Source organism: Erpetoichthys calabaricus, chromosome 16, assembly GCF_900747795.2.
Source record: "Erpetoichthys calabaricus chromosome 16, fErpCal1.3, whole genome shotgun sequence".
NCBI classification, from domain to species: domain Eukaryota; kingdom Metazoa; phylum Chordata; class Cladistia; order Polypteriformes; family Polypteridae; genus Erpetoichthys; species Erpetoichthys calabaricus.
The window spans coordinates 90,454,272-90,515,219 of NC_041409.2; the positions used below are offsets into that span (position 1 = coordinate 90,454,272).

The 60,948-nt window shown below is 45.2% G+C and overlaps 1 protein-coding gene across 1 annotated transcript; it reads left to right on the top strand.

Moving 5' to 3' along the window:
• Positions 1-3,750: 3,750 nt before the first annotated feature.
• On the top strand, positions 3,751-51,113 carry LOC127526004 (uncharacterized). The gene is made up of 2 exons (XM_051919774.1): positions 3,751-3,892; positions 48,883-51,113. Exon 2 carries the CDS (start codon positions 49,030-49,032, stop codon positions 50,776-50,778), a length of 1,749 nt encoding a protein of 582 aa, XP_051775734.1. The 5' UTR covers positions 3,751-3,892; positions 48,883-49,029; the 3' UTR covers positions 50,779-51,113.
• Positions 51,114-60,948: the final 9,835 nt, after the last annotated feature.

Genomic DNA, 60,948 nt, shown 5'->3' on the forward strand with positions numbered 1-60,948 from the left:
TTCTCACCCTATCTTTAAAGGAGAGCCCAGACACCCTGCGGAGGAAACTCATTTCAGCCGCTTGTATTCGCGATCTCGTTCTTTCGGTCACTACTCATAGCTCATGACCATAGGTGAGGGTAGGAGCGTAGATCGACAGATCACCACGACAGACCGATGCAGAGCCCACATTACTGCGGATGCCGCACCGATCCCGCCTGTCGATCTCACGCTCCATTCTTCCCTCACTCGTATGAAAATCAAGATGAAAATATTGTTAAAAAGAAAACAAAATACATTATTCCAATATAACTGCTTGGTACATTTTAATATACCAAACTTAGTTTTCTAATTTCTACATTTTTCCCAAAACACAGAATTTGACAAATAACAGTTCACTTAATGAGCCCAGGAGTCCAAGTGAAAATAGAAGCGGGTTGGAACAAAAACCTGCAGTCACAGTGAGCCCCCAGGACCGACCCTGAGAACCTCTGGTTTACAGAGTCCTGGAGACCTCGACCATCAAGCTGCCTGCCCCCATTTGGCCATTCCACGGCTGAAACTGGAAAATGTTCCACTTATATGACCGACATTATAAAATGGCGGAAATTATACGGTAAACTCAAGCCCCAACATATAACCGGGAGAGCTTAAACGTGAGAATATACGAAAACCAAGACATAATATGCATTGCGTTTGTCATTCCAACTGATGGTGCATCACAAAATACTAACACTGCTTTAATGAATCCCATACCAAATGCCATATAACAGAAACATATTCATTGCCTGTGACGGCCATTTCAGAACATTGTACTTCTCCCTCTGCATGAATGCCTTTGTAGATTTCCAACTGTGTTTTGGGTCATTGTCTTGTTGGAATATCCAACCCCTGTGTAACTTCAACTTTGTGACTGATGATTGAACATTATCCTGAAGAGTTTGTTGATATTGGGTTGAATTCATCTGACCCTCGACTTTAACAAGGGCCCCAGTCCCTGAACGAGCCACACAGCCCCACAGCATGATGGGACCTCCACCAAATTTGACAGTAGGTAGCAGGTGTTTTTCTTGGAATGTGGTGTTCTTCTTCCGCCATGCAAAGCGCTTTTTGTTCTGACCAAATAACTCAATTTTTGTCTCATCAGTCCAAAGCACTTTGTTCCAAAATGAATCTGGCTTGTCTAAATGAGCATTGGCATACAACAAGTGACTCTGTGACGTGAGTGCAGAAAGGGCTTCTTTCTCATCACCCTGCCATACAGATGTTCTTTGTGCAAATTGCGCTGAATTGTAGAACGATGTACAGATACACCATCTGCAGCAAGATGTTCTTGCAGGTCTTTGGAGGTGATCTGTGGGTTGTCTGTCACCATTCTCACAATCCTGCTCATATGCCGCCCCTGTATTTTTCTTGGCCTGCCAGACCTGCTGGGTTTAACAGCAACTGTGCCTGTGGCCTTCCATTTCCTGATTCCATTCCTTACAGTTGAAACTGACAGTTTAAACCTCTGAGATAGCTTTGTGTAGCCTTCCCCTAAACCAGGAGACTCAACAATCTTTGTTTTCAGATCTTTGGAGAGTTGCTTTGAGGATCCCATGCTGTCACTCTTCAGAGGAGAGTCAAAGGGAAGCACAACTTGTAATTGACCACCTTAAATACCTTTATATCTCATGATGGACACACCTGTCTATGAAGTCCAAGGCTTAATGAGCTCATCAACCAATTTGGTGTTCCAAGTAATCAGCATTGAGCAGTGACAGGCATTCAAATCAGCACAATGACAAGGGGACCCACATTTGTGCACAGCCAGTTTTTCACATTTGATTTAATTTCATACAACTAAATACTGCGTCACTAAAAATCTTTGTTCAGAAAACACCGCAGTACTCAGATGGTCCTAGGAAATGAAAGACATACCACTGTTATCTTTATTGTTGAAAGGAGAGTCCATTATTATGCAGGCTGAGAGGGGCTCCCAAACTTTTTCATAAGACTGTATGTATATATATGTTATATTCAGAGCTGGATTAACCATTATGCAAAATAAACACGTGCATCAAGGGAAGGGGGACACCACAGAAATTTCCCTTTGCCAGATTTACGATGGACCATATGGTCCTAAACTGTAAACGGTGCAGTTGAACCAGGTTCCACAAAAAAGGGGGCTCCCACATTAAATGGAAAAATTACATTCATACATACATATAAAATAATAAAAAGAATAATGAAATAGTAATAATGGAGGTCGGGAGCACCAAAATCTTTAAAGTGCTTAGGGCCCCTAAAGATCTTAATCCGGCCCTGATTAGATTATGCACATGTATTATAGTGCAGGTGCCTCCCTCACTGCAGGAGACCACCCTGTTGTCGCTGTATCTGCATGCCCCCCCCCAAGGTGCTCCTGCCTACCACAACCATACATTGGATTAAGCAAGACATCCATCCATCCATCCATTTTCCAACCCGCTGAATCCGAACACAGGGTCACGGGGGTCTGCTGGAGCCAATCCCAGCCAACACAGGGCACAAGGCAGGAACCAATCCTGGGCAGGGTGCCAACCCACCGCAGGACACACACAAACACACCAAGCACACACTAGGGCCAATTTAGAATCGCCAATCCACCCAACTTGCATGTCTTTGGACTGTGGGAGGAAACCGGAGCGCCCGGAGGAAACCCACGCAGACACGGGGAGAACATGCAAACTCCACGCAGGGAGGACCCGGGAAGCGAACCCGGGTCTCCTAACTGCGAGGCAGCAGCGCTACCCACTGCGCCACCGTGCCGCCCTAAGCAAGACATGGATAAATGAATATTATTCATTACTTACTTATCCTTAGTAGGGTCTCGGGGGCAGCTGGAGTCAATCCCAACGAGTACAGAATGCAGTATAATTGTTCTGTAATTCTACCCTATATATTATATTGGCTCCCTGGTCAGAGTTATAATAGCGCTGCATGGTGCAGGCTCAAGCCCCCCAACCCTAAGACTGAAATAAAGTGGCTAGGAAAATGGACATTTGGATATGTTTTATTAATCATGTACTTTTTTTTCAAATTCATATTGTACAGTATGGCCTGATACTGTTGAGATTTTCCTCACCTATACAAGCAACTCTACTTTGCAATAAGTAGATGAATACATTATGCTATAAATAGTCAATGTGTCACAACCTACGTGGAGTGTGCACATTCTCTTCGTATTTGCCTGCATTTCTATCTGAAAGTCTCAGGTTTTCCTCCCTCATTCCAAAGGCGTGCTTGTTTAAAAAAAAAAGAACAAGTGATTTTACACTGGCACTGTATGAGGAGTGAGCAAGTGTGTGAGTGTGTGCAGCGAGCGATGGGCAAGATACTGCCAAAGAGGGTCCTGCTCAAGGGTCCTACAGGGGTTTAGGAAAGGAATGGATAGGTAAACAGGTAAGCTTTTGTATAGTGCCTTTCCTATCTGTCTAACTAACTGATGGATAGATAAGACACTATAAAATAGAGAGATAGATGGGAAAGGCACTATATAATAGATAGATAGAAAGATAAGGCGCTATATAAACATCAGATAGATAAAATAAGGCAATATACAGTATAATAGATATATAGTGTCTTACCTATGTGCAATCCTTTAAGAATGGCTGCCTTACATACACTGACCCCCCCAGCCCACCCCGTCAAACGGCCCTCCTGCGCGGTGATGCACTTTTCCGATCGTAGCGTGACAAGCTCCACCCCCGCCTGCCAATCCTCCTGGTTACCATGGAAACCTTCCCGCTATCTCCTCTCCGCTCAAAGCCGCTGTGCGAGTAGTCGGGTTGCTGCCAGAAGGCTGAGCGCCGCTGAGCTGGGAGCACGAGCAGCAGGCACAGCACGCACAAACCGGAGTACCTACCTGGCACACACCCCTCCAGCTTTCCAGGTAAGTTGGCAAGTCACTTTTTTTTTTTCCTCACATGTCGCCAGTGTACCAGCCGCTGGAGTTTTCCTTTTCGTGTTGTTTTTCTTTTTTTTTTTTTTCTGCCACTCCAGCTCTGTGTTTGTCTAAAGATGCCGCTCCGACGTCGGCGCTTTGCTTCGTATGGCTGAGCGCTCACCGCGTCCTGCGCGTCTTTCGCCGGCTCATTGGCGACTTTCTTTTAATGCGCCCTTTTTCATCGGCTCAAGTTATTTATAGCCTGCCAGGGTTTTGTTTTATTTCCTCCCACATCATTGCGAACAGATGCAGCGATTTGTCAGCTTCGACCAATGAAACAAACTTAGATTGACAGGTGTTACACTCTCCGGAGAGAAGCCGAGTGATTCTGTACTTGATGTGGTTGAATAAATAATTCAGACGATTAGCTTTGGACTGCAGAAAAGAGAAAGAAAGAAATTGTAAAGTGCCGTTCAAAAGTGAACGCCACCTCGGGAAACTTTAATGCGTCATCCGTCCATTTTATGAACCGTCTTATTCAATACAGTGGGCACCGTCTGGAGGCGGGATGAGGATGATCGCCCACATTCACTCAGGCAGGGTCATCCATTCACCTGAACTACGTGTCTCAGGGATGTGGAAGGGGACCGGAGAGAATGCATTTGTTTGGTCTGTCTAGTATGGAGTCTACCCAAGCAGCATTCGGTGTAAGGCAGGAGCCACCCCTAAACAGGACGGAGGGGCCCGCTCATCTACACCCCCACAAATAGGGAGTCGACAGAATGCAACCCCTCATGAACACTAAATTGGATTTAGGTTTGAGTATGTAATGCAATATCGTGTTGTTTTATAGCGTGCCTTTCCAGGGTCAATACGTTTTCAAGGCACTTTACAGGTAAAGTAAACATGAAGGGTTAAGTCAGTCAAAGTTAATGCACTGGTCTTCTGTCATAGGCACCTTTTTGTGATGTGAATAACATCCTAGGGTACTTTACAAGTGGGCAGGCCATGTGGCATAGTGGTTAAGCTGAGGGTGTGGGTTCAAATCCCACTACTGCCACTGGGTGACCACAAGCAGGTCACTTCACCTGCCTGGGCACCAATTAGAAAAACTAAAGAAATGGAACTGCTTGTGTCTCACATATTAAAGTTGCCTTGGGAAAGGGCATCAGCCAAATAAAAATAATAAGTTATAAAATATAATTGTTCCATAATTAGAGCTCTGGCAGGGTAAGGGACTTGCTTAAAGTCTCCAAATAGTAAACTAGAATTTATATAGTGCCCTACCTCTTGGACCAAAAATCAAGAAGTTTTGTATTATTTGCACATTTCTATGTATGGAGTGACAGCAACATAAATAACTTGCAGATTTCCTAATAATAATAATTCTTTGCATTTATAACGTATACAATAGAGAAAAAAACCAAAATGCTTCAATGGTTCAGCATTGTTATTTCATATTTCTAAATTTGGAGTCTAGGCAGCCTTAAATTTATAGAGCAACTTTCAAATGTGGACAACAAACAAGTTTCTTTATAGTTACAGTAAATTGTTTTCATAGCAAGTTTCTTAAGGCCTTACAGCAACAAACTTGATTTATATAGCGCCTTTCCATTAAGAACAACAATCCAAGTTGTTTTACAGGTACAGTATCATTGTTTACCTATGGGGCTCTGGCAGATTCAGGGATTTTGGCACCGTCTTCCAGTAACAGACTGGTTTTTATATAGCGCCTTCCATTAAGAACACCACAGGCTGCTATACAGGTACAGCGGAGTTCGTTTCCATATTTCTGTATTTAGGCAGTGACAGCGACGGAGGTCTATGGATGTGGTGAGATATGACATACAGGTGGTGGGTGACAGAGCAAGATGGAGAGGACAGGAAGATATGGAAACAGACGACCACTAATGGGAACAGCTGAAAGACAAAGAAGTGACTTTCTTAAGGGCCTTATGGCAACCGACTTGAAGTTGCAATATAATTGTTTTCATATTTGTGTACTAGCTGTCCCCCGTGGCTGTGCCCACATAGTAATGAAACACGACAAACTTTAAAAATCAATAGACGTTGGCACTGTATCTGATCGTGTTCCCTGCGTGTGGAGAAAAAGCACATGGCTGGCCGTGATATCTCTGCCAATCAGCAGCTACCCTCTAAAACACACATAGCTCTGATCTCTCTCTCAAAAACGTCAAACGTTACACCTTAACAATCTGTAGGTGATGATGTCTGCTGAACAAACAGGTATCACTAGCTAAGCGGAGGCCAGGTGCGCTCCAACACGCGACTGGACCACGAAATTTTTAAAACCGTTTCTTAGCGAGCACCTATGGACCAAAGGTAACCCACGTTTCAAATTTCAAGTCCTTATGGTTCGGGAGATGTCGTGATGACTGAGTCAGGGGTATTTGGCTTTTAAATTTCTAGATTTAGGGAGGTTCAGTGCCTTTGTTGAGGCCTTGTGGCAACAAACGTGACTTTATATAGTGCCTTTCAGTTAAGATCACAGGTACGGTATAAATGGTTCAGTTAGCTCACCTTTGGAACTCTGGCAGTTTGAGGGATTTCATTAAAGTCTCCTTTGATGTTACATATCATCTCTCCAATGACAGTTGTTTTACTGGTATACCATATAACTGTTGCCATTTTTCTGTACTTACTCGGCTTTAATGACCTCCTTAAGACTTTATGACAACAAACTTGATTTTGTAATTTTTATATATATAGTGCCTTTACATCAAGTCCATCACACAAGTTGCTTTCCAGATACTGGATAATTGTCTCCATCTTTTTTCTGTATTTAGGCAGGATTAGGGACTTTCTTAAGACCTTACAGCAACAGTCTTGACTTGATATAGCGTCTTTTATTAAGATCAATAGCGCAGGTTACTTTACAGTCAGTCATCTTCTGACCCATTTAGTCCTGAACAGGGTCACAGTGGGTACTGGAGCCTATTCTAGCCAGCCCAGGGCACAAGGGCCGCTGCATCACAGGGCAAACACCCAGCCACACACACGGGCCAACTCCCCTAAACTGCATGTCTTTGGACTGTGGCAGGAAACGCACACGGACACGGGGAGAACATGCAGACTCCACGCAGGGAGGACACAGGAAGTAAACGCTGGTCTCCTTCCTGAGAGGCAGCAGCGGGACCACCGTGCCGCCCGCCCGCCTGCCAGCTCATTTTACACTGACAGTATAATTATTTGCCTGTGTTTTTTCTTTGGAACTCAGGCAGGTTAAAGGATTTGATGAACTTCTTCAAATATCTGACTTGGTTTTATATAGCGCCTTTCCATTAGGAACAGTGACGCACGTTACTTTACAGGGACAGTCTAATTGTGTCCATATGTTTGGCTTTGGGGCTCAGGCAGGTTATGGGATTTGGTCAAAGTCTTCAAATATCAGACATGATTTTATATAGCGCCTTTCGCCTGTCAGCCACACACAAGGTGCTTTACAGGTACTGGATAACAGTTTCCATATTTCTGTATTTAGACAGGTTTAGGGACTTTATTAAAGCCTCACTACAACAAACGTATATATGGCGCCTTTTCATTAGGAACGACGACACAAGTTGCTTTACAGTGACAGTTTAATTGTGTTTGCACGTTTACTTTTGGGTCTCTAGAAGCGTAAAGAATTTGGTCAAAGGCTTCAAATATCAGACTTGATGTCACTGTGCGTAGAGCCTTCCCATGACAGCCACACACCGAGACAGCAGTGACAAGTGAGGGGACCAACAGCGTCACCCAGAGAGTCACAGGCAGGGGTGTGTGTGCGTACATACATGTGTTTGGGTTTGTGTGTGTGTGTGTGTGCGTACGTGTGTGTGTGCGTACATACATGTGTTTGGGTTTGTGTGGGTGTGTGTGTGTTCTGACATGTAACGCTTTACCCACTTGGGGGCGACCCTACAGCTGCAGTCAGAGAGTTTTTCCTGATTAGCCACCCCCATCCCTGGAGTGTGGTACCCCTAAATGCTGGCACACCGGGTAACCCCCTGGACTCTACCACTACTACAACATTCTACTAAAAGAAGTCCTTCTGCTAAAAGAAGTGGAAGGCAAAGCTGAAGGATCAACAGGAGCGCAAATGTTTAAATAGCAAGAGTCGGCCATTGAGGGGTCAGTGTGATGTGAAGTGCATCCTCCAGCGGGGCAGAGCTGCCCACCCGATCACAGAACAGGAGACGGGAGGACGTTATCAACACGCCACACAACTGGCAGTTCATTGCCTGCTTTTTTGTTAGGTGGGACCCAATCAAAGACCTCTGGAGAGACCTTGAAAAACAGCGGCCCACCGGCGGTCTCCATCCAACCTGACAGAACCTGAGAAGATCTGCAGAGAAGAATGGCAAAAAATCTGCAAATCCAGGTGTGTGAAGCGTGTCGGGTCAGACCCAAGAAGACTGCAGAGGGGCTTCAGCTAAAGTACCAAGTAAAGGGGCTGATACAGTGCATCCGGAAAGTATTCACAGCGCATCACTATTTCCACATTTTGTTATGTTACAGCCTTATTCCAAAATGGATTAAATTCATTTTTTTCCTCAGAATTCTACACACAACACCCCATAATGACAACGTGAAAAAAGCTTACTTGAAGTTTTTGCAAATTTATTAAAAATAAAAAAATTGAGAAATCCCATGTACATAAGTATTCACAGCCTTTGCCATGAAGCTCAGAATTGAGCTCAGGTCCATCCTGCTTCCCCTGATCATCCTTGAGATGTTTCTGCAGCTTCATTGGAGTCCACCTGTGGTAAATTCAGTTGGTTGGACATGATGTGGAAAGGCACACACCTGTCTATAGAAGGTCCCACAGTTGACAGTTCATGTCAGAGCACAAACCAAGCATGAAGCCAAAGGAATTGTATGTAGACCTCCAAGACAGGATTGTCTCCAGGCACAAATCTGGGGAAGGTTACAGAAAAATTTCTGCTGCTTTGAAGGTCCCAATGAGCACAGTGGCCTCCATCATCCGTAAGTGGAAGAAGTTCGAAACCACCAGGACTCTTCCTAGAGCTGGCCGGCCATCTAAACTGAGCGATCGGGAGAGAAGGGCCTTAGTCAGGGAGGTGACCAGGAACCCGATGGTCACTCTGTCAGAGCTCCAGAGGTCCTCTGTGGAGAGAGGAGAACCATCCAGAAGGACAACCATCTCTGTAGCAATCCACCAATCAGGCCTGTATGGTAGAGTGGCCAGACGGAAGCCACTCCTTAGTAAAAGGCACATGGCAGCCCGCCTGGAGTTTGCCAAAAGGCACCTGAAGGACTCTCAGACCATGAGAAAGAAAATTCTCTGGTCTGATGAGACAAAGATTGAACTCTTTGGTGTGAATGCCAGGCATCACGTTTGGAGGAAACCAGGCACCGCTCATCACCAGGCCAATACCATCCCTACAGTGAAGTATGGTGGTGGCAGCATCATGCTGTGGGGACTGGGAGACTATTCAGGATAAAGGGAAAGATGACTGCAGCAATGTACAGAGACATCCTGGATGAAAACCTGCTCCAGAGCGCTCTTGACCTCAGACTGGGGCGACGGTTCATCTTTCAGCAGGACAACGACCCTAAGCACACAGCCAAGATATCAAAGGAGTGGCTTCAGGACAACTCTGTGAATGTCCTTGAGTGGCCCAGCCAGAGCCCAGACTTGAATCCGATTGAACATCTCTGGAGAGATCTTAAAATGGCTGTGCACCGACGCTTCCCATCCAACCTGATGGAGCTTGAGAGGTGCTGCAATGAGGAATGGGCGAAACTGGCCAAGGATAGGTGTGCCAAGCTTGTGGCATCATATTCAACAAGACTTGAGGCTGGAATTGCTGCCAAAGGTGCATCGACAAAGTATTGAGCAAAGGCTGTGAATACTTATGTACATGGGATTTCTCAGTTTGTTTATTTTTAATAAATTTGCAAAAACCTCAAGTAAACTTTTTTCACGTTGTTATTATGGGGTGTTGTGTGTAGAATTCTGAGGAAAAAAATGAATTTAATCCATTTTGGAATAAGGCTGTAACATAACAAAATGTGGAAACAGTGATGCGCTGTGAATACTTTCTGGATGCACTGTAGATAGATATGAAAATCACTATATAAGGGATAGATAGATAGATGTGAAAGGCACTATATAATAGATAGATTTTACAGAATCTCAAGAAACACAGAACTATTATAATAAAGAAGACCCCAAGCACACTGCACTCGATTTGTCAGCAGGGTGGACTTTGCGTGTTCTCTCCGAGTTTTTGGAGATGCTGCGTCTTTTGCGAATTCCACTTCCTCCAAACAAGACCCTACAAGACTAAACTGGCACTGCCGCCTGTCACATTAAATTGACTCTGGTGTCCCAGCCAGGGCTTGTCCTCGTCGTGTGCCATTTTCTCCCAAGATGCACCCTGACTTCCCATACTGAGCCAGCAGTGGAGGTTCAAGTAGCACACTTGAGCTGTTGTGTGGTGCCTTTCAATGGAAGTGCCATTCGAAGGTAAATCACAGGTCTGATCCAACAGCTTGTATATTTTACGGCCATTTTTGAAGTGACTGTCTTTCATAAACACATGCTGAGCCAGTGGTGGATGTTAAGCCAGCATTCTTGAGTCTTTATATCGCAGAGAGTGTCACGCTACAGTGGTTTACATGCGGGTACAAACTTTGTCCACTGGCAAGTGAAGTGCATCCCCCTCAGGGTCGCACAGGTGGCTAGTACTGGGATGGAGCCAGTAGTCCTGCGCCGTGGCCACTAGGGGGCCACACTGCCTGGATGCCTGCCTTCCTGCCAGACCGCACTCTTCTCAGGTAAAGGAGTGTTGTTTTATTTTTTGAGAAAATGGAGAAGTAAAATGCAGATGACGTGTCTCCTCTCCCCACACGGCAGGCTTCACGCTGTTCTCGGCCTTTGTAAAGCACTCATGTTCCAATATGAGAGGACAAATTTGTCAGAATTAATGTTTCTCACGGTTTGCAACAGCCCGTTAATGTGAGCGTGTGATTCAGATTGAAAGGATGCCAGGCTGAGCTCACAGCCCACCACCGATCTCAAGCAGTTAGCGTACGCTTGGCAGCAAAGCTGTGAAACAGTGCCAGTGGTCTTTAAAGCTGTGAACGCCACCCCCTGAACGTGTTAATGAGAGGCAGTTTAACTAGACAGAGCTGACTGGCCATGTCGGCGCCCCAACTCAAAATCAAAGAAGCAAAAACTATAATTGCCAATTAAATCATCTGAATGGTGGGCTTGATCTCTATTGGGAGCTGAGCTTAATCTCCGCCTGGGCTTTTGTGCTCCAGGGTTTAAGGAGATGGGCTCGAGGAGTGAGGCACACCTTGCCACAGTTATGTGACTGCCCTCCTAGGCTGGTAGGTCTGATTGATATGGGTTTGTGCCCTCGAGCAGACTGGTATTCAGCCCTGTCCTGTGCCCAGTTTTCCAAAAGGATTTGACCCCAACCCGCTCAGGATCAACCATATAAGAGAAGAGCAGCTATTATGGCTCCTCTGTACCCCATTTTTGCCAGGGCTGGCACATTTCTGTTGTATTCCTGCTTAGAACTAACTTCTTAGACTGGCATCCAAAGGTGTAATAACACTTCCCTATTCAAGGGATGGCACTGCTTTCTAGTTTAAGACAAAATGACTTGTAATATAAGACTCTGCCATTGCTTCCCCACTTTACATGCTCCGTGACAAACTGCCATCTAAATGCCAGCAGCCATACCACCAAACAGGGAAAGCACCTGAAGCAAAGCACGTTCAGGCCCGGCCACTACTGAATTGGAGGAGATGCCATCTGGGAAAATCTTGGGTGGCTGCTGGCCAGTAGGGGGCGCTTACCCTGTGGTCTCTGTGTGGACCCCAATGCAGTGACGGGGACACTGAGCTGTAAAAACTCACACCATCCTTCAGATAAGATAGGTCCCGACTCTGTGTGATCATTTAAGATCCCTGGGCATCATTCCAAAAGAGTAGTGTGTACCCCAATATCCTGACTAAATTGCCCACCATAACCTTGTCCATGCTGGCCCTCTAATCATCCCCTGTCCCTTATTGTCTAACTATCCATCTCATCCCCTTTATCACCTAATAGTTAACATGTGGTGAGTGCACTGGCGCAAGAATGGCTGCCAGGTGGACGCCGCACCTTGGCAGTGGTTGAAGTGGCACCCCATTGTCTCGGTGTCTAGAAAAGCGCTACATAAATGTGACTATCCAAAGGTTAACATCCTGTGTTCCCCCTTCACTTGCCAGAGCTGGCAATTATGCACTGCTTGGAGAAAAAAAAAAATTCAGATAAAAGATGGGCATCACAGTGCCCAAGCATGACCGGTGCCAGACTGGCACCCAGAAGCACATTCCTGCTTAACATTCTGATTTTCCAGGGCTGACACCTACTCCTTGCATCCTGGCACAGGACAAACTGATTTGACATGAAACTACGCCCCCCCTGCCCCCAATAAAAGGTGGTGCATACTAGACTGGCATCCAGAGGTACATTCCAGCACTTTTCAGGAGGGGCACTTACTCCTGGAATCGCCGATCAGGACAAACTGAATTTCCATAAAAGACGGGCATTACAGTCTCCGTCTGTGCCCTTTGATAAAGCTCTTGTGGCCCTTATCCATTGTATTGTTGTTCAGGCCAAGTAGATGGGTAACACTGTCCCCGTGTGTGCCATGTGACAGACTGGCACTGCTCCTTTATGCCCTTTTTTTTGGGCAGAGCAAACAGACATCCTGTGCCTCCCTGCTCAGTACAAACCACTTTCATGTAACAAGAAAATATCGCTGCCCCAAACATACCCAGAAATACATAATTTGCTTACACTGCCATCTCATGCCCACTGTGTGCCAGAACTGACCGCACTCTGCTCAGAGCTGCCCTCCGGCAATGTCTCGTCAAGCACACTGCATGTATTACGACTTAACAGGAGAGCAGGAGTTTTCCGAAGTAATCAGTGACGTTTGTTAACACCGCATGTTAAAGCACCAACACGGGGTGAAGCTCGTCTGGATTGAGGATTTTGTAATAATCAGGATAGAATTGAGGGTGTAGAGGTGATTGGACCACTAGGGTCACGTGACCCGAATATCATACAATTCTCTGTATTTTGTAAGAGTGCAGATGCAAAGACTAAAATTGTTAAGTTGAACTTAGATAAAGTCTAAGGAGGATACACTGGGATAAGCTTTTAAGTCTGGAGACAGTCGAGGAGCAGTGGAACAGGTTTAGAAATGTTTGACATGTAATGCAGGAGAGGCGCAGACCTAAGTTTGGAATTAATAGGAAATGTAAAAAAAACTCCACAGTGGATTAATAAAGATTTAAAAAAAGAAGTTGCAAAGGAAAAAACTGCTTTATAAGGTATATAAGACTAATGACTGCAAAGTGAATCGTAGAGCGTATGAGAACATGAGGGCAACCATTAAGAAGGATATCAGGAAGGCTAAAAGACAGTTGGAGAGGAATAGAGCAGATAAGGTGAAGGACGACCCTAAGAGATTCTTTCAGTGTTTTAGTAGTAAAAGAACAGTCAAGGAGGATATCAAGTGCATCAGGAATAGTAAAGGGGAATTAAAAGATACAGACAGTGAAATAGCGGATGCCCTAAACTTACATTTTTCTAAAGTTTGAACAAGTGGATAACCTCCAAGTAGTAACAGGGACTACTAAGGAGGTACTGAGGGATTTGGAAATTGTAGAGAGAGCGAGAGAAGAGCTGCTCAGATTAAATAAGCTGAAATCAAACAAATCACCAGGACCAGAGTGCTTAAGGAGGATAGCGAGTACAGATATAAACCCCTTGACACATATTATTAGGAAGTCACTGCGCACTGGAGAGATTCCAAAGGACTGGAAAATGGCAAATATCATCCCATTATATACAAAGGGTGACAGGGCAGATCCAAGCAACTAGAGGCCAGTAAGCTTAACATGCATCACAGGAAAATGAATGGAAGGAATTATTAAGGATAAGATCAAGCAACACCTGGCAAGGACAGGAGTCATTAGGAACAGTCAGCGTGGGGTCAGAAGAGGAGGTCGTGTTTTACTGACAGGCTGGAGGAGGCAACAAAAGGATACAATTAGAGTGGAGCAGATGAGATTATTAATATGGACTGTCAGAAAACATTTGATAAGGTGCCATATGAGACGTTGGGCATCAAACTAAAAGGAGTGGGTGTTCAGGGTGATGTTTTTAGATGGGTGCAGAATTGGCGCAGACACAGGAAGCAGAGGGTGATGATGTGAGGAACCAAATCAGAATTGGGTGATGTTAAGAGTGGTGACCAGCAGGGGTCAGTGCTGGGGCTGCTGCTATTTTTAATGTATAGAAATGATTTAGATAGGAATATAAACAACAAGCTGGTGAAGTTTGCAGATGATACCAAGATAGGAGGATTAGCAGATAATTTGGAATCCACTTTATCATCACAGAAGGACTTGGATAGCAGACAGGCTTGGGCAGATTTGTGGCAGATGAAATTTAATTTCAGTAAATGTAAAGTATTACACATTGGAAGTAAAAATGTGAGGTTTGAATACACACTGGGTGGTCGGAAAATCGAGAGTACACCTTATGAGAAGGATTTAGGAGTCATAGTGGACTCTAAGATATCGACTTTCCGACAGTGTTCAGAATTCATTAAGAAGGCTAACAGAATGTCAGGTTATATAGCGCCTTGATGTGTGCAGTACAAGTCACAGGAGGTTCTGCTCAAGCTTTATAACACACTGGTGATGCCTCATCTGGAGTCCTGTGTGCAGTTTTGGTCTTCAGGCTACAAAAAGGACACAGCAGCACAAGAGAAGGTCCAGAGAAGAGCAACGTGGCTGATTCAGGGCTACAGGGGATGAGTTCTGAGGAAAAATTAAAAGAGCTGAGCCTTTACAGTTTAAGGTAAAGAAGATTAAGAGGAGACCTGACTGAAGTGTTTAAAATTAAGAAGGGAATTAGTCCAGTGGATCGAGACGGTGACTTTAAAATGAGTTCATCAAGAACACGGGGACACACTTGGAAACTTGTTAAGGGGAAATTTCACACAAACATTACGAAGTTTTTCTTTACACAAAGAACGATAGACACTTAGAATAAGAGACCAAGTAGTGTGGTAGACAGTAAGACTTTAGCAGTGTTTCTCAGCCTCAGTCCTGGGGACCCGCTGTGGCTGCTGGTTTTTGTTCCAACCAGGTTCCTATTCAGTGACAACACCTGATAGCACTGATCTCATTTAATTAGCTGGTATTTTTTTCTCTTATTCTACATTCAGAAAAGCATATCAGCGTGATTTTTACATTTATAAAACATTTAGAAATATTTCTGCTTTTGCTATAGATTTAAATGCTTAATTCTCTTTTTGTTGATTTCATCAAATTTCCCCTTTTCTCTGTGCAATTTTTCCCCTTTGTCATATCTTATTAATGAGAATTAAAAATGAGCAGAGCAGATACGCTAGCAAACAACACTGAATAAGCAAAGGCTGCAACTACTTTAGCATCAGATCCACTAATCCATATTACTAACCGAAGGTTGTAAACCGGATGGGCGCAGGGCGCAAGGCTCACTGGATGTACGGAAACCCCAAAGGTCCATGCTGTGACAACGCGTGCACCTACAACGCGTTTGTGAAAGGAGTCACGGCTCAAACCAAAGGTTCATGCTGTGACAACGCGCGTGCCTACAACGCGCTTGCGGAAGGAGTCGCAGCTCAAACCAACTGTGACAATGCGCGCACCTACAACGTGCTTGCGGAAGGAGTCGCGGCTCAAACCAACTGTGACAATGCGCGCACCTACAACGTGCTTGCGGAAGGAGTCACGGCTCAAACCAAAGGTCCATGCTGTCATAACGCGCGCGCCTACAACGCGCTTGCGAAAGGAGTCACGGCACACACCAACTGTGACAACGTGCGCGCCTACAACGCGCTTGCGGAAGGAGTCACGGCTCAAACCAACTGTGACAACGCGCGCGCCTACAACGCGCTTGCGAAAGGAGTCGCGGCTCAAACCAACTGTGACAACACGCGCGCCCACAACGCACTTGCGGAAGGAGTCGCGGCTCAAACCAACTGTGACAACACGCGCGCCCACAACGCACTTGCGGAAGGAGTCGCGGCTCAAACCAACTGTGACAATGCGCGCGCCTACAACGTGCTTGCGAAAGGAGTCACGGCTCAAACCAAAGGTCCATGCTGTCAGAACGCGCGTGCCTACAACGCGCTTGCGAAAGGAGTCACGGCACACACCAACTGTGACAACGTGCGCGCCTACAACGCGCTTGCGGAAGGAGTCACGGCTCAAACCAACTGTGACAACGCGCTTGCGAAAGGAGTCACGGCTCAAACCAACTGTGACAACGCGCGCGCCTACAACGCGCTTGCGGAAGGAGTCACGGCTCAAACCAACTGTGACAACGCGCGCGCCAACAACGCAATTGCGAAAGGAGTCACGGCACACACCAACTGTGACAACGTGCGCGCCTACAACGCGCTTGCGGAAGGAGTCACGGCTCAAACCAACTGTGACAACGCGCGCGCCAACAACGCAATTGCGAAAGGAGTCACGGCACACACCAACTGTGACAACGTGCGCGCCTACAACGCGTTTGCGAAAGGAGTCACGGCTCAAACCAAAGGTCCATGCTGTCACAACGCGCGTGCCTACATGCGCTTGCGAAAGGAGTCACAGCTCAAACCAACTGTGACAACGCGCTTGCGAAAGGAGTCACGGCTCAAACCAACTGTGACAACGCGCGCGCCTACAACGCAATTGCGAAAGGAGTCATGGCACACACCAACTGTGACAACGTGCGCGCCTACAACGAGCTTGCGGAAGGAGTCACGGCTCAAACCAACTGTGACAACGCGCGCGCCTACAACGCGCTTGTGAAAGGAGTCACGGCTCAAACCAAAGGTCCATGCTGTCACAACGTGCGCGCCCACAATGCGCTTGCGAAAGGAGTCACGGCTCAAACCAACTGTGACAACGCGCGTGCCTACAACGCGCTTGCGAAAGGAGTCGTGGCTCAAACCAAAGAAAACACAGAAACGAGACTACGACCTGTGAACTACACCTGAGGTAAAGCGTGCACACCAGGTTGTACGGCCGCCCGGACGCGACCGCCCACACTACCGCATATACCCTCCATGATATGTCTTCATGCAGCGGCTTTCCACCAAGGCGCATATTGCGCTGTGGCGCTCGCCCCACAGTCAGACGCAGCGGCTTCCCAGAGTCAGTAGGTGGCCCCCAAACAACACAACCTGTTCAAGCAGTCGGTGTCAGCGAAGGCAACAGACTCGCGTCTCCACAAAACGAAACCGCTTTAGTACAGATATGTTTATTGGATTAAATGACATTTCCCCAGACGCACCCGCCCTCCATGATATGTCATCCATCCACATATCGGACGGAACAGAAACTGATTGCCATTCTAGGATTTCCGATTCGCTAGCGAATCGCGGGCTTACTTGTCAGTAAATAATGCATTAATTAAACAATTAGAACACCTAGAAAAGTAGAATGAAAATCAAGATGAAAATATTGTTAAAAAGAAAAAAATACATTATTCCCATATAACTTCTTGGTACATTTTTATATATTTTTCTTTTTAACCAAACTTAGTTTTCAAATTTCTATATTGTTCCCAAAGCACAGAACTTGGGAAATAACAGTTCACTTAATTAGCCCAGGAGTCCAATTAAAAACAGAAGCTGGTTGGAATAAAAACCTGCAGCCACAGGGGGTCCCCAGGACCGAGGTTGAGAAACGCGGATTTAGGGAATTTCAAAAGTCGACTTGATGTTTTTTGGAAGAAATAAGTGGATAGGACTGGCGAGTTTTGTTGGGCTGAGTGGCCTGTTCTCGTCCAGAGTGTTCTAATGTTCTAACAGATTACGATGAAGAGAGCGGCTCACTATATAAGGACTTGTAATAAATGCAATCAATAACTAACGGCGGTCATATCACATGTGGGTGAATTTCACTACCCATCTGTGTGAGCCTCTCAGCCTCCCCTGCCTATCTGAACTCAGACTGCACTGCAGCAAGGTGTCGGAGTGGACTCCGTGAGGTGTTGTGAGATGAAGGTACCTGGCACAGAGATTTTTGTTTATATAAATAATAACAGCACACTCAGGTGCCAGGTGGGTGTGGGTGCACACGGTAGCATGGACAAGTGGTCCTGGGACAATTACGAAGGAACTGCCGTAGCCCGCATTCACTTACAGGCATGCACAGTTCAGCCGATTTCATTGTTGGCGCTTTGGGATTTGTAATTAAGGCACCAGCGCCCACCGATATTGAAAAGGACCCCCCAAGTAGGACAGTAGAGAGGAATCCAGAGAGAAAATGAGAAAGTCCAGAGATTAAAAGAAAGGGAAGGAAAGAAATTAAAGCAAAGAGGGTCAGGATGATGGCCGAGCTGGTGTGATAGCGTGGAGGCAGGTGGTAGGGAAGAGGAACGAGCGGATGGCACTCACAGGGCAGAGTCGCTCCAGTTTAACACCCAAGGAGCAGGAGTGGGCACCGGCTGGAGGGCGAGGATGGCGATGCAGGGCTTGCAGGGTTCCATGCTGAAGGTCAAGGGATGGTGACGGGTAAATGAGGCGGTTCTGAGGGGAGACTGTGCCTGCCAGTGGTCTTCACCTTCTTGCTTCAGGAGATGGCAGATTTAGTTGCCATCAGGAGAGGATTTTAAAGACACGCATCCTGTCTGCGTTTTAAACCTGTTTTTGGATTATTTAATAACTGATTTTAACTTCCACAAAAGCTTTTTAAAGTCCAGGGATATTTAATCATCTACACTGCACTTTATTGTCTTTAAACCCTTAACTCAGAATAAAAGTCGCTTTGATGCACCTGCGCTTGCTCTTACTGTTATGTGTTCTCGTCGCCAGTCCATCTCCGTTTATGACTATCGCAGTATGTCAGCTCCGGGCCGCACACCCTAATTGTTCAAGGAAGTCGATTGTTTCTGCTGTCCTCCATCATGTCACCTGGGCAGATGAGAGTTAAATTAAAAATAATAATAATTAATGTTCAATCAGGTGGATTATAAAGAAATTCAAGCAGCTGAACCAACAAACCAGGAGTAATTAAGTTCACGGCAGAGAGCAGCCATCTTGTCAGTAGGTGAAGACCCCCGACTCAAACTGCTGAGATGAGCCCAAGGGTTCATTCTGCTCTAAATAAAGCGGCGCTAGGGGTGGAGGTTGATTTGTTTCAAGCCTTTCTCTTTTTGTAAAACTCGAGTTGTGTATGGAGTGTTGTTTGATTTTTTTTAAAAAAATCAATAAAATTTAATAAATTAATAAAGAGGCAGACTGAAGTGCCAGCTGTGCACCCGGAAGCACTCCGGGTGTCCCTGGTCTTCTTTCCCCCGGCACTCCCGGGTGTGGCGGAAGTGCTGAGGGCCAGGGGGAAAGAAGACCAGGGACACCCGGAGTGCTTCCGGGTGCACAGCTGGCACTTCAGTCTGCTCTGCCCTGGCGGTGACCATGGGCCCTTATAGGGTTGAGCTTCCAAGCTCCTTTCCCGTGGTCCCCATAGCCACCAGGGCGGTCGCCCCCCCTCGTGGTCCGGAGGAGGCGTAATCCCTCCTCCGATCCTTCCGGGCGTCCTAGCTGGGTACCACCCCCAGCCGCTCACCACACAAGAAAAACGGCATTTCGGATGTGCCAGTGGAAAAGTTAAGGACACATTGGACTGTGGAACTCGCTCACACATCGTTATCATTATTTTCATAATACTTTAGTTCCCCCCCCCCCCCCTTCATTTTTTTATTATTCTTGCGTGTGTCGTGGTGGCGTTTTAAAGGATTCACCAGCGTGAGGTAATAAGGACTAAGTAAAGAATGTTTCATTCAGGTTCAGGAGGTACATGCAGCTCCTAAGCATTTCTTGGCGGCTTCCAATCTAATGCTGCATTCTGTTTGAAGTGGGAAGTTGGAATTTCCAACTGAGATGCCCCCCTTAAGTCGGATTTGCAACTCAGAAACCCAGGACTGTCCAGTCAAGTCCAAGTTTGTTTGATTTCAGATAAAGACGTCAAGCCAGAATGGCGATGTACATCGTGAACTTTAGTGAAAGCTGTCATGTTATGCTGTTTACTGGCTCTTCTGTCTATTTGTATCTCATTAAATCACAGCAGTGTCCAACTTGTATCTGTGGACGTGTTGTTGAGATGTTTGGAATTATCCAACCTGCTACAGTGGTGTGAAAAACTATTTGCCCCCTTCCTGATTTCTTATTCTTTTGCATGTTTGTCACACAAAATGTTTCTGATCATCAAACACATTTAACCATTAGTCAAATATAACACAAGTAAACACAAAATGCAGTTTGTAAATGGTGGTTTTTATTATTTAGGGAGAAAAAAAAATCCAAACCTACATGGCCCTGTGTGAAAAAGTAATTGCCCCCTGAACCTAATAACTGGTTGGGCCACCCTTAGCAGCAATAACTGCAATCAAGCGTTTGCGATAACTTGCAATGAGTCTTTTACAGCGCTCTGGAGGAATTTTGTCCCACTCATCTTTGCAAAATTGTTGTAATTCAGCTTTATTTGAGGGTTTTCTAGCATGAACCGCCTTTTTAAGGTCATGCCATAGCATCTCAATTGGATTCAGGTCAGGACTTTGACTAGGCCACTCCAAAGTCTTCATTTTGTTTTTCTTCAGCCATTCAGAGGTGGATTTGCTGGTGTGTTTTGGGTCATTGTCCTGTTGCAGCACCCAAGATCGCTTCAGCTTGAGTTGACGAACAGATGGCCGGACATTCTCCTTCAGGATTTTTTGGTAGACAGTAGAATTCATGGTTCCATCTATCACAGCAAGCCTTCCAGGTCCTGAAGCAGCAAAACAACCCCAGACCATCACACTACCACCACCATATTTTACTGTTGGTATGATGTTCTTTTTCTGAAATGCTGTGTTCCTTTTACGCCAGATGTAACGGGACATTTGACTTCCAAAAAGTTCAACTTTTGTCTCATCAGTCCACAAGGTATTTTCCCAAAAGTCTTGGCAATCATTGAGATGTTTCTTAGCAAAATTGAGACGAGCCCTAATGTTCTTTTTGCTTAACAGTGGTTTGCGTCTTGGAAATCTGCCATGCAGGCCGTTTTTGCCCAGTCTCTTTCTTATGGTGGAGTCGTGAACACTGACCTTAATTGAGGCAAGTGAGGCCTGCAGTTCTTTAGACGTTGTCCTGGGGTCTTTTGTGACCTCTCGGATGAGTCGTCTCTGCGCTCTTGGGGTAATTTTGGTCGGCCGGTCACTCCTGGGAAGGTTCACCACTGTTCCATGTTTTTGCCATTTGTGGATAATGGCTCTCACTGTGGTTCGCTGGAGTCCCAAAGCTTTAGAAATGGCTTTATAACCTTTACCAGACTGATAGATCTCAATTACTTCTGTTCTCATTTGTTCCTGAATTTCTTTGGATCTTGGCATGATGTCTAGCTTTTGAGGTGCTTTTGGTCTACTTCTCTGTGTCAGGCAGCTCCTATTTAAGTGATTTCTTGATTGAAACAGGTGTGGCAGTAATCAGGCCTGGGGGTGGCTACGGAAATTGAACTCAGGTGTGATACACCACAGTTAGGTTATTTTTTAACAAGGGGGCAATTACTTTTTCACACAGGGCCATGTAGGTTTGGATTTTTTTTCTCCCTAAATAATAAAAACCATCATTTAAAAACTGCATTTTGTGTTTACTTGTGTTATATTTGACTAATGGTTAAATGTGTTTGATGATCAGAAACATTTTGTGTGACAAACATGCAAAAGAATAAGAAATCAGGAAGGGGGCAAATAGTTTTTCACACCACTGTATATCCTAACTACAGGGTCACGGGGGGTCTGCTGGAGCCAATCCCAGCCAGCACAGGGCACCAGCCCACCGCAGGACACACACACACACCAAGCACACACTAGGGACAATTTAGGATCACCAATGCACCTAACATGCATGTCTTTGGACTGTGGGAGGAAACCCACGCAGACACAGGGAGAACATGCAAACTCCACACAAGGAGGACCCGGGAAGCGAACCTGGATCTCCTAACTGCGAGGCAGCAGCACTACCACTGTGCCACCGTGCCACCCTGTTTGGAATTATCCTCTTTAATAAAATCCCTGTGTGCATCCAGGTGTCCGTGTGTGTGTGTCTTCTGGTGAAGTGCGCATGTGCGGGGCACGGTGTGACGCACCTTATTATTACCGTCAGAGAAAATTACAGGCGTTTTACGGAAATACAAACCAGTAATACTGCGAGAGGAAATTAAAGGTACACAATACAGTGACGCATATTACAGCCACATACAAGCCAGTATGGTATCCTTCAATAAGGGCGCGCTTCAAAAGGGCGACCTCAATTGGGCGCAGCGAATAAAGGCGTTCGTAGATAATTTAGATAATAATAGATAATAATTGTAGATAATAATAAAATATCTACGTGGCATTGCACATAATCTACAGCTTCAAGTGTAACACAACAATGAGTAAGAGCAGAAAACAACGAAATATAGAGAGCTTTAGAAATAGTTCGTTAGAAGTTCATGCATTAATTAATTGGATGTTTTAATATTCTTGCTTTCGCCTTTTTATACGTTCAATCATTGCCTTTATCTAATAAATTTTCTGTAATAATTTTGTTGCGTTTGCCTTTATTCGCTTTGCCCTTTTGAAGCTTGCCTTTTTGTGCGCGCCCTTATTGAATAAAATCGCCAGTATTACTGTCAGAGAAAATCAAAGGTATATTACCGACGCGCACGCCTGTATTACCGCCAGAGAAAATTAAAGGTATATTACGGACGTACAAGCCAGCGGACATACAAGACAGTATTACTGTCACAGAAAATTAAAGACACACAATACACGGCGGCAGCCCACGAAGAACGGTCAGCTCAGCAAGTAAACATCAACAAAAGAAAGGCTGAAAGAAAGAAAAATACGACCAACAAAAAGAATGAGGTCAAAGTCCCTTGCCATTTAATATAGACTGTTCCTACTAATGTTTATGCACTACTGTTCTAGCGCCCGTTATTGTAACGGGCTTAATGACTAGTAATTAATAATTATAATGCAGTGTACATTAATTTACATTTATTTGCTTAGCAGATGCTTTTATCCAAAGCGACTTTCAAAAGAGGCAAACATTTGAGTAACATTAGGCTCGAGGTCGGTAACAGAAGTTGATTGCCACACAAACAGATATAATAACTCCTACATTTACAATCAGGTCAGCATAATGTACGCTTATCAAGTGCTATTTATTCCGATGGAGCAAGCACAACAAATGTCATCCATATTCATTTTCTGAATGTTTTAGGGCCGGTTTATACTCCACGCTCAGAACACGTATGCATCATGGCTGCCATGAATTCATTTGACTCGTCCTCGGAGCACGTCTTCAAAAATTAACACGACGTGTGCGCAACTTGCAGTACCAGCAAAAAAAAAAAAATCTGGGGGGTTTGATGGGGCAGTGTGTTCAAGTTGGAAGAGGACATCAGCGTCTTTCTTTACTATCAACATGTGGATCAGGATCAGTGTAAGTGCCTCGATGTGTGATGAATGATTCGATGTGGCGACGCAAATCATCAAACTGAAATGCTGACATATAAATGTATTCCTGGTGGTCTGTACTTAGATAGATAGATAGATAGATAGATAGATAGATAGATAGATAGATAGATACTTTATTAATCCCAATGGGAAATTCACATTCTTCAGCAGCAGCATACTGATACAATAAATAATATTAAATTAAAGAATGATAATAATACAGGTGAAAAAAAAAAAAAAAAAAAAAAAATGGTAATACAAGCGTTGCATACTACTCATGGTAATGACACGATACATTTTAAAGGTCTCACCATCTTCTGTGCCATCTATTTTTTTTTTGTTTTTTCGTTTGCACTTTCCCAACAGCATCAGAAAGTATGGAAGCGTATTTTAGCCACAGAGAAAAAAAATTAGGGACACAGTGAAGAAAAAAGATCAATTTCATGATTAAGGGGAAATTTCAGTTTTAATCTATTTTTTATTATTTTGTCATTCAAGTATATCGTCATAAACGCCATCTTAAAACTGACCCAGCTGTTAATCGCTACCTGCTTCTGGAGCTTCGTCCTGTCCTGACAGCAGCGGCACATTTCTGATATTCCAGCTCTCTGCACATTTAGAATCCTTAGATTTATACTTGATATTCACTTTCCTGATGAAATGTGTTCGAGCATGTATGTTACATTTTACATGATAAGTCGTTAACTTCATTTAAATAATGAATAGTGTTAATGATTACACATCTGGGGGGCAGCACGGTGTTTTCCTGGTGGGTTTCCATATTGCGCTGCGGTTTCCGTCCCAGGACATGCAGGTTTGGGGATTTGGTGACATTAAAATGACGCCAGTGTATATGAGTGCTTGTGTTCGCCTTGTGATGAGCTGATGCCCCGTCCAGGGATTGTTTCTGCCTTGCGCCCGATGCTAGCTGGAATGGGCACATCCCTGGATTGATGGATTGTGGTAATATGCCTCATAAATAAATAAAATAAAATTAGTGTTCTCTGCAGTGTTAAGAGAGAGGCATTTGTTTGGGATAAAAAGGACAAAAAGGTATAAAGAAAGGAAACTTGCCTTTTTCTTTTATATAGTGCAGAGAGACGTCTTCGCTGACCATATTAGAGCCTCTTGGGGGAGCGTCGCGGTGGGTCTCTTATAGACTGGACAGACGGCTTTGCCATTGACCGGCCGGGATGGCTTTGTCGGTCCTCCACTCCTGCGCGTGCCTCCCGCGACCTCATAACTCTATAATATCCTTAATATTAGTTTGCCACAGTTTAGAAGAGGGATCCCGTGTTTGTAGTTGTCTGGGCTGTAGCTCAGGGAAGGAGGAAAAAATTTAAGTGCTTACTTTCACGTAAGGCAGAAGGGCAGTCCGCATCTCAAAAGGCTGGCACAACTATGCGCACGCGCGCCGGCTGCTCGAATTTTTATAGGATTTGTGCAGCACAGGAGACGCCACTTTTCGCAGATGCATTCACGTCATCGCGTACCTGGATGACGTAGAACAGTTTAATTGGTCGGCGCAAGGGCACCGAATACAAAAAGGAATTCCGGTCTCTAGAGGCTGGTTCTTCTGACTAGATCTTGCTAGGAAAAGGTACTTGGTAGAACAGCGATTTGAATTTACCAAGCACTACTGCTTGTGCCGTGATTATTGTAAATATTCTTTTTATCTTGTGTATATAAATATCTCTGGATTAACTTTGGTGGAGGTATTTATTGGATTGTGGTTATTGGTGCACTGCTTATTTTTGTATATACACTTTTTTTATCTGTATTTTGAATATTTTCGGGTGAATCTTGTACTATACACTGTTGGAAGGAGCAGCTACCTGACTTGGATCACTGTGGAGGAAGACAGCTTCACATTTTGCTTTTGTTTGTGTGTGTATATATATATAACATGGGTTTCACTAGTTTGTGCTTATTTTACTTTTTCATTTGGGACTTTAAGGCAGCACCGTAAATACTGTATATAGTCATCATTTTTGGGCTCCATTTACTTACTGTTTTTGTGTGTCCTTTGCGGTATTGGACTGTGTATCGATATATAAATTCCGCAGGACATTATTTTTGTTTTTCTTTAAGTGCACCTGTAAATAAAACCTCACTTTATTTTTCAAAAAGCCCAACCCTTTTTGTGTCGGTGTATCCCTGTCTTACACCATCAGCCTGATCACGTTCGGTCCCACATACTAGACACCTAGAGTGTAGGCTGGTGACCCCAATTCCCACTACACGGGGTGTCACATTTATTTAATCATTAAACATCCTTCCTTTTCAGTGATATTGTGGCAAGGTGAGCCCAAGGGATGTTGTTTTCTCACCGTGATCGTATCTCCTCCTGCTTCTGGACACGTCTCCAACCCCCCCCCCCCCCCCCCCCCCTTTCTTCTTCTTCGGCCAACAGTAGCCCAATTTCCACTAGCACCCTGTTGGCTAACAGTACTGGTGGCAGTTGTTGTTAACCCAGGACTCGACCGATCCGGTATGGAAATTTGTATTGTTGTCCTCATATTGATTTGGCAAAATTTTATACCGGATGCCCTTCCTGATGTAACCCTGCCCATTTATCCAGGCTTGGGACTGGCACGAAGAAACACACTGGTTTGTGCATCCCCTGTGGCTGAGTTAAAGCTTCACTTAACCGCCAATTTCTTGAATTTCCGAAGTGTGCCAGCTGGCTTGTTCTTTTCCGAAAAATGACTCCATGTCGTGGTGGCACCATTTTAAAGGATTCACCACTGCGAGGTAATCGGGACTAAGTAAGTAAAGTACAGTACGTCTATTTAGATTCAGGCGTTCGTGCAACTCTACCTGGTGGGCTCCAATCTTCTTGAGAAGCTCCGTCTCTTTCGTGATAATTTGTGCCATTACCGTATTAACACATCGAGTGCTTTCAGAAAAGAGACGTCACCGCAGTGTGCATTGAATTTCTCTGTTTTATCATTCTGTAAATCTGTCTTAAGGTATTGTAAAATTAAACATTCTCCACATGTTTTCATTTCTTTATTGTCCCTCATATGTTGTTAAAGTTAATTATTTATTTATTTGCTAACAATTGTCACTTTTCATTTTATAATCGGGTATTCTGTTACATTGCCTATTCATATTTTTTTGTATTACTCGGTGTTATTTTTCTGTTAATGTAACTTCACTGTTTTGTATTATTATTATTTTTCCTTTTTCTTCTTGTTTTCTTCTTTATGATATAAAGCCTCTTACTGTTTCTTCTTATTTAGTTCTTTATTTGTCTGCTCTGTTAGTCCTTGTCTATGCTGAATTCTGTTGGCCATTCATGATCCTCTTAATATTCCTGCAATTATTTTGTTTGGATGGTTGTTTTTTCTATTTTAAACAATTCTTTTTCACCTTTAATATCATTTTCAGTTTATGTGTTTTCATTACTATCTTTGCATATTGGAATCAGTTGATCTTGATTTTGTGGGATTACATTTTCACCCTATTTAATTTTAATTTTTTTACCTTATTTATCCATTTTTAGTTAATTTTCCTGATTAAATATAATAAAAGGATAAGTGTTTGTGTGTCTGTGTGTTTGTCTGATTGCTATGTCTTATCATTCCAACAGATGGTGCTTCACAAACATTTTTAGTGAAAAAAATGCATTGCATTTGTCATTCCAACAAATGGTGCATCATTAACATTAACACTGCTTTTATGAACCCTATACCAAATGGCATAAAACAGAGTCATATGCATCATTTTTGTCATTCCAACAGATGGCACATCACAAACATTTTTCGTGATAAAATTCATTGCATTTGTCATTCTAACAAATGGTATGATCCCATAACAAATGGCATAAAACAGACATGAATTCATTTCATTTGTCATTCTGACAGATGGAGCATTACAAACATTTGTAGTAATGTATTTTATTTCTACAAATGTCTGTGATGTGCCATCTGTTGGAATGACAAATGCAATGCATTTTATTACTACATACATTACAAAATACATTCCAACAGATGGCGCACTGCAAACATTAATGCTGAGGTCTACATTGATTCCTTAGATGTCAGCCTGTCTTAGCACAGCTATTAAAATATAAAATATTTAAATACTAACAACAACAACAGCTTTAAAATGCCAGTATATGGATCGAGTACATGCCCAAATTGTCAGTTAAGGAATTTAAGTGAACTATTGGAATTCATAGATAGCAACAATACAAGGTAGAGTTTGAGTTTTAATTTATGATGGACACAAGGATTCATCCAGTGTAACAACAAATAGGGTGAATGATATAATCATGGACCATCTGATTTATCTTACTGTGTGCACATTCCAAATTTATTTGTTGATTTTTTTCTCTCCTGTATCTAAAACATGCTCCTTAAAATTGTACTAAAAATAACATTTTGCAACCTTATTATATTTTTACTGCTGAACGAGTGTTGGTGTATCCATCTGGTTGCTATGTCTCTGTCATTCCAACAGATGACGCATCAAAAATATTAACACTGCTTTTACAAATTCCATACTGAATGGCATATAACAGAGACATGTGCATTGCACTTTTCATTCCAACAGTTGGCACATCACACATATTTGGAGTATTACAATGCATTGCATTTTTCAGTCCAACAAATCCAACATTAACACTGCTTTTACTAAGCCCGTACCAAATGACATATAACACAGACATGTGTATTGTATGGTGCACTGCAAACATTAATGCTGAGGTGTATGTTGATTATGTTGATTTCGCCCTGTCTTAGAAGGGTAGCACAGCTGGATCAATATTGTTGTAACTTTACATTTTTGACAGATCTAAGTATAAAACATAAAAAATGAATGCCAGCCCGGTGAAAGTGAGGGGATTTTTTTTCATCCAATGAACCTACATTGCATTGGCAATCCTAAATTGTCCTTAGTGTGTGTGCTTGGTGTGTGTGTGGGTGTGGTACCCTGCCCGGGTTTTGTTCCTGCCTTGCGCCCTATGCTGGCTGGGATTGGCTCCAGCAGCCCCCCGTGACCCTGTGTTAGGATATAGCGGGTTAGATATTGACTGACTGACTGAACCTACAGTAAGACTGCATCTGTGGATGCCAGTCTGTCACAGGGCACAAGTTGGCACAGCCATGCCAATCGTTTATGTGAAAGCCATTTCTCCTGAGTGGAGAGGTGCTGTCTGTGTAAAGCTTAGGACTGTCCCGACGGCTCCATGGATACAGAATCCTCCATGCGCTTACAAGTCAAATTCTCATCAGAGGTGTGCAGCGATGGACTGTGGGGGTGGCACAACTGATCAGGCTGCCTTGACTAGTGAGAAAGCGGGCCCTCATGACCCCAGATGCAGTGGCACCACTTGGCTAGCACTGTTTACATGACGCCATGACGTGGGATGCTCTCAGCAGGTCTTCAAAGTGGGGGTGGTAAGCCAGGCTGTCGGCCACGTGGCACCGTCGACACGATTCACAGCCGCGGATCTGCCGCTGTGTTTCCAGCATTGTGCTTTTCAAGTGGAAAATGACATATAAAGTACCCACCGTGATCTCTGACTCCCACCTTCACTAAGAGGATGGATTGAATGAAGTCATTTCATTATTCATGCATTTCTTAATAATCATTTGAAATGGCCTTCAAATGAATCGGGGCCGCTGCTGTAACAGACTCGCCGATGCACAGAGCTGCTTTCCTGCACGTTGCCTTCAGATGTGTTTATTTATACTGCAGTGTCTATTTGAGAACGCACAGCTGAAACGACCCCTCCGAGCAGATGTCTACTTTGTGTAGCGGCCAACTGTAAGGAACACAATCTGAAGGCGCTTTACAAGTAAAGTACGGGTTAGGGAGGCTGACTGACTCGACCAGGGGCGCACTGTGACCAGACAGAAGACAAGCAGCATGGACTTTCTGTAGCCGTACAGATATCACATTTGTATACACGGTGGGTACAGAAAAGAACCCCCCCCCCCCTTTGAAATCTTCCCATCTTTTTGCTTTACAGCCTTAAATGAAAACACACAAACCAATATTTCTTCCCAGCTTTACTTACTCAATGTAATCTCTAACATCCAAGTGAAAAATATCACAGCTACAGTTCAGAATAATGATACAAATCAGAAACAAGACTTACTGAGATTAATAAAGGACCCCCCCCCCCAATGTCAATGTCATTTTGTTGAACCCCCGTTTGCTTTAATGACAGCCTTGAGTCTGTTGGGATTCTTCTCTATCAGCTTTGCACATCTAGATTGAGCCCACTTGATATTTGCCCCCCACTCTTCTTTACAGAACTGCTCACGTTCGCTCACATTGGATGGTGAGTGTTGGTGGTCTGCTATCTTCAGATCTTTCCACAGATTTTCAGTGTGATTTAGGTCTGGGCTCTGACTGGCCACACCAGTACATCCACTTTTCCTCCTTCAGCCACTGTGTGGTCCATTTTTCTGTGTGGCTTCGGCTTGTTGTTGTGTTGAAAGGTGGACATTCTGCCCATCTCCAACTTTCTGGCAGAGGGTAGCAGGTTTTCCTCAAGTATTTTGCCCCATCCATTTTTCCTTCTACCTTAATGAGAGCTCCAGGCGCCCCCCCTACAACAGGATGCTGCCCCCTCCATGCTTTACTGTAGGTATGGTGTGTTGTGGATGGTGAGCTGCATTGTTGTACCATTTGGTAGTTTGATTTTGGTCTCATCTGACCAGAAGACCTTTTCCCACTTGGCATCAGAATCTTCAAGCTGCATTCTGGCAAAGCTCAGACGAGTCTTAATATGGCCTTTCTTGAGAAGTGCGACCCTCCCTGAACAAGCCACAAGTGTGGAGCGCTTGTGAAATTGTTGTCACATGCACACCATTAATGACCACTCTGTGTCACCAAATCCTGTAACTCCTTCAAAGGGGCCATTGCACTCTTGGTAGTGTGGCAGGTGGCCGGGTGTGGTCATCAGCCGCCTGCCTATTTAAGGAGCCGCCTCCCTTCAATCAAGGCTGGAGTCGGGTGAGGAGAAGGACGAGGTCGGAGAGGAGGTGGCAACGAGAGGCCTGAGCGAGAGAGAGAGAAAGAGAAGTGGCTTAAAGAGGAGCCTGGACTTTGGGAGACTGTTGGGGTTTGTGGTGGTGCACTTTAAGACTTTGTGTATAATAGTATAAATAAACGTGTGGTGGTGGCTTTAAACGTGTCTGCCTGTCTGTGTCCAGGCCGCCCAATTCCACAGTAGCCTCTCTTACCAGTTTCCTCTTTGCTCTTCCATCCAGTTTGGAGGATCCAGGGAGGGTCCTAGTAGTACCAAACACTCGCCTCTTCTTTAAGATGGACTTTACTGGGCTCCTTGGGATTTACAAAGCCTTTGAGATGTTTGTGTCTCCATCTCCTGCCTTATGTCTGTGCACAACTCTGTCCCTGAGATCTTTTGAAAGTGGCTTACCACCCACAGTCAGTTGTCTGCTGTCAGTTGCACTACCAAGCAAGGGGATGAATGGACCAGGAACAGCTTCACTAATCACACGGATTACACTTCATCACAGCCAGTTACCAGGGTCTGCAGTGGAAATGGTGGGCACTTACACCTGATGGAGTTTAGGAGGGGGGGGGGGGATCCTTTATTAATCTCAGGATTTCTTGTTTTTGATTTTTTAATCATCTGGATCGGTTCGCAGCCAAGTGTGAAGCGGCTGGGATGAGTATTAGCACCTCCAAATCCGAGACCACCCTGGCCATCGGACCTTACTCCTTATTATGTTAACTAATGTTGTCTTATTTTAATTTCTTTTTTGTCTTTTATTCTTTTTTTCTTCATTATGTAAAGCACTTTGAGCTACTTTTTGTATGAAAATGTGCTATATAAATAAATGTTGTTGTTGTTGTTGTTGAGACCATGGTCCTCAGCCGGAAAAGGGTGGAGTGCCCTCTCAGGGTTGGGAGCGAGATCCTGCCCCAAGTGGAGGAGTTCAAGTATCTCGGGGTCTTGTTCACGAGTGAGGGAAGAATGGAGCGTGAGATTGACAGGCGGACTGGTGTGGCGTCCACAGTAATGCGGGCTCTGCACCGGTCTGTCGTGGTGAAAAAGGAGCTGAGCCGCAAGGCAAAGCTCTCAATTTACCGGTCGATCTATGTTCCTACTCTCACCTATGGTCATGAGCTATGAGTAGTGACCGAAAGAACGAGATCGCGAATACAAGCGGCTCAAATGAGTTTCCTCCGCAGGGTGTCTGGGCTTTCCCTTAAAGATAGGGTGAGAAGCTCAGAGTAGAGCCGCTGCTCCTCTGCATCGAGAGGAGTCAGATGAGGTGGCTCGGGCATCTGATCAGGATGCCTCCTGGACGCCTCCCTGGTGAGGTGTTCTGGGCACGTCCAACCGGGAGAAGGCCCCGGGGAAGACCTAGGACACGCTGGACGGACTATGTCTCTCGACTGGCCTGGGAACGCCTTGGGATTCTCCCGGAAGAGCTAGAAGAAGTGGCTGGGGAGAGGGAAGTCTGGGCATCTCTGCTCAAGCTGCTGCCCCCGCGACCCGACCTCGGATAAGCGGGAGACAATGGATGGATGGATGGATGGATTTTTTAAAATTCTTCTGAACTGTAGTTGTGATGACTTTCACTTGGATGTTAGAGACTGCATTGAGTAAGTGAAGCTGGGAAGAAATATTTTCTGTGTGTTTTCATTTAAGGCTGTAAAGCAAAAAGATGGGAATATTTCAAAGGGGGGGGGATTCTTTTCTATACCCACAGTAAATGCTGGCTTTTATTTACACATTTTAACAAATGGCACACAGGCAGGGTACAATATGTGCCACTCAAGGTCACACTGTAAATACAAAAAAACGCACAGGCGTCTTCTCATGTAGTGCAATGGTTTGCTTTACAAGGACGGAGTTACAGTATAAATAATTACATATATACAGTATGTATTTTTAACAACTGGTACAGAGGTGGGCTAAGCGAGTCGCTGGGGGGCACGCAGTAAGTAAAAATAATGCAGGTTGAATTCACTTAAATAGTGCTTGCTTTAGCTTTAAAGTATACAGTTGCAGTTCACTTGACTCTTTTTTTTACTTTAAAATGTTTCACACAGGTGGTCTAAGTGGTTCATGCCGTGCGCACAAACGGACATTGATTTCATATAGCGCCTTTCCTTAGCTTTACAAATATCAAGTTAGCATACAGTTACTGTACATTTCACCATCAGCACACAGGCAGATTCAAAGAAGTGGATCTCTCCAGGTCACTCAGTGAGGTTAACAGCACACAAGTCTTTTGTTTCTTTTGTGAACGCTAGGGGGTGCCGCTGAGCCCCAGACACAAGAGACGATAGATAGATAGATAGATAGGAAAGGCACTATATAATAGATAGATAGATACTTTATTAATCCCAAGGGCAAATTCCCATACTCCAGCAGCAGCATACTGATACAAAAACAACATTAAATTAAAGAGTGACAAAAATGTATAATGTTAACGTTTACCCCTCCGGGTGGAATTGAAGAGTCGCATAGTGTGGTGGAGGAACGATCTCCTCAGTCTGTCAGTGGAGCAGGACGGTGACAGCAGTCTGTCGCTGAAGCTGCTCCTTTGTCTGGAGATGATCCTGTTCAGTGGATGCAGTGGATTCTCCATGATTGACAGGAGTCTGCTCAGCGCCCGTCGCTCTGCCACAAGATGTCAAACTGTCCAGCTCCATGCCTACAATAGAGCCTGCCTTCCTCACCAGTTTGTCCAGGCGTGAGGTGTCCCTCTTCTTTATGCTGCTTCCTCAGCACACCACCACGTAGAAGAGGGCACTCACCACAACCGTCTGATAGAACAACTGCAGCATCTTATTGCAGATGTTGAAGGACGCCAGTCTTCTAAGGAAGTATAGTCGGCTCTGTCCTTTCTTACACAGAGCATCAGTATTGGCAGTCCAGTCAAGTTTATCATCCAGCTGCACTCCCAGGTATTTATAGGTCTGCACCATCTGCACACAGTCACCTCTGATGATCACGGGGTCCATGAGGGGTTTGGGCCTCCTAAAATCCACCACCAGCTCCTTGTTTTTGCTGGTGTTCAGGTGTAGGTGGTTTGAGTCGCACCATTTAACAAAGTCCTTGATTAGGTCCCTATACTCCTCCTCCTGCCCACTCCTTCGAGCTGCAGCCAGTGATGATCTTCATCCCATCCCACACTTCCTTCATGCTGTTATTCTGCAACTTCTGCTCCAGCTTTCTCCTGTACTGCTCCTTCGCCGCCCTGAGCTGGACTCGGAGTTCCTTCTGCACGCGCTTGAGCTCATGCTGATCACCACCTTTAAAAGCCCTTTTCATCTGGTTCAAAAGTCCCTTGATCTCACTTGTAATCCATGGCTTGTTGTTAGCATAGCAGCGTGTACAAGTCCCGGGTTAAAATAAAAGGGGGATTTATTATAAAATAGCTTTTATCATATTCACACAGGTTGTCTCTTCTTCTTCTTCCTCTCTTCTCTGCACTGTTAATCCTCCGAGGCGAGTGTTGTCTGTCTTCACTCCCAGCTCCGACTCGTCCATGTGTTGCAGCGGGTTCCTTATATGCTGGACAATGAAGCACTTCCAGTGATGTGACATGGCCATTTGGAAGTACTTCTGGGTTATAAGAAAGCCAGGGAGGTCCTCCCCCGGCAGCGCCCCCTGTCGTCCCTCAGGGATCCCTACAGGACTGCACTTCCGGTGTCCAAGCTGGGACTCTATATGAGGGACACTGTCACCTAGTATAGTGGGAGATGAACTGCTCCCCGCCGTCCCCTCTTACTGCTTCCTGAAGCCTTTGGCCATTCCACTCGGGATGGGAATCATAAGGCGTCCCAGCCAGGTATTGCCCGCACTTAGCCCATCCTTCCATTATGACATCCCAGCCAGATAAAAGATCCTTCTCTGCCCATCTGTCCTCCGGGGCATCTACATGTTATATAGTGCCTTACTTAACTTTACAAGTGCTATGAAGTACAGGTACAGGTGAGGTGAATGGCTTAAAGTCACACAGTGAACAAAAGTAACACAAGCATCTTCTTTTTATGTTGTTCTTGTGAACAATCAGCCTTACCACACAGACAAAGGTTTGGGGGCAGCCACCCGTATACTTAACCCCTGGCTGCAAAAGAGCAAATACAAGCAGAGTTGTGAACAGTTTCAAGTCCAAAACAGAACCGAGTACATGTGGAGGTAGGGTGGCTTTTATAGGAGGTCGGCGGAAGTGACGTCATCTGGGGGGCCGGAAGTGATGTTCTTGTGGGGCCTGAACCGGAAGAGACATGTTGGGGGCGGAACCAGAAGTGACATCATCAGGGGGGGCGGTGCCGGAAGTGACGTCTTCCAGGCCGGACTCGGACAGAATTTCCCATCTTTGATCTGCACAAATATCAGAGGAAAGATTAGTGCACCCTGCCACCCCCTGGCCTGGCGTGGAATTACCTTTGATCGGTCGCTCTAGCTGCCTTTCCATGCTCACGTGTGTGACATTCTTTTCTTTAGCTTTATTATAGTGCAAGAGCATTTCATGGATGGTTTATTTCTACCTATCGGTACACAGCCCAGCGTATAGAGACACCACAAGTTGAACTGGCGGTTTCAAGGTTTAAAGTTCAGTGCCTTAGACATCAGGCCACACCGCCAGCCCAGCACATAAAAGTGTAATTGAAGAAATCGTTTTTGATTTGATTTGATATACTTTATTAATCCCCGAAGGTAAATTGTCTTTCATGTGACCTTTGGGGGTCAGAGCGTAGAGTCAGCCATTGTGCAGCACCCCTGGAGTAATCTTCAGGTTAAGGTCCTCACTCAATGGAGGAAGCTTCTGCCAGTAATGGGATTTGAACCAGCAACCTTCCAGATACCAGTGCAAATCCTTACCTCACACCATTATTATTATTATTAATAATAATAGGTTTATAGGTGTAATGACAATGTTCCATCCATCCATTTTCCAACCCGCTGAATCCGAACACAGGGTCATGGGGGTCTGCTGGAGCCAATCCCAGCCAACACAGGGCACAAGGCAGAAACCAATCCCAGGCAGGGTGCCAACCCACCGCAGGACACACACAAACCAAGCACACACCAGGGCCAATTTCGAATCGCCAATCCACCTAACCTGCATGTCTTTGGACTGTGGGAGGAAACCCACGCAGACACGGGGAGAACATGCAAACTCCACGCAGGGAGGACCCGGGAAGCGAACCCAGGTCCTCAGGTCTCCCAACTGCGAGGCAGCAGCGCTACCCACTGCGCCACCGTGCCGCCCGTAATGACAATGTTTCATTTTTTAAATTGTAATTATTTTAATTTACCGTATATACTCACATTTAAGTTCTCCCATGGATAAGTCGGGGCCTGATTTTACTGTATAATTTCCGGTATTTTATAATGTCAGTCGTGTGAGTCGAATGCGGAAAATTCACGCTATTGGTCCATGATATTACGATATGGTAACGCCCACCTGAGAGAGTCGCCACAGAGCACACGGCCTTTTATTTCTATGTGTTGTGCCCATGTGACCACACAGTGATACCCAAACTATTCCGAAGCAACGTTTGCACTGATTGCACCCTAATTTCGTGTTTTTTGTATCTCACACCCTCACACACCTTTATCGTAACAGCATCCCTTATCTACGATGGAGCGTTCGATCGGAAGAAAATATGAGGCTGGCTTTAAATTAAAAGTCATTGAAGTCACAAAAGAAATTGGTAACTGTGCTGCTACAACAAAATGTGATGTGTCTGAGAAACTGAAATTGGAGGAGGTAAGAAGATGTAAAAAAATAAGTGTCGCATTTTTGAACGGGCGTATAAGTCAGGGTCTGATTTTTATAATCGGTTTTTCAGGTTTCAAGACCCAACTTATACGCGAGTATATACAATAGTTTTCTAGGAAGAATTTTGCTAATAAAATCAAAGTTTTAGGGGGTTGCTGAACCCCAATGTTACGTTTTTCAAGTGCCTTAAAAGTAATTTTTTCTAAGCCATCCTGGTTTTCACGTGCACCGCCATTTTGTGTTGCGGTTGCTACCTGATCACGTTACTAAGGAACTGGAATGCTAATGTGCCCACGGGACGTTACAGATAACGACAGTGAACTTTACGTGCGCATTTGCTTTTCTTTGATTTTTCTGGTTAAAGACAATTTTGCCATGAACACTGACTACAATTTAGAACTTTGTTTTTGATTTTCCAAAAAAAAAATTGGTTAGAACTTTCGATTATGAACTCTTGACACATGTTAATTTTTCCCGTCATATTACCGCTCATCTGCTCCACAGAATAATAGGGCCAGAAATCAATAATATGGTAATGGATTTAGAAGAGGGCGAAGGCACAGTGCTCGAGCACAGACTGAGATTTCTCAATCATTCTTACCACGTGTAAACCATGTGAGTCAATATGGTGGACTAACCTACACAATGAAGATGAGAGAACACAACAAGCAACTCCATGAAAAGCACAAGTTGGGGAATGGAGACAAGAAAATATCCAAGTCACTGAATATTGTCAAACTTGGCTCGTAGAGTTGCGCAGGAGACAGGAAGATGGGACCAGGTTTCCAAGGATGACTAACTTTATTGCTGAGCAGGCAGAAACAGACAGAAGAGTTTATTCAACAGGATTTTTTCTTCAGCAGGCAAACGTAAAGGTAGCAACAGGCAAACGTCCCTCTCTAGCTGCACCCTTCAGCTTAAAAGTCTTCTTCGTCGAGTAGGTTCACGGGCTCGGAAGCAGCGGATGGAGCAGACGTGGTCTGGTGGAGAGAGGACAGACAAGTGAGCAGTTGGGCTGTTCAGTAGCTCAGTCTTTTAAATGTTCTAAGCAAAGTGTGAGAAGCATGATACACGGTAAGACAGCAAAGCCACAGCTGATCCCACAAGAGTGTGTTTGTTTCCCATTGAAACAAGGGGCAGCTGTGTTTCTTTGCCATTGGTTTACTGTTTAACGGAGAGTCAGCTTACAGCTAAGAGAGTATCAACGCATAGCAATTATGTGGTAGGAATAAGGAGCAAAGGAGCCACCAAACTGTCGTTGAGCGACCGCTGCCACCATCAAGGACGGGGAATCAGCCGAGACACCGGTCACAATATCCAGTGAAGTCAACCTGAAGAAATGGAAAGAGGAGGACAGAGCTGGAAATCTGCTAATGCAAGCTGTCCACAAAAACTGAAGAAGATGACTGAGGGAGGCCACTAGGAGACCTCTGAGAACTCTGAAGGAGTGATAAGCTACACTAGATAACACTGGAGAGACTGTGTAGACAACAACCGTGCCCGGGTGCTTCACCATTTGCAACTTTTTGGGAAAGTAATAAAGAGAAAAAACACACAAGACATCTCGGCAGAAGGTACATGGGAGTCTGGTTAACTGGGAGAAGGTTCTATGGTCTGATTCCGAGACCAAAATTGAGCTTTACGCCCATCGCAGTTAATGACACGTATGGTGAAAGCCACACAATGCACATTATCAAAAACACGCCATCCACACAGTGAAGTTTGGTGGTGGCAGCATCAGACTGTGGGGATGCTTCTCTGCAGCAGGGCCTGGAAGGCTTGTGAGGGGAAAATAAAGGCAGTAAAATATGGAGAAATCCTGAAGGAAAACCTGATGCAGTCTGTGAGAAAACCAGCACCACGGGAGAAGATTTGGTTTCCAGCATGACAACAAGCCCAAAGAAAAAGCCAACGCTACACAAGAATGGCTTCAAAACAACAATATGAATGTCCTGGATTGGCTGAGTCAGAATCCAGGTCTCAATCTAATTGAGCATTTGTGGCTGAACTTGACAAAGTCTGTCCATTCGCGATCGCCAGGACACTTGACAGAGCTTGAGCAGCTAAAAATGACAAGAGTTGGATGGAGGGAATGGTCTTACAAAGGTGACATAAATGTATTAGTTCATTTTGATCAAAGTACAAGTGCCTCTGATATTCCCTCATGTCAGTCCAAAACATGAAGCTGGTGAAGGTCAGGATTTGTGGAAGCCATAGCCGGTAATTCATGTTTTTCTCATATACAAAGTGTAGGAAAAGTATTGTAATCATTCAAATATTCCACTTCAAGATTTTGATTAATCTCAATGTTTTAGACCTCCCTGAGTCCGAAAATACCATTTTTGGAAATTATGTCTGTCTGTGTGCGTGTGTGTGTGTAAACACAATAACTTGAGTACGCTTTCACTTAGGTCAGCCAAATTTTGCATACAAGTATTGGGTATGGGCGGCACGGTGGCGCAGTGGGTAGCGCTGCTGCCTCGCAGTAAGGAGACCCGGGTTAGCTTCCTGGGTCCTCCCTGTGTCTGTGTGGGTTTCCTCCCACAGTCCAAAGACATGCAGGTTAGGTGCACTGGCGATTCTAAATTGTCCCTAGTGTGTGCTTGGTTTGTGTTTGTGTGTGCCCTGCGGTGGGCTGGCGCCCTGCCCGGGGTTTGTTTCCTGCCTTGCGCCCTGTGTTGGCCGGGATTGGCTCCAGCAGACCCTCGTGACCCTGTAGTTGGGATATAGCGGATTGGGTGATGGATGGATGGATTGAAGTATTGGGTACAAAACGTAGATTTCTATCAACTTTTGAGCTATCTCCACTAACCGGAAGTGGTGCTTTACCTTTTATTCATGCAGCTGCAGCATCAGATTTGTTCAGCTTTACTTTTATAATAATTGTTTGATTTGATTTGTTGTTGCTGGTTCTTTAATGTACATAATATAAAAATATAATCCTTGTCTTGCGGTTTACTCCTCAAATATCCATCCCCATATCTGAGTATATGAGAAAATCGAGGGGAGACCAATCCCGATTTTTATATCTTCAGAGTCCGCAGTCTTGACACAGCCTGGGCTGGACTTCTGAGGCGGCTCACTCCCCTGAATGTTCGACTTTAATGCTGAGCTCGAGGGCAGCCAGAGAGAAGAGCAGCTCGCCGTATCTGTGAGTGGAGGTGGTTAACATCTCCGCAGAACAAGCAAGTCCTGAAAATGCTGCTCCCGCGGCAGTGACTCAAAGTGGCTGCTGCCAGAGGGCTGAGAGGCGCCCCGACTCACTTGATTATTGTAAATCTTGCATTAAAGTTTGCTGTTTTCTGACTTTCCAGCGTACAGTGCCTGCATTTCAAAGTGTGTGGGCAGCAACATGTGGGCTTAAGGTGCTGTAGTGTCAGCCCAATTAAAAATCGGAGAGCTAGCAGAAGACCAAACAACTGACTGGTAAATAAAAGCCACTGTGAGTGTTCTCAGTCTGAAGAAACATTTGGCTTGTCACAGTTCCAGGGCCCCAGGTTTGACTTCCAGCTGCCTCACTGTTTGTGTGTGGGGTGCTCATTTGGTTATCTTGTGCCAGGGTGAGTGTTTGCTGTGATATCATAGTGGACCTTCTTAGGCCGGATCCTGCATTCCATATAGTGCAGCACAGATAGCCACCATACTGTGTGAATAGTAAAAAAAAATTCAAAATTGTTGACCCCTTAATTTGAAAAGGTTCCATTGTGTTCCATTGACTGAATTCCATATTGATCCATTTTCTGCATCCATTATCTCCAATTTATAATGATGGAAGCCAGAGCCTACCTGGAATGGGGTGCAACGTGAGGGGGTAAGGCATTAAAAGATTAGAATCATTTTGACAGGAACAGGCCATTCAGTCCAACCAGTTTGTCCTTCTTATTCATCTAGATTTTCTAAAATAACCTCAACTCGAGTTTTGAAGGTCCCTAAAGTCCTCCTGCCTACCACACTACTTGGTCACTTATTCCAGGTGTTTATGGTTCTCTGTTTGGAAAAAAACTTCCTAATGTTTGGGTGAAATTTACCCTTAACAAACTCCAACTGTGTCCCCGTGTTCTTGATGAACTCATTTGAAAGTCACCGTCTCGATCCACTGGACTAATTCCCTTCATAATTCTAAACACTTCAATCATGTCTCCTCTTAATCTTCTTCTTCTTCGGCTGCTCCCGTCAGGTGTCACCACAGCGGATCTTCTTCTTCCATATCTTTCTGTCCTCATCATCTTGTTCTGTTACACCCATCACCTGCATGTCTTCTCTCACCACATTTATAACCTTCTCTTAGGCCTTCCTCTTTTCCTTTTGCCTGGCAGCTCTATCCTTAGCATTCTTCTCCCAATATACCCAGCATCTCTCCAAACCAACACAATCTCACCTCTCTGACTTTGTCTCCCAACCGTCCAACTTGAGCCGACCCTCTAATGTCCTCATCTGTAATCCTGTCCATCCTCGTCAGACCCAATGCAAATCTTAGCATCTTTAACTCTGCCACCTCCAGCTCTGTCTCCTGCTTTCTGGTCAGTGCCACCATCTCCAGCCCATATAACATTGCTGGTCTCACTACCATCCTGTAGGCCTTCCCTTTCACTCTCGCTGATACCCGTCCGTCACAAATCTCTCTTGATACTCTTCTCCACTCATTCCACCCTCTTAATCTCTGCTTACTTAATCTGAAAAGGTTCCGCTCCTTCAGTGTTTACTCATAACTCATACCTGCCATGAACTGGAGTCAGAACCACAACATAAATGGGTGTGAGGCCACCCAAAGGCCCCCTTAGCCTACCTGGAAAAAAAGGCTTACCAGGGTGGGCTTTATTCCATCTCGCTGGCCTGCTTCAGGCCTTGCAATAAACCTAACTGTCCCAAAAACATTTCCAAAGCTGCACAAGAGGAGTGTGACCGAAAACCTCAGCTTGTGCAGAGAAGGGCTACAAAGAATCTTCATAAAAGACAAGAGTTTATTTTCAAAAATTTCACAACTCCATGTGTCTGCAATTCTAACTTTCTAACATTTGTGTGAAGTCTGCCCTTTACAAGTTTCCAGTTCCTTTCATAATTTCAAACTCTCCCATCATGTCAACTCTTATTAGAATTTGAGCCACCTTGGACAGGGCACACTGACTCATATGGAGTCAATTCAGTCGCTGGTTAGCTTAACACAGTAGGGGCGCAGAAGCTGTACAAGGGGGGCGTCGAATAAATGACCATCCATCTATCCATCCATTATCCAACCCGCTGAATCTGAACACAGGGTCACGGGGGTCTGCTGGAGCCAATCCCAGCCAACACAGGGCACAAGGCAGGAACCAATCCCGGGCAGGGTGCCAACCCACCGCAGGACACACACAAACACACCAAGCACACACTAGGGCCAATTTAGAATCGCCAATCCACCTAACCTGCATGTCTTTGGACTGTGGGAGGAAACCGGAGCGCCCGGAGAAAACCCACGCAGACACGGGGAGAACATGCAAACTCCACGCAGGGAGGACCCGGGAAGCGAACCCAGGTCTCCTAACTGCGAGGCAGCAGCGCTACCCACTGCGCCACCGTGCCGCCCAATAAATGAACAAGACATCAAAATTAATTTTTTACATTTTTATTTCAAATTTAAATTTGCAAGCATATAATCACAACGAATGCATTATAACTAAAATTAAAATAAAACATTTCTAAGGCATAGATCTAATGACTAATATGTGCCTGCTTTAAAGTTCGAGACGTATCGGTATTTGTCGCGAACATTCGGGTAACAGTAGATCAGGTGATAATGTGGCGGGACTGCACCACATTGACAGCGTAGCCAATATTGCCAAATTGAGTTAAATAATTTACTGCCTATTTGGTTATTTTCATGATACAACTAACAGCCGTATAATATTTGTCGGACGAAAATACGTTTGTCTCGCGCAGATTGATTTCATCGGTGTCCTCGTTTACAAGATTTTTAAAAATTAAAACATTTTATCGTTTCTTTAGATAAAAAAATAATTAAATAAGAATAATTTATTCTTTGTTTTTGGGATTAGAATTACTACCAAAAACCACAGAAGGCATTTTAACAGTTATTAAAGCACTTTAAAAAAATAAATTGCAAATATTTCATCGAAGTTAGCCGAACACATGTAAATCTTATGGTAGTAAAAATGATAGGATACCGCGACACCACACCAGTATCATACCTTTGTTAGTTGTATCATGGGTTATTCTCATCTATCTTATATTATGCAGGGGGCGTAGAATTATTCCAGGTAGAAAAGGAGGGGCGCGAAATATGAAAGTTCGAGAACCGCTGGCTAAACACACGTCTTCCAGCCAAAAAATCCCATTCAGTCAGTGACCAAACTGTGATGTAAACCAGAATCTTGGTGACAAAGAGACACTGTGAGACGGTGGCGCTAACCACTGTGCCAGCTGTTGTGTCTATCTGGCAGTGCTCACCCCTCAGATGGGCCAGGTTCAATACCGGGAATGGGACGCTTACAGTGATTATAGTGCAGAATCCCAACAACAGTCATTTCTTTTCCTTCCATTCCGCCAGACAAGCGACATCCTCTTCCACACCTGACGCTGACTGGTCTGGCTGAGATCAAGTGGCTTTCTTTAAAAATGACCCGGGAGTACTTCCTAGAAAACAAGGATTGTGAATCCCAGTAGCTCCCCCTAGCAGCCCCCCTCCAATGGACTACAGGTCCCAGCAAGCTCTGTGGGTGCGCATGTAGGAATCCTAACCCAGAGATGCTGCCATCTAGCATATTGGGGGAGAAAATATTCACCAGAAAATATCACCACCCCCAAGTCCTTCTAATGCACGGCTGGGTAAGAATCCTTGTTCAGTCCTGACAGGGATGCCAGCCCATGTGCGTTGTCCATTACAGTGTCAAATTCCCAGATTTAGAATTTTCCTAATTAAGACAGGTCCTTATCGCTCCGCCATGCTTTCTGTTTTTCCTCTTCACTTGGCGCCCAGCCTGCCTGCGTGATTTCCCTGCTTGTGAAAGAACATCCAGGTATCAACCGAGCCGCTCCTCGCTTCAGCACTGTACCCACACGCTAACGAGTTTACATGTTCAAGAAACCCAGAGGGGTTAATAAGGCATTTAATAAGGACCCAGCTCAGCGCCCATGTGACAAACCATACTGGGACCACCACTGAGTGAACAACTGCAGCTGCTTCTTGTATTTAATTGTGATTTTTAAAGTCACACTTACTGTACAAAGCAATTTGTCTTAACCAATCAGGACGTGATGTTGTAGGGTTTGTGATTATTTTAATAACACTGAGTCACATGACATTCCTCATTACTCTCAGGGTCCAACATCCACTACTCACTGCACATGATCATTATTATTGTGCAGCATTTAAATTATGTGCAATAACCCAATAGTGCAATAGTTATTTATTCTTTCCAGTATTTAAATAATGTGCAATAACTCTAACTCGATTTAGCTATTATTCTTTCCATTTGTATATAGCATCGCAGAACTTTTTTTTTGCAACTTTTTGCACCATTTGTTTATTTGTTTATTTACTTGTTGTGTTCTACATATATGTCTGCACTGAAGGAGCTGCTTTTAATCTCATTGTACATGTGTATAGTGACAATAAAAGGCATTCTGTTCTAGAGTTTGAGAGCTAAAAGGGGCACCAAACTAGGATAGGATGCCAGTTCATCTCTGGGCACATTCATGCAGGGATACCCACTGATCAATCAATCACATGACTGTAATACGGTAGGAAAATCAGACCATCTGGAGAAAACCCCCATAAATGACAGACTACTGTATTCGGACTCTTATTGTAAGTGAGTTCTCAGGGTTTACAGATGAGGAAGACAGAAATTCTGAGGTAAAGTATTTCTACTCACTAATTGTGGTGCTGGGGAGCAGCAATGTGTTGCATGCTGATTAGCACGTTCATGTGACAATAAGGAGCCCATAAACCTATAAAATTACCCAAAACTTTATGTAGAGAAAAGCCAAACAAAATGACACCTTTTATTGGCTAACTAAAAAGATTACAATATGCAAGCTTTCGAGGCAACTCAGGCCCCTTCTTCAGGCAAGTTGTAATCATCTTGCATATTGTAATGTTTTTAGTTAGCCAATAAAAGGTGTCATTTTGCTTGGCTTATCTCTACATTCATAATGGCTAACACGGTACAACACACTAGTACTACAAAACGTTATGTAATGCAACTCCAGTTGTGGATGCAGTTCCTTTAGTCTCCACTGGTGGTGTTGTGGAGCCTGCAGACAATATAAACCTTGTCATGCATGTGCATCAGAGGGTCACCTTCTGGGCTCATCCATGTCTGCCGGCCACATCCATCCATCCATCCAATTTCTAACTCGCTGAATCCGAACACAGGGTCACGGGGGTCTGCTGGAGCCAATCCCAGCCACCACAGGGCACACGGCAGGAAACAATCCAGGGCAGGGTGCCAACCCACCGCAGGACACACACAAACACACCCACACACCAAGCACACACTAAGGCCAACTTAGAATCGCCAATCCACCTAACCTGCATGTTTTTGGACTGTGGGAGGAAACCCACGCAGACACGGGGAGAACATGCAAACTCCACGCAGGGAGGACCCGGGAAGCGAACCTGGGTCTCCTAACTGCGAGGTAGCAGCGCTACCCACTGCGCCATCGTGCCGCCCTGCCGGCCACATGTACAATACAATACAATACAATTTATTTTTGTATAGTAGCCCAAAATCACACAAGAAGTGCCACAATGGGCTTTAACAGGCCCTGCCTCTTGACAGCCCCCCTAGCCTCGACTCTCTAAGAAGACAAGGAAAAACTCCCAGTAGGGAAAAAATGGAAGAAACCTTGGGAAAGGCAGTTCAAAGAGAGACCCCTTTCCAGGGGTCTGCTGGTCATTTAGTGCTGAAACAAAGACTAGTGAAAAATAAGAAAAAAGTCACCGGATTTGTTTTGTGTCACATGTACGCATTTTGTTGAGCCGCCAGACGTGTTCTGGTTATATGATAGCCATCTTGGTGATCTCAGTCCTAAAGATGCATCGGAGACAGAAGTGAAACTTCACAGCACGTTGCCAGTGTACCTCCTCAACTTCACCTGCAGCAATCAAGGAACAGCAAGGGAGAGGGGGCATGGCTTCCCGTTTTTTGATGTTTTCCTTGAGGAGAAGACGCATTAATGTGCGTGATGGTGTGTCTTCACAAGGAAATATAGGCCGCATGTTGTGGAAGAAAATTATGAATACAGACACCCCGATTTAAGCAATAAAACACAGGCAGGAGAAGGCGTCAATCGTTATTCTGTATCTAAATCTCCAAAGAAGCAAAAAGCATCATATTAGTGTTTTTGCAAAGAAAAAAATGTCCTCTGCGTTCTTTTTATACAATCCATTGATTAGGTCCTTATCCTCGGTCAGTCAGTCATCATCCAACCCACTATATCCTAACACAGGGTCACGGGGGTCTGCTGGAGCCAATGCCAGCCAACACAGGGCGCAAGGCAGGAAACGAACCCCGGGCAGGGTGCCAACCCACCACAGGACACACACACACCCCGGGGACAATTTAGAATCGCTAATGCACCTAACCTGCATGTCTTTGGACTGTGGGAGGAAATCCACGTAGACACAGAGAGGACATGCAAACTCCACACTGGGAGGACCCGGGATGCGAACCCAGGTCTCCTTAGTGCGAGGCAGCAGTGCTACCCACTGCACCACCGTGCCACCCTCGGTCACTATTCTTTCAAAGGAATTCATTACAAATTCAGAAAACTTTTAACATGATTGGTTACACCGAGTTGCTAACAGGACATGGCAGATGTTGGTACCTTAGATCAGTGCTCCGCAACCTTTTCTCACCTACGACACACCAAAGTTCTTCCTAGAATTCCACGGCACATCAAAAGCTAAAATATATAGCAGTGGCGTAGCTACGGCGGCTTGGGGTCCGCTCCGAGCGCCAGCTATTTAGGGGTGTCCAAACTACGGCAGTTTCCTTTTTTTTTGTTCCTTGAGGAGGCGCAAAATAAAATTTCTTTCAGCTTTGGGTCGTCAAATTTTTCACCGCCCCGGACAACATAAACTCCAATTTATTTTTCAGCTTTAGGGCGTCAAATGTTTCACCGCCCCGGGCAACATGATCTCCAGCTACGCCACTGATATATAGATATTAATTTAATACACAAATTTTACAATAAATTTTCATTTTTTATTATAAGTGTACATTTATTATAAGTATACATACATAAAAACTATACTATATTTACTTTTATGCAATCTTAATAATTATTATAACATAATGACTGATTAATGTGATACCTGCGCTTGTTTCAATGAACACAAAAGTTTTATTTTCGGCTCAATATTTGACAGCGCAACCCGAAGTTCTTGGTCAAGATCTTTTAAGCATGGCCGCTTATCATTTTTAATTAACACAAGAGTTATTTGTCTTTTTTGGCGTAACTGGGATGGTTTGAATTTAGATGGCGATTTAGTTTACTGGGTGCCATTGCCTCGTTTGATAGCTGATCGCTGCAAATGATGCATTGTGGCTTTGGAGCCGTTTCGTCACCACACCACGAGAATCCATATTGAATGTAGTCTTCGTTGTACTTCCTTTTCACAATCTTCTTTGTTTTTTTTTTGCAACACTTGTGCTGGGTTCTTCATCATCTGTACGTGAAGGTGAATCTTTTCCACGTAAAAATTTATCCATATTTAAAGGGGTATAAAACTAAATATGAATCACACGAAGAACATTAACCATACACAATTCAGCAACACAACTAATAGTAATGAATGATAACTACTGTCGCAAGACGAGTGAATGCGACGTAGCACGACTAATACGTCGGCTTGAATTGAATCTAGGTGAGGGCACGGAGCGCTCTGCCTATCAAAGCATACTACGGAGTTGTCTGGCGACTACATAGGGCCTACGTCGTAGGCGCCAGGTGCCAGGCGATGGGATTTATTATTTCAGAGAAATGACACATAAAATTATGAAACCTTTAAAAGGCTATTTACGCGAATATTTCATTGCACGTATTCTCGTTATTGTGTTTCTAAGGAGGACCGTTGAAATATTTAGTTAGAAAATTGTCTTATTTGACCGCGTCACACCTGTATCGGCTCAAGGCACACCAGTGTTGCGGAGCACTGCCTTAGATGACCACAATTTGATTGCTAGTCCTGTTTGCATGACATTTTAAATGTATTATTTTTATTCTTATTTTAGGAGATGTGTGAATTTCAGCACACACACACTGTTTCTCATGGTCAAAAAGAAAAGAACAATGGCCTGTATATATATTATGATCCAGCTGGGTACAAAAACAAGAAACTTAGTATTATAGAAGAAAGGTTATGCCATAAATATAACATTTTTCTCTTAAGGGCTTATATAAAATAACAAGAAAAACATTTATCATAGTGAATAATAAAATAACAGTGTCAGCTTTTAATCATAAGCTCAGAAGGATATGAGACTCAGACACATGCCTGGTGCACATTGGACCAGGGTTCAGATTTAACTCTTACAATGTCACGTTTTTAGAATAAATCCACTGCACTTCTCTGCGGTGATGTGAATGAGGGGCATAAACAGAATTGGTGGGACTGGTGAGTGTGAGACATTACATGAACAGAAGAACATGGACGCGTGAACAAGGCTTTAGGGAGCTTTAGGTGTTTTCAACCCCCAGATTTCTTTTCAACTGGAAATTTAGTGTCGGCTTCACATAACTGTCACAGCATCAAACTTGCTTGTTCTGCTAACCGAACAGACAGGCCTAACGTGAACAAGTCCCAGGTTCACTAACAAGAATCAAATCCCAAAGATGGCAAGAAACAATCCAAAAATACAGCAAAATCCAAAACCATAAACAATATGTCGACTGCTAAATATGAGTCAACTTGCAGTGGGCGATCTATAAACAGATGCCACCTACGAGTTATCTCGTAAACCGTCTTCGGGGCTGTAACGCCAAATACGAGCTAATTAGTGGGGAGCACACATAAACAGAAGACGGTGGGCGTCTCAAATAAGAATGGAAAATTAGCGTGGAATCGCAGAACGGAATATTCCACTTTTCACTTGGATCATTTTTTTTTATATAAAAATAATTTATATATGTAGAACCACAAGCGTCTGACTATCTCTCAACAATTGAGGTGTCACCGCTACGCAGTTCAAATACAAACATCGACATCTGATTACAGCCATTCGTGTCAAATCGAACTCGTTAGGTGGAGCCAGTTTATCGTATGGCTGACATGGCTGTTCCATGCACCAAATTCAAGGAGGAGGAGGAAGGTGGGAGCATGCGCTGATAGTGCGTTGTTACACCCACCACATGATGAACCGCCTGGATTGGGACCCGAATACATTTTAATTATGAATTTGGCTCAGTAAGAAAATGCATTAAAGGCGTGTTTCCCAACCTCAGTCCTGTGGCCCCCCTGTGGCTGCAGGTTTTTGTTCCCACCATCTTCCATTTTTAATTGTACTCCTCGGCTAATTAAGTGAGCTGTTATTTCCCAAGTTCTGTGTTTTGGGAAACAGTACAACCAAATTTATGTTCGTCTTCACATTCATATTTGTAAAGTATGCCCATTGTGTTCTTAGTTATTTTTGGAATCAAGAATGTTATGAAACACAGAACAATTGTAATGATTACTAAACAACGTTTGTATTTTTCAGGTACAGCACTTGCTTGCCTCCTTTCCCTGGCTGCATCTGAATGTCTTTGACCAAAAGCAGATTCCTTCAAGTGTGCTCAAGATGAACAAACTCCATTAATCCACGTTGACCCGCCTAAGTCTGCCACTCTGCTAGGCACCTTTTAATATGTCCATTGAACAAAGCCCATCGGTGTCATCCCAGTTAGCAGAACACAGCAAGGGGACTGTTGGACTGAAGCGGAAGCTGACTGGTCCCCCCCGGCTCCTGCTTGCGAAGTTCAAAGCCAAAAGACAACTTGACAGCAGGGCGTCCACCAAAGGCAAACGTTCCAGAGGGTTTCGGGACAACAATGCCAATCAATTGACCACCGAGAGCATCCGCACAGTCAAACTGGAAGAAGGGGCTATCCAGAACCTAAAGGTTTTGAAGAGTACAGGCAGTGAGGCCGATGGTTTGATGAATAACAACTTCTGGAGTGGGAGGGATGATCCTTCCTTGAGAAGTTGGGTCAGAGCTGGAGAAAGTGGCATGAGAAGCAAAAAGCCACAAAAGACAAAAAGCAAAGATAAGGAGAAATGGCAGCGGGTCTGTCAGGAGTGCTCCGTTAAGCCTTCACTGATCTGTTTAGGAAAGCGAAGAAATAAACGAGGAAGAAACCAGTGGGACAAATGCCGGCGGAGCTCCAGCATCACATTCTGTAGTGCGGAGATGGTTGGATCTGCACAACTCAGGAAACTGGAAATGGGCAACCTGGAGCGCCTGTGCCGTTTTGATGATGAAGACAGCGTAAGGAGAGCCTTCCCAGATGGACTTTGGACTTCCCTCAGGAAGTTCATGACTCAGCAGCGGAAGTCCCCCAACTCCAAAGGCAGAAGAGCCAACCAGGACACGGATAGTGAAACACAAAACTCCCTGTCCTCGAAGAAAAGCAAGTCATTCCCCATTTTCTTCAAGCACAAGGCCAAAGAGACATTAAGCTGCCAGAGCATAAAGTTCAACAACGTTTTTGAGGAGTTTGGCGGTGACCCGGAAGCTGCACTTTCTAATAAGTGCCTGGAGGGGGCACCAGATATTTTACACGACTTCTACCGGGATTACAGCTCACGAAGTGTCGCGCTGCCCGCTGATCGCCTGACGGTAAATGTCGAGGTGAGCCTAGTCACGCCCAACAGTGCAGAAAGTGAGGAGAGCCTCATCAGCTCCTTCACTAAATCCATGGTGGTCACTTGTGGAGACGTCAACTCTGGAAGGCCCTCCGTGAGAGATATACAGCAGAACAAGCTTGTCAGTGCCAGCCAGTACAAGATGAGGGACATCAAGGTGTCCCAGATCAAGCTGGTCGAGAGAATCAAGGAACTGAAGAGCTTCAAGATGGAGCCCACTGGCGCGGAGGAGCAGTGCTTGCCTGACTACTCATCCGACTGCTTGCAGGCGTCGAAAAAGATTCTTCAGATGTCTTCACCATTCTCGGACACAGAGTCTGCACTTTGCAGTGAAAAGGTATCTGAGAACGGGGGAGACGTAATGGCCCGTCACGTGGCACAAGATGCAAATGAACAACTGTGTGAAGACGCGCACATCCATGATGGGAAATCGAGCATGGCAGGTCGAGGCGGTAAGCACGGCAGCCCGACAAACATCCCGTTGATAAATGTGTGTGAGTTAGGAAAGGACTGCGAGCCGCCAACTTTGGTCATTGAAAGTGTAAACCCGCAGGACGACTCTGAGATCACACCTGGGTGGCCAAGCGGGCAACTTCACGAGATGCTTCTGTCTCAGACGGCCTGTTCACTGGTGCAGGCGGCAATGAAGGCGGCCATCGACCAGCTTACAGGGGAGGGCGAGGCTCCTCCTCAGCCTGGCAAAAGGGAAACCAGTATAGTGGTTGACAGGCTAAAAGTGCCCGATGTCTAGAGACTCATTTCAAGATCGCTCTTCATCGTCAATCGCCTTCTCTTTGAAAAACTTCCTGCTGCTGTTCCCCACCCCACTCACTCGTTAGGGGGTTACTCCCTACTTTTGGCCTCCTATTGACGTGAGTCAGGCCGATTTGTGGCAAACCGTCTTCAGACGTCCAACCAACCGAGGATGCCAATCCACAACATCCTCATGGGGTAGGCACCTCTACAGTTCTGCCAAAAATGACTATGACTATGAGAAACTACTTGAGAGCCACCATGATGTGCAGACAGCACTAAGGAAGGTGCAGTGGTTGGTGCTGCTGACGCCGAGCTTCAGGTCCTGGCCCTGCCACATGGTGTGACGGGAATACAATACAATACAGTTTATTTTTGTATAGCCCAAAATCACACAGGAAGTGCCGCAATGGGCTATGGGAATGGGAATGCTTTCTGCCTATTCTGGTTTCCTTCCACAGCCCAAAGGCAGGCATATTGTGTTAAAAGGCGCCGTCAGATTAGTCCGTTATGAGTGAGCGTACCCTGAAATGGAAAGAAAGGGGCACCACACCCAAGGATTGGCTTCTGCCCCACAGCAGACTCTGCAACTGAAATAATGTAGTGAAATAAATTAGTGTTATATAATCAGTACACACACACCCCCATAAACAAATAAGAATAATCAGAATCACTTTAGGGGTGGCACAGTGGGTAGCGCTGCTGCCTCGCAGTAAGGAGACCTGGGTTCGCTTCCCAGGTCCTCCCTGCGTGGAGTTTGCATGTTCTCCCCGTGTCTGCGTGGGTTTCCTCCCACAGTCCAAAGACATGCAGGTTAGGTGAATTGGCCATCCTAAATTGGCCCTTGTGGGTGTGTGTGCCCTGCGGTGGGCTGGCGCCCTGCCCGGGGTTTGTTTCCTGCCTTGCACCCTGTGCTGGCTGGAATTGGCTCCAGCAGACCCTGTAGTTAGGATATAGCGGGTTGGACGATGACTGACTGAATCACTTTAGATTAGGTGTCCCTAATTACGCTGTACTCACCATGTAATTCCCTGTTTAATTACAGTGTTATTACCTTCTGCTAACTGTGTAATGCAGTGTGACGCTATAATTAAGCACTCAGTTGGATTTGCTATTCCACAATTTTTATAAGTACGTATTGTGGCCTGCAGGGGGTGGTCCAGCTCCCCAAAACCCCAACACAAGCAAACGCGAGGCACAAGTCCAGCACAGCACACAGGTTTAATTAGTGGGAAACGCTTCCCAAATCATTTCCCACAGCAGCGTCACAGTATAAAGCACAATAAGCACACATAATAATAAGCACACATCGCTTTGTTTTGTTGTCTTGACTCTTCCTCCACCCCTCCTACAACAAGCTCCATCCTCCTCCTCCTCCCGACTCTGGCTCTTGGAATAAAGGCAGCAGGCTTCTTTTATGCTGCACCCGGGTGTGCTTCCGGTAGCCCGTTAGTGGGGTCCAGAAGCACTTCAGGGTGAAGCGAGAGTCCAACAAGGTAGGGCTCTGCAATGTCTGTAGCCCCCCGGGTGGCATACCTGGGACCGGCAAATTCCAACTCCCATGAAGCCCTGTAAGAATCCGTGGCACTACAGCACTGCCATTTAGTGATTTGGGGGAGGTAATGCCCTGAGTCTGCTTTCTTCCCCGGTCCTTCCATAAAACTGGCATCCTGGCCAGGTAAGGGTGCCAGCTGTGTGCCACAGTATGAATATAAATTGTGGAATAACAATTAGAACTGAGTACTTAATTATAGCATTACACCGTATTACACAGTGTCGGTACAGCATAATTACGGACACCTAATCTAAAGTCAAACCGAATAATCACCATTAAGACACAATAATAATTTAAAATTCAGCACGGCCTCTTACTATTATAGTTCCAAATTCTTACAGCTCTGGGTGTAAAAGACTTCTTAAATCTGCTGCTCTAAATCTACAATATGGCGGCAAGAAGCGAAACTTAAAGAAAAGGAGGACAGCTACTGTGTGACAAAGACGAGTCGGACCTCTGAAAAACTTGCAGTACCCTCCACAATGTTTGGGACAAAGATGCATTTCTCCTTGATTAAGTTCTCTGCTCCACTGTTTAAAATTACAAATGAAACAATTCAGATATTGTGATTAAATTGTGACTTTCATTTAAGGGGACTGGCACACATTTCAGTCCCACCATGTAGAAACAACAACACTTTCTCTACACTGTCCACCCATTTCAGGGCTCCATAATGTTTGGCGTCACAAGTGTTTGTGATTCCTCAGGTGGGTTTCATGGCTTCCTAAGATACCTCGGCCTGTTTCTACCCTTTGGAGTCTGTAGTCGCCATTGTTCAACATGAGGATGAAAGCCATCATGAGGGTGACAAACAAGAAGAAAACCATCAGAGACCTCAGTAACACCTTAGGATGACTGAAATCAACTGTCTGGAATATCACGAAGAAGAAAGAACACACTGGTGGGTTCGGTAATCACAAAGGGACTGGTGGGCCAAGGAAGACCACCACTGCTGACAACAGAAGAATCCTCCCTATGGTCAAGAAAAAGCCCCCAAACGTCTGTCTGACAGATCATACACAGTCTTCATGGGGCCGACCTGGACGTGTCAGAGATGACCACCAGCAGAGAACTTCATGAACAGAAACACAGAGGACACACTGCAAGATGGAGACCACAGAAACGGGAGGGTCAGATGACATTTTGTAACAAAGGACTTCAAAGAGCCTGCAGAATTCTGGGAAAAGGTCTTGTGGACAAATGAGATAAAGATGAACCTCATCAGAGTGATGGCAAGAACAAAGTGTGGAGACCAAAAGGAACTGCTCAAGATCCAAAGTGGACCACTTCATCTGTTAAACATGGTGGTGCTGGGGGTGTTATGGCTTGGGCATGAATGCTTGCCACAGGTCCTGGCACTTCTCTTCATTGATGATGGAACTGCTGATGGAAGTGTGTGGAACCATCTGATCTGCTCAAGTTCCAGTCAGTGCCTCCAAACTCAGTGGACGGCCTTTCATCCTTCATGATGATCCAAACAAACCGCTGAGGGAACACAGGGGTTTGTCAGAGCTAAAAAATGGAAAATTCTTGAATGGCCAAGACCAGTCACCCGATTTCAATTCAAATGAGCAGGCCATCCATAAGCTGAAGAGAGAACCTGAATGGACAGGCCCCCCCCAAAACAAGCAGAGGCTGAAGATGGCTGCATTTGAGAAAACCCTCAGCACCTGCTGATGTCGGTGAATCGCAGACGTCAAGAAGTCATTGCATGTGAGGGATACGCGACAAAGTCCTAAATCTGACAACGTCTTTAACAGACCTGCCATTACTGGTGCCCTGAAATGGGGGGGGGGAGACCCTGTGGAAAAAGTGTCGTGTGACCAAAATGTGGGCAGATCCCCTTCAGTGAAAGTCTTTAATCACAATGTCTGAAGTGTTTGACTTGTCATTTGAAACTCTGGAGCAGAGGAGCACATCAAGGAGCAACGTCTCTTGGTCCCAAACATTATGGGGGGCACCGTATTTGTGTTACGGGGGGGCTGCTGCAAACCAATCATTTTTTACTGCTAATGTCCGAGAATTCATTTAGGCCACTAAACGTGTGAATATCGACAAAGTGACAGGAGAAACTCAAAGTCGTACTTAATTCTGCTCTCTTAATGCAAACTATAAAGCTACTTTTCTAGTTTTAAACAAAGAATGTAACAATACATTTTCTTGTAGAAATATTGTAAATATAAAACATATATTTTAAGAGCACAAATCATACATTATACAGCAGTTCTTCAAAGGCTTATTTTTCAAATTTCTTTTATCAGCAGAAATTGGTTGCTTGTCAGTACACGTATACTGGTGATAACCTTCAAAATGTCGTCACACAATAAAGGGCTTTTGGTTGAACGTGAAGCCAATTAGGAACTTCCTTCAAATCGACCGCCTCTCTTCGCTTTCATGTGGTTTTTCTCCTCTGTCAGTAACAATAGTGGTCCTTCCTGCTCCCCACCTCTCATCGGAGTTTGATGTTGACAGCCGTCCCACCTCTGAATGCATAAGCGAGTGTGAATTTCATCTCCTTTCATACCTTCTGCCCGCAAATGTTGCTCCACACTTCTCTGTTCCACTTTGGTGTGCACAGCCGCGTTGACGACTCGGTGACAACTGACGCTCTGACATGAAGGTCACCAGCACACCACCAGACTGAAGGTTACAATGTTGAAAACCCGCAGCCAGCGACCTCAACGAAACGGCCGGGAATCAAAATGTCTGCTAGCTTTTGGTTGAGTGCCTATCCATCCAGAGTTAACACGTTTACATTTAAGATGACTTCTTCTGGGCGGCACGGTGGTGCAGTGGGTGGCAAGGCAGGTTCGCTTCCTGGGTTCTCCCTGCGTGGAGTTTGCATGTTCTCCCCGTGTCTGCGTGGGTTTCCTCCCACAGTCCAGTGCAGGTTAGGTGGATCGGCGATTCCAAATTGGCCCTAGTGTGTGCTTGGTGTGTGTGTGTGTGTCCTGCGGTGGGCTGGCACCCTGTCCAGGATTGGTTCTTGCCTTGTGCCCCCTGTGTTGCCTGGGATTGGCTCCAGCAGACCCCTGTGACCCTGTAGTTAGGATATAGCGGGTTGGAAAATGGATGGATGGACGACTTCTTCTTTTGGATGCTCCCATTAGAGGTCACCACAGCGGATCATCTTCTTCCATATCTTTCTGTCCTCGTCATCGTGCTCTGTCACACCCATCACCTGCATGTCCTCTCTCACCACATCCATAAACCTTCTCTTAGGCCTTCCTCTTTTCCTCTTGCCTGTTAGCTCTATCCTTAGCTTCCTTCTCCCAATATACCCAGCATCTCTCCTCTGCACATGTCCAAACCAATGCAATCTCACCTCTCTGACTTTGTCTCCCAACTTGAGCTGACCCTCTAATGTCCTCATTTCTAATCCTGTCCATCCTCGTCACACCCAATGCAAATCTTAGCATCTTTAACTCTGTGCCACCTCCAGCTGTGTCTCCTGTGCCACCGTCTCCAGCCCATATAACACAGCTGGTCTCACTACCGTCCTGTAGACCTTCCCTTTCACCCTCACTGATATCCATCTGTCACAAATCACTCCTGACACTCTTCTCCACACATTCCACCCTGCCTGCACTCTCTTCTTCACTTCTCTTCCACAATCCCCATTACTCTGTACTGTTGATCCCAAGTATTTAAACTCATCCACCTTCACCAACTCTACTCCTTGCATCCTCACCAATCCACTGACCTTCCTTTCATTTACACACATGTATTCTGTCTTGGTGGTCCTACTCACCTTCATTCTTCTCCTCCTCTCTAGAGCAGATCTCCACCTCTCCAGGGTCTCCTCAACCTGCTCCCTACTCTCACTAAATTAGTGGACCAGCGTAAAGAAAAGGAAAGCCTTAATTATGCAAAGGTCCTGCAGGTTGGTTGACAGTGAAACAAACAATGTGCCAAATTTTTAGTCCCATCAAACTTTCCAGGAGTTGCGTGTGACGTGACTGAGGCTGCTGCACACTCCCTGCACATGGCCAGGCGCATTACGATTCCATGAGCATATTGTAACTCATACAACACGGATGCAGCTTTGTTTTTTTAAGTGTCTTCTGTGAACAGATTTAGACCTTTTGCATTGTACAATCATGGCACCCATTTTGATCTTGTAATTTTATCTTTTGCTGATGCTTATGTTTATTTACATTAAAAAATGTCAAGGGTCTGTCTCTATGGGGTTTGCACATTCTTCTCGAGTCTAAATGAATTTCTTTTTCCAGGCTTACTCCTGCGTCTCAAAGACATTCAGGTGATGTGGACTGGCTGCTCTGAAATCACTTGGCGTGGACACGTCCAATAGTGTGCCCTGTGATGGACTGGCACCATCAGGGCCGTCTTAACAGCATTATAGGGGACCCTACCTACTTAACCACTCAGCAAGTCACAGCATACATAGATTAGCATGGGGCCCTGGGCAACTGCCCAGCGTGCCCACACGTTAAGCTCAGCAAGCGTATGGATAAATTATGAAGTCACAGGAGGTTCTGCTCAAGTCTTTATAACACACTGGTGAGGCCTCATCTGGAGTTCTGTGTGCAGTTTTGGTCTTCAGGCTACAAAAAGGACACAGCAGCACAAGAGAAGGTCCAGAGAAGAGCGACTAGGCTGATTCAGGGCTACAGGGGACGAGTTATGAGGAAAGATTAAAAGAGCTGAGGCTTTACAGTTTAAGGAGAAGAAGATGAAGAGGAGACCTGACTGAAGGGTTTAAAATGATGAAGGGAATTAGTCCATGGGGTGGTGGGGGGCACAGTTGGAAACTTGTCAAGGGTAAACTTCGAACAAACATCTGGAAGTTTTTCTTCACACAGAGAACCACAGACACCTGGAATACGTGACCAAGTAAGTGTGGTAGACAGGAGGACTTCAGGGACCTTCAAAACTCGACGTGATGTTAGAAGAATTAAGTGGGCAGGATTGGTGAGCTTTGTTGGGCTGACTGGCCTGTTCGTGTCTTGATTGTTCCAAAGTTCTCTAATTGTTTTTGGAATTCTGTATTGGAACTGAGTTTGAGATCCTAAATTGTCCCTGGTGTGTGCTTGGTGTTTGTGCGCGTTCTGCGGTGGGCTGGCGCCCTGCCTGGGGTTTGTTTCGTGCCTTGCGCCCTGTGTTGGCTGGGATTGGCTCCAGCAGAACCCCGTGACCCTGTAGTTAGGATATAACGGGTTGGATAATAGATGGATGGATGTTATTAGACACAAGCTGACAGACAAGCATTTCTTTTGTTCTTAAATAACATCCTCTGTTGCACCTTATTTTGGTTTTTTATTTGTTGTGGCCTGGTCTTGAGAAGCTGGGAGGTTACCATAAGCAGCACTGTTGTCAACTGTCTGACTCCGTCAGAAGATACCACAAGGCCGCTTACGGGGCTTCTGAGATGACGAGCGCGACGCGACGTGGGCGGATGAGTTACGCTTCACCTCTTTCTTAAACAGACTGCACGAGTCTGGTGTGAAGGGGATTCTGCAAATAGCTGCATCCCACATGTCAAGTGTAACGAAGCTACGGGGCGTGGGACGCCAAGTCGTGTACTGAGTAATGGCATTAGTGTATTGTCCAAATGGGGGGGGGGGGCACACAAAGAAAGCAACTCCTTGGCATTACATGCCACACAGTTGGGGCTCAAATGGCCGGTCTAGTGGAAAAAAGGCAGTAATAGTAGCAAGAAGCACACGGTCTCATTAATGTCTGCTACTCCTTCAGCTACTATCTCTGTGGAGCTGCACCTTCTCCCCGTGTTCACGTTCAACGCACAAGCAGGTGGGATGCCTGGTCTCAAATATGAACGAGTGCCATGGAGGACTGGTCACTGCCTTGGTCCCTGTGCCGCTGGGATCACCTCAGACTCCTCACAGACCCACATTAGAATGAGCAGGTTCAGAAATGCACACGTGTTTTATCTTTAATAACCTGACATATTCTAGCAACTGAAGATGGGTACAGGGTGGGGCTGGAGGGGGTGGGTTCAAAAACTGTCACAGAGGTGTTACGGCTTGGCAGAGCTCTGTCCCTGGCTCAGTTCTCATTTCCTTTTCTTTTTTTTTTACATACAGTATTAAGTTTTGAGTCATGTTATTATGAATAGTGTGTTGTGTAGTGTGGAGGATGGCCAGGACGCCCCTTTGAAACTGGGACTGGGGGAGAAGCCATGGGATGCACACTACGTCCCATGGAAAGCATGGTGGCAGCCCTCCAGGGTTACGTCGGGGCCACAGGTGTGGGACTTTAGGGTTCAGACCTGTTGGCCTCCGTGGCCACCACCCGGAGGAGCTGCACGGCCTAACGAGCCTCTGTGGGCTGGAATGCAGCCTAATTAGGCCAATGACCACCTGGAGCACTTCTGGGAGGGCTACAAAAGGAGCCTGCGGCCACTACTGAGGGCGCCAGAGTCGGGACGAGGATGAGGATGACGACAACAACAACAGCAGCAGCAATGACGACGACGACAACAACAACAGCAGTAGCGATGACGACAACAACAACAACAGCAGCAGCGATGACGACGACGACAACAACAACAGCAGCGATGATGACGACGACAACAACAGCAGCGATGACGACAACGACAACAACAACAGCAGCGATGACGACGACGACAACAGCAGCGATGACGACAACGACAGCAGCAGCGACGACGACGACAACAACAACAGCAGCAGCGATGACGACGACAACAACAGCAGCAGCGATGACGACGACAACAACAACAGCGATGACGACGACAACAACAACAACAGTGATGACAACAACAGCTGCAGCAGCGATGATGACGATGACAACAACAACAGCAGCGATGACGACAACGACTAAAACAACAACAACAGCAGCAGCGATGACGACGACAACAACAGCGACGACGACGACGACGACGACAACAGCAGCAGCGATGACGATGACGACGACAACAACAACAACAGCGATGACGACAACAGCTGCAGCAGCGATGATGACGATGACAACAACAACAGCAGCGATGACGACGACGACAACGACTAAAACAACAACAACAGCAGCAGCGATGACGACGACAACAACAACAAAGCTGCCTGGGAGGACTGGAGGAGAAGCAAGAGTGATCTTGTGGTGTTTTTTCTTTTGGTGTGGTTTTGGGGATTGTGTAGGGCCAGTGGGACACGGGGAAGACGTGCCCCACGGCTGAAGACAATAAAATCTTTTGTTATCCTTTTCACGTGCCTCCGGTGTCCGTCTGTGTCGGATCGATGCCTATATAGTGCCTTTGCCACAGTAGCTAAAATAATTTTGGTGTAATTTACTGTAGTACAGTAAATCCTCAGTATCTGCAGATTCCATTCCTGCAAATTCGATTGTCCGATTCCAATTACATGATCTACTTTTCCTATTCCTGGCTTTCCGCAGTAACACACTGAATGGATTAACAAATGTCTATGCAACACCATGGGGCATGGGTAATAATAATACTAATAATAATAATGGGGGTCAAAGCATAGGGTCAGCCATTGTACAGCACCCCTGAAGTAATTTTCTGGTCAAGGGCCTCACTCAATGGAGGAAGACCCCTTCAGGACACCCAGGGATCTTTCATGACCACAGAGAATTAGGACCTCAGTTTTACATCTCATCCAAAGGACGGTACCATTTTTACAGCACAGTGTCCTCGTCACTGTACAGTGTGATCCACATTCAGGCCACAGGGTATGCGCCCCCTGCTGGCTTCACCAACACCTCTTCCAGCAGCAACCCAAGCTTTTCCTGGTTGGTCTCCCATCCAAGTGCTGGCCACGCCTGAACATGCTTAGCGTCAGGTGGATGACCTCGTCTGAAGTGCATGTGCTATGACTGTTGGGTAAGCCATTGAACTCTTTTTCTGTGCTGGGGACCAGAGCTTGCAATTGTTCCCCACGAATGAGGAATTCCCAATAAGTGCAGGTCATAAGCTCACACTCATTCAGTTTCTGCCTTTTGTACACACCGTCCGTCTCAACTACCGATTGGATGGTTTAGTGAGGTCCTCGGATCGGCCCTGCCATGGTTGGTCTTGATTGAACTGAACTATAAAGTTAGTAAAGGTCATAAAGAGGCAAGTGAAAGTGAACCCACAGAAGGATCATTAGCAAGTCTTGAGAGGTGAGACTGGACATCCAATGCGCCCGTGATGGGCTTGTCCAGGGATTGTTCCTGCCTTTGATGGATAGTTTTTATTAATCAATAAATGTCTTAGAAAACGAAGTAAACACAAAAAAAACAAAACATCAATGGAATCAACAGTTGGTTACTCCCACCCTTTGCCCGCTCTTAAGACCACTGTCAAGGAGTTTTTGAAGGTTCTCAACTGGCTGGTTGTTCCACGGCAGACTTTGGGTGTCTTATTTGTAATCCCAGACTGGCTTGATGATGTGGAGATCAGGGCTCTGTAGGGACCTCCCATCTATTCCTCCTTTAATGAGTGAGCCGGTGGGGGGCTGTGGGGGGGATGTGGCGTCATTGTCATGCTGCAGAATGAAATGATGTCTCCCTGTTGGTATTCCATGATGAATAAGAATCGGCCGATGCTCCTCAGCAGTGAGAGGACCATCAATTTTGATCAAATTATTCTGCTCAGGATAAGAAGTTGTGGAAGAT

Bases quoted from the DNA above. Each gene is read 5' to 3' on its own strand.
- LOC127526004 (XM_051919774.1), top strand. From the start codon at position 49,030: ATGTCCATTGAACAAAGCCCATCGGTGTCATCCCAGTTAGCAGAACAC.